The 62,827-nt window shown below is 43.2% G+C and overlaps 1 protein-coding gene and 1 pseudogene across 1 annotated transcript in view; one reads left to right on the top strand and one right to left on the bottom strand.

The window, feature by feature from the left end:
* Positions 1-3,532: 3,532 nt before the first annotated feature.
* On the top strand, positions 3,533-47,069 carry LOC129856757 (doublecortin domain-containing protein 2-like; annotated as a pseudogene).
* Positions 47,070-60,510: 13,441 nt separating this feature from the next.
* LOC129856870 (neurensin-1-like) overlaps positions 60,511-62,827 on the bottom strand; it is a 22,099-nt gene continuing 19,782 nt past the window's right edge. Inside the window, exon 3 of the mRNA XM_055924600.1 lies at positions 60,511-62,827. This exon is cut by the window's right edge and continues 6,558 nt beyond it. The gene's annotated coding sequence lies outside the window, so the exon portion shown is untranslated.

The raw sequence follows: 62,827 nt of genomic DNA, 5'->3' as shown, positions 1-62,827 counted from the left end.
AATATGGCCGACCAAATGTCGGGAAATTACAATATGGCCGACCAAATGTCAGAAATTACAATATGGCCTACCAAATGTCGGGAAATTACAATATGGCCGACCAAATGTCGGAAATTACAATATGGCCGACCAAATGTCAGAAATTACAATATGGCCTACCAAATGTCGGGAAATTACAATATGGCCTACCAAATGTCAGAAATTACAATATGGCCGACCAAATGTCGGGAAATTACAAAATGGCCGACCAAATGTCGGAAATTACAATATGGCCGACCAAATGTCGGAAATTACAATATGGTCGACCAAATGTCGGAAATTACAATATGACCTACCAAATGCCTGAAATTACAATATGGCCGACCAAATGTCAGAAAATTACAATATGGCCGACCAAATGTCGGAAATTACAATATGGCCTACCAAATGTCGGAAATTACAATATGGCCGACCAAATGTCGGAAATTATAAGCAGAAACTTGTCTAAATTAGGGGTGAAAGTAGCTTAGCCAGTAGCCTTGACTATACGGTCCTGTTCGGAGTATTAGCGAAAATAAATTATTATTGAATCATGGTGGATGGGAACTACAGGAAGCTACTACCTACTTTATGAAGTGATTTGTTTGACAATCACATGAAAACATCATCACACAACACCTGTGTGATCTGAGCCTGTTCAACAGTAGACGGGATAAGATGTATCCCATCTAAGGTTAGCATATCCCAGGAATCGTATTTATCTCATAACCGGATACAAGCTTTTTGGGGGGGGTTTATTGTAAACGGGATATGATGTTTAGATGCATCAAGTCAAAAACAGAATACTTGATTATGACGAATAATAACGGGATATTGGTGTGCATGTAAACATGGTAACCTGAATAATAGCAGGATATTGGTGTGCATGTAAACATGGTAAGCTGAATAATAACAGGATATTGGTGTGCATGTAAACATGGTAACCTGAATAATAACAGGATATTGGTGTGCATGTAAACATGGTAACCTGAATAATAACAGGATATTGGTGTGCATGTAGACATGGTAACCTGAATAATAACAGGATATTGGTGTGCATGTAAACATGGTAACCTGAATAATAACAGGATATTGGTGTGCATGTAAACATGGTAACCTGAATAATGACAGGATATTGGTGTGCATGTAAACATGGTAACCTGAATAATAACAGGATATTGGTGTGCATGTAAACATGGTAACCTGAATAATAACAGGATATTGGTGTGCATGTAAACATGGTAACCTGAATAATAACAGGATATTGGTGTGCATGTAAACATGGTAACCTGAATAATAACAGGATATTGGTGTGCATGTAAACATGGTAACCTGAATAATAACAGGATATTGGTGTGCATGTAAACATGGTAACCTGAATAATAACAGGATATTGGTGTGCATGTAAACATGGTAACCTGAATAATAACAGGATATTGGTGTGCATGTAGACATGGTAACCTGAATAATAACAGGATATTGGTGTGCATGTAGACATGGCAACCTGAATAATAACAGGATATTGGTGTGCATGTAAACATGGTAACCTGAATAATAACAGGATATTGGTGTGCATGTAGACATGGTAACCTGAATAATAACAGGATATTGGTGTGCATGTAGACATGGTAACCTGAATAATAACAGGATATTGGTGTGCATGTAAACACGGTAACCTGAATAATAACAGGATATTGGTGTGCATGTAGACATGGTAACCTGAATAATAACGGGATATTGGTGTGCATGTAAACATGGTAACCTGAATAATAACAGGATATTGGTGTGCATGTAAACATGGTAACCTGAATAATAACAGGGTATTGGTGTGCATGTAAACACGGTAACCTGAATAATAACAGGATATTGGTGTGCATGTAGACATGGCAACCTGAATAATAACAGGATATTGGTGTGCATGTAAACATGGTAACCTGAATAATAACAGGATATTGGTGTGCATGTAGACATGGTAACCTGAATAATAACAGGATATTGGTGTGCATGTAAACATGGTAACCTGAATAATAACAGGATATTGGTGTGCATGTAAACATGGTAACCTGAATAATAACAGGATATTGGTGTGCATGTAAACATGGTAACCTGAATAATAACAGGATATTGATGTGCATGTAAACGTGTTAAGTGCTGTTTGAGAAAGAGCAGCTAAGTGAGGTGAATACCAGTGTTTAGTCACCTCCTTTGTGGTTTGTGAATAATCACTTTGTAGGCAGATCAGTGACTATGAATTACTAATGTAATGATGATAATCAACCTCCTTCAATACATATTTAATCTGGAATGGCATCTTTAGTCAACCATTGTTGGCCGCAGAGTGCCTCAGATATATCTTACCACACACCGAGCGGTGGAAACACTGACGTCACACGTCCGTAGCCACCTTGTCCAGCGCGAAGGGTTTAATTTACAATCCGTTTATTTGCAGAGGAGCAGCCACAAGCACAGGCTGTGTCCCAAATGAAACTGCAATCCTATGTAGGGCACCACTTTTGACCAGGGACCATAGTGCTCTGGCCAAAAGTAGGGCACTATATAGGGAATAGGGTGCCATTTGCCACACAGGCACTGCATGATTTCTGTTGTAATCATGACTAGTGGAGGTTTAATAAGCCAGTCTATTTATGAGAGCCACACTCACCACTGTCATGTTCCTCTGATTGGTTCAATTACAGAGGCCCTCAAACAACACTCAGAACCCTGGCTGTGACCAAACTGCCCGCCACACTTAAGAGGAAGTAGGGTTAGGATGGACTGTAAACTAGGTTCAGGACTGTTGCTGTCACCATGGACTGTAAGCTAGGTTCAGGACTGTTGCTGTCACCATGGACTGTAAGCTAGGTTCAGGACTGTTGCTGTCACCATGGACTGTAGGCTAGGTTCAGGACTGTTGCTGTCACCATGGACTGTAGGCTAGGTTCAGGACTGTTGCTGTCACCATGGACTGTAAGCTAGGTTCAGGACTGTTGCTGTCACCATGGACTGTAAGCTAGGTTCAGGACTGTTGCTGTCACCATGGACTGTAGGCTAGGTTCAGGACTGTTGCTGCCACCATGGACTGTAAGCTAGGTTCAGGACTGTTGCTGTCACCATGGACTGTAGGCTAGGTTCAGGACTGTTGCTGTCACCATGGACTGTAGGCTAGGTTCAGGACTGTTGCTGCCACCATGGACTGTAGGCTAGGTTCAGGACTGTTGCTGCCACCATGGACTGTAAGCTAGGTTCAGGACTGTTGCTGTCACCATGGACTGTAGGCTAGGTTCAGGACTGTTGCTGTCACCATGGACTGTAGGCTAGGTTCAGGACTGTTGCTGTCACCATGGACTGTAGGCTAGGTTCAGGACTGTTGCTGCCACCATGGACTGTAGGCTAGGTTCAGGACTGTTGCTGCCACCATGGACTGTAGGCTAGGTTCAGGACTGTTGCTGCCACCATAGACTGTAGGCTAGGTTCAGGACTGTCGATGCCATTATGGCGCATCCGTCAGAATGCAATGAACAACGGTGTGGAGAACAAGGGTGTGGAGAACCAGGGTGTGGAGAACCAGGGTGTGGAGAACAAGGGTGTGGAGAACAAGGGTGTGGAGAACAAGGGTGTGGAGAACAAGGGTGTGGAGAACCAGGGTGTGGAGAACCAGGACGTGGAGAACAAGGGTGTGGAGAACAAGGGTGTGGAGAACAAGGGTGTGGAGAACAAGGGTGTGGAGAACCAGGATGTGGAGAACCAGGATGTGGAGAACCAGGATGTGGGGAACCAGGATGTGGGGACCAAAGACGTGGAGGTCTGAAAGGGAGCTAAAGAATGGAAACATTGGGAACACACAACAAAGGAGCAGACATGACAAAGTAGTGCCAGAGAACCATTAGGAACACACAACAAAGGAGCAGACATGACGAAGTAGTGCCAGAGAAACATCAGGAACACACAACAAAGGAGCAGACATGATGAAGTAGTGCCAGAGAACCATTAGGAACACACAACAAAGGAGCAGACATGACAAAGTAGTGCCAGAGGGTTGTCCTACCAAGCAGGTCTGAGGAGATAAAGACGTAACGTTGATCAACTCTTGGGTTCAACTCAGGAGAACCGGTCAAACGAACGTGGCTCACCTTTTAGCCAGGGACATTTCTATGGCAACGAATCCTCCAGAACTAACCTGGTCCAGGCCACGATAACTCAGGGATAACTCCATTTATCCTGCATTCAGAACTAAGAATTTGTTCTTAACTGACTTGCCTAGTTAAATAAAGATAAATAAAAAATTGACTGTTAGGGATTAGCAGACGGTCTTATCCAGAGCGACTTACAGTTAGTGCGTTCATCTTAAAATATCTGGGTGAGACAACCACATACCACAGTCATAGTCAGTACATTCATCTACAGATAGCTAGTAGGGACAGCCACATACCACAGTCATAGTCAGTACATTCATCTACAGATAGCTAGTAGGGACAGCCACATACCACAGTCATAGTCAGTACATTCATCTACAGATAGCTAGGTGGGAAAACCACATATCACAGTCATAGTCAGTACATTCATCTACAGATAGCTAGGTGGGAAAACCACATACCACAGTCATAGTCAGTACATTCATCTACAGATAGCTAGGTGGGAAAACCACATATCACAGTCATAGTCAGTACATTCATCTACAGATAGCTAGGTGGGACAACCACATATCACAGTCAGTACATTCATCTACAGATAGCTAGGAGGGACAACCACATATCACAGTCATAGTCAGTACATTCATCTACAGATAGCTAGGTGGGACAACCACATATCACAGTCATAGTCAGTACATTCATCTACAGATAGCTAGGAGGGACAACCACATATCACAGTCAGTACATTCATCTACAGATAGCTAGGAGGGACAACCACATATCACAGTCACAGTCAGTACATTCATCTACAGATAGCTAGGAGGGACAACCACATATCACAGTCATAGTCAGTACATTCATCTACAGATAGCTAGGTGGGACAACCACATATCACATATCACAGTCAAAGTCAGTACATTCATCTACAGATAGCTAGATGGGACAACCACATATCACAGTCATAGTCAGTACATTCATCTACAGATAGCTAGATGGTACAACCACATATCACAGTCACAGTCAGTACATTCATCTTCAGATAGCTAGGAGGGACAACCACATATCATAGTCATAGTCAGTACATTCATCTACAGATAGCTAGGAGGGACAACCACATATCACAGTCATAGTCAGTACATTCATCTACAGATAGCTAGGTGGGACAACCTCATATCACAGTCATAGTCAGTACATTCATCTACAGATAGCTAGTTGGGACAACCTCATATCACAGTCATAGTCAGTACATTCATCTACAGATAGCTAGGAGGGACAACCACATATCACAGTCATAGTCAGTACATTCATCTACAGATAGCTAGGTGGGACAACCTCATATCACAGTCAGTACATTCATCTACAGATAGCTAGGAGGGACAACCACATATCACAGTCGTAGTAAAGTACATTTGTCCTCAATAAAGTAGTTATCAGCAAGGTCAGAGTTAGTAAGGTGGGGGTGGGGTGGGGGGGAGCAAGTGGGAGTGTTAGTTTACAACAAAAAAAAGATTGAATCCCCGAGCCGACAAAGTTAAAATCTGTAGTTCTTCCCCTGAACAAGCCAGTTAACCCACTGTTCCCCGGTAGGCTGCCAGTTAACCCACTGTTCCCCGGTAGGCTGCCAGTTAACCCACTGTTCCCCGGTAGGCTGCCAGTTAACCCACTGTTCCCCGGTAGACTGTCAGTTAACCCACTGTTCCCCAGTAGGCCGTCAGTTAACCCACTGTTCCCCGGTAGGCTGCCAGTTAACCCACTGTTCCCCGGTAGGCTGCCAGTTAACCCACTGTTCCCCGGTAGGCTGCCAGTTAACCCACTGTTCCCCGGTATGCTGCCAGTTAACCCACTGTTCCCCGGTAGGCTGCCAGTTAACCCACTGTTCCCCGGTAGGCTGCCAGTTAACCCACTGTTCCCCGGTAGGCTGCCAGTTAACCCACTGTTCCCCGGTAGACTGCCAGTTAACCCACTGTTCCCCGGTAGGCCGTCAGTTAACCCACTGTTCCCCGGTAGGCTGCCAGTTAACCCACTGTTCTCCGGTAGGCTGCCAGTTAACCCACTGTTCCCCGGCAGACTGCCAGTTAACCCACTGTTCCCTGGTAGACTGCCAGTTAACCCACTGTTCCCCGGTAGGCTGCCAGTTAAGCCACTGTTTCCTGGTAGACTGCCAGTTAACCCACTGTTCCCCGGTAGACTGCCAGTTAACCCACTGTTCCCCGGTAGGCTGCCAGTTAACCCACTGTTCCCCGGTAGGCTGCCAGTTAACCCACTGTTTCCCGGTAGGCTGCCAGTTAACCCACTGTTCCCCGGTAGGCTGCCAGTTAACCCACTGTTCCCCGGTAGGCTGCCAGTTAACCCACTGTTCCCCGGTAGGCTGCCAGTTAACCCACTGTTCCCCGGTAGGCTGCCAGTTAACCCACTGTTCCCCGGTAGGCTGCCAGTTAACCCACTGTTCCCCGGTAGGCTGCCAGTTAACCCACTGTTCCCCGGTAGGCTGCCAGTTAACCCACTGTTCCCCAAGAGGCCGTCAGTTAACCCACTGTTCCCCGGTAGGCTGCCAGTTAACCCACTGTTCCCCGGTAGACTGTCAGTTAACCCACTGTTCCCCGGTAGACTGCCAGTTAACCCACTGTTCCCCGGGTAGGCTGCCAGTTAACCCACTGTTCCCCGGTAGGCTGCCAGTTAACCCACTGTTCCCCGGTAGGCTGTCAGTTAACCCACTGTTCCCCGGTAGGCTGCCAGTTAACCCACTGTTCCCCGGTAGGCTGCCAGTTAACCCACTGTTCCCCGGTAGGCTGCCAGTTAACCCACTGTTCCCCGGTAGGCTGCCAGTTAAACCACTGTTCCCCGGTAGGCTGCCAGTTAACCCACTGTTCTCCGGTAGGCTGCCAGTTAACCCACTGTTCCCCGGTAGGCTGCCAGTTAACCCACTGTTCCCCGGTAGACTGCCAGTTAACCCACTGTTCCCCGGTAGCCTGCCAGTTAACCCACTGTTCCCCGGTAGGCCGTCAGTTAACCCACTGTTCCCCGGTAGGCCGCCAGTTAACCCACTGTTCTCCGGTAGGCTGCCAGTTAACCCACTGTTCCCCGGTAGGCTGCCAGTTAACCCACTGTTCCCCGGTAGACTGCCAGTTAACCCACTGTTCCCCGGTAGGCTGCCAGTTAACCCACTGTTCCCCGGTAGGCCGTCAGTTAACCCACTGTTCCCCGGTAGGCTGCCAGTTAACCCACTGTTCTCCGGTAGGCTGCCAGTTAACCCACTGTTCCCCGGCAGACTGCCAGTTAACCCACTGTTCCCCGGCAGGCTGCCAGTTAACCCACTGTTCCCCGGTAGGCTGCCAGTTAACCCACTGTTCCCCGGTAGGCTGCCAGTTAACCCACTGTTCCCCGGTAGGCTGCCAGTTAACCCACTGTTCCCCGGTAGGCTGCCAGTTAACCCACTGTTCCCTGGTAGGCTGCCAGTTAACCCACTGTTCCCCGGTAGGCTGCCAGTTAACCCACTGTTCCCCGGTAGGCTGCCAGTTAACCCACTGTTCCCCGGTAGGCTGCCAGTTAACCCACTGTTCCCCAAGAGGCCGTCAGTTAACCCACTGTTCCCCGGTAGGCTGCCAGTTAACCCACTGTTCCCCGGTAGACTGCCAGTTAACCCACTGTTCCCCGGTAGGCTGCCAGTTAACCCACTGTTCCCCGGTAGGCTGCCAGTTAACCCACTGTTCCCCGGTAGGCTGCCAGTTAACCCACTGTTCCCCGGTAGGCTGCCAGTTAACCCACTGTTCCCCGGTAGGCTGCCAGTTAACCCACTGTTCCCCAAGAGGCCGTCAGTTAACCCACTGTTCCCCGGTAGGCTGCCAGTTAACCCACTGTTCCCCGGTAGGCTGCCAGTTAACCCACTGTTCCCCGGTAGGCTGCCAGTTAACCCACTGTTTCCTGGTAGACTGCCAGTTAACCCACTGTTCCCCGGTAGGCTGCCAGTTAACCCACTGTTACCCGGTAGGCCGTCATTGTGAATAAGAGTTTGTTCTTAACTGACTTGCCTAGTTAAATAAATCTCTCCTCTACTTTTAGCCTTATCCACAGGCTAAACCGGTGCCCCAGAGTCGAATCATTGTATCAGCAAGATTCCTGAAACCCATCAAAGAGCCCTGTTCGATTTTGTAAGTTCAACTTGTGTGTGCATTTGTCCCTGTGTGAGTGTGTCTGTGGATTGTGTTAATATTCAGGTAGACCCTACTACATCATCACAGTTGTTTGTGATTGATATTGATCTGAACTGTTGCATGATAGTAATTGTGTTATAATTTAGCAATAAGGCCCCGAGGGGGTGTGGTATATGGCCAATATATCACGGCTAAGGGCTGTTCTTAGGCACGACGCAACGCGGAGTGTCTGGATACATCCCTTAACCGTGGTATATTGGCCATATATCACAATAAACCCCCAAGGTGCCTTATTGCTATCATAAACATGTTTTTGTCATACCCGTGGTATACGGTCTGATATACCACGGCTGTCAGCCAATCAGCATTCAGGGCTCGAACCACCCAGTTTATAATTACATTTGACATTTGGAGTAATTTAGCAGACGGTTTTATCCAGAGCGTTTGTCTTAACCTTTCTGGGAAGGGGGTTCTGCTAGCGGAACACCTGGCCTACAGCCAGTGAAATTGCAGGGCGCCAAATTCAAACAACAGAAATCTCACAATTAAAATTCCTCAAACATACAAGTATTATACACCATTTTAAAGATAAACTACTTGTTAATCCAACCACACTGTCCGATTTCAAAAAGGCTTTACGGCGAAAGCACACCATGCGATTATGTTAGGACAGCGCCTAACCACAAAAACCATACAGACATTTTCAGGCCAAGGAGAGGTGTCACAAAAGTCAGAAATAGCGTTAAAATGAATCACTTAACCTTTGATGATCTTCATCTGTTGGCACTCCCAGGACTCCATGTTAGACAATAAATGTTTGTTTTGTTCGATAAAGTTCATCTTTATGTCCAAAAACCTACTTTTTTTTGTGCGTTTAGTCCAGTAATCCATATGCACAAAGCGCGGCCACAACATCCAGACAAAAAGTCAAAAAAGTTCCAGTAAAGTTCGTAGAAACATGTCAAACTATGTTTTTAATCAAACCTTAGGGTGTTTTTATCATAAATATTCAATAATATTTCAACCGGACAATACCGTTTTCATTAGAAAGGAAAGGGAATGAATGTCGCGCTCACGGCTACGCGCGATAAACAACTCATGGCTTTCAGCTGAGCCACTTACTCTGAGTGCTCTTATTCTCTCCCCTTTCACAATAGAAGCCTGAAACAACTTCTAAAGACTGTTGACATCTACTGGAAGCCTTAGGAAGTGCAATCTGACCCCACAGACACTGGATATTCGATAGGCATTCACTTGAAAACTACAAACCTCAGAATTCCCACTTCCTGGTTCGATTTTTCTCAGGTTTTCGCCTACCATATGAATTTTGTTATACTCACAGACATTATTTTAACAGTTTTGGAAACTTTAGAGTGTTTTCTATCCAAATCTACTAATTATATGCATATTCTAGCTTCTGGGCCTAAGTAACAGGCAGTTTACTCTGGGCACGCTTTTCATCCAAACTTTCCAATGCTGCCCCCTATCCCAAAGAGGTGATAGCTAGGTGAGCCAGCCAGGTTACTACAGTCGTAGTGAGTATGTTTTGTGTTCTGATTGTGAAGAGTTCTGATTCTCTTGGCAGTGTGGTAGCGAATGGGGATGTGTTGAACCCTGCGTTAAGGCTGCTGATACCCCAACGGATACTGGGCCAGTACGACAGGGTTCTGGAGATGATCACTGACAAAATGGGTTTGAGAATCCTGGGGTGTGTACGAAGGTACCAAACGTCATTGGTTTCACTTAAATAGATGTTGATCGATTATTAAGTCAATTATTAATCTGTTTCATCAACTTTTGGGGTGCAGTTTCCCAGACAGATTAAACCTAGTCCAGGACTGAAAAGCCTTACTCAATGGGGATTCTCCAATCAAATACATTTTAGGTTTTGGATTAGGATTAGCCTTAATCTGTGTCTGGGAAACTCGTCCTGTGAGTTTCATTGTCAACGTAAGATTAGATCTGGTTTATAACGTCTTCTTCTTCTTGTTCCTAAATGACTGTGATGTGTTCTTCTTCTTTACAGCCTTTACACCTTTGATGGAAATCATGTGAATGATGGAAAGGACTTGGAGAGTGGACAGTTTTACGTGGCTGTTGGGAGAGACAAGTTTAAAAGACTTCCTTACAGTGACCTTCTGTTCACCAAACCAAGGGGCATACGAAGGACTACAGGGTGAATATCTCAGAAGGCTTCTGACTCATGGATTGTTCCTTTATTCAGGCCTTACTTCATTAATTGTTCTCTCCTTTTGTTCACTCTCTCTCCTTCTCCGTTACAGACGTTTCTTACACTTGATGTGTGAAGCACAATGCATTTTTAGACGGTTGGGTTTTCTGTTTCCTGTCAATCATCTGATCTTTCTTACACGTTCTGTTTTGTATTTCCAGATCCAAAGCGTCCTCATTACCGCCCATATACACATCCGGAAAGCAGAACAGAAACAGTGTAAGTATTGTCTTGAAAAGCCAACTTGAAAAGGCAACTTCTTTGAGAATGAGCTCTTATTCTTTCTTTCTGTGAGCAAGTCTTCTTTATAAAACAGTTGACTTATCTAGTGTTGGCGCTGCTTTATCCATCCTTAAGACTAAACATCAAAACAGTTGACTTATCTAATGTTGACGCTGCTTTATCAATCCGTACGACTGAACATCAAAACAGTTGACTTATCTAATGTTGACGCTGCTTTATCAATCCGTACGACTAAACATCAAAACAGTTGACTTATCTAATGTTGACGCTGCTTTATCCATCCTTAAGACTAAACATCAAAACAGTTGACTTATCTAATGTTGACGCTGCTTTATCCATCCTTAAGACTAAACATCAAAACAGTTGACTTATCTAATGTTGACGCTGCTTTATCAATCCGTACGACTGAACATCAAAACAGTTGACTTATCTAATGTTGACGCTGCTTTATCAATCCGTACGACTAAACATCAAAACAGTTGACTTATCTAATGTTGACGCTGCTTTATCCATCCTTAAGACTGAACATCAAAACAGTTGACTTATCTAATGTTGACGCTGCTTTATCCATCCTTAAGACTAAACATCAAAACAGTTGACTTATCTAATGTTGACGCTGCTTTATCCATCCTTAAGACTAAACATCAAAACAGTTGACTTATCTAATGTTGACGCTGCTTTATCCATCCTTAAGACTAAACATCAAAACAGTTGACTTATCTAATGTTGACGCTGCTTTATCCATCCTTAAGACTAAACATCAAAACAGTTGACTTATCTAATGTTGACACTGCTTTACCAATCCATACGACTAAACATCCAGACCAACAGAATATTCCTGAGTTCTCTTCTATATAAAGCACGTTGTGACATGTTCTTTGGACTTTATGAACACAATGTGATTGACTGATTGTATATCTCACTCTAGTTGACGGTGCACCACAGTAAGTCTATGTGGCAGTGCAGAGAGCCAGCAGACTCCAAGATATCTGCACATGATACGGACCGCACGTTGTCCTTCGTCAGGCAGATCTCCCAGCAGAGACTCATGACCCTCAGGAAGAGGACGAGTGGTCTCAGCATCTCCCTGGGAACACAGGACAACGGTAGGAATGGCCCCTGACTGACTGAGATACTAGATCTACAACTGACTGAGATACTAGAGGTACAACTGACTGAGATACTAGAGGTACAACTGACTGAGATACTAGAGGTACAACTGACTGAGATACTAGAGGTACAACTGACTGAGATACTAGAGGTACAACTGACTGAGATACTAGAGCTACAACTGACTGAGATACTAGAGGTTCAACTGACTGAGATACTAGAGCTACAACTGACTGAGATACTAGAGCTACAACTGACTGAGATACTAGAGGTACGACTGACTGAGATACTAGAGGTTCAACTGACTGAGATACTAGAGGTACGACTGACTGAGGTACTAGAGGTACGACTGAGATACTAGAGGTACAACTGACTGATATACTAGATCTACAACTGACTGAGATACTAGAGGTACAACTGACTGAGATACTAGATCTACAACTGACTGAGATACTAGAGGTACAACTGACTGAGATACTAGAGGTACAACTGACTGAGATACTAGAGGTACAACTGACTGAGATACTAGAGGTACGACTGACTGAGATACTAGAGGTACAACTGACTGAGATACTAGAGGTACAACTGACTGAGATACTAGAGGTACAACTGACTGAGATACTAGAGGTACAACTGACTGAGATACTAGAGCTACAACTGACTGAGATACTAGAGGTTCAACTGACTGAGATACTAGAGGTACAACTGACTGAGATACTAGAGGTTCAACTGACTGAGATACTAGAGGTACGACTGACTAAGATACTAGAGGTACAACTGACTGAGATACTAGAGGTACAACTGACTGAGATACTAGAGCTACAACTGACTGAGATACTAGAGGTGCAACTGACTGAGATACTAGAGGTACAACTGACGGAGATACTAGAGGTACGACTGAATAAGATACTAGAGGTACAACTGACTGAGATACTAGAGGTACAACTGACTGAGATACTAGAGCTACAACTGACTGAGATACTAGAGGTGCAACTGACTGAGATACTAGAGGTACAACTGACGGAGATACTAGATCTACAACTGACTGAGATACTAGAGGTACGACTGACTGAGATACTAGAGGTACAACTGACTGAGATACTAGAGGTGCAACTGACTGAGATACTAGATCTACAACTGACTGAGATACTAGAGGTACAACTGACTGAGATACTAGAGGTGCAACTGACTGAGATACTAGAGGTACAACTGACGGAGATACTAGAGGTACAACTGACTGAGATACTAGAGCTACAACTGACTGAGATACTAGAGGTGCAACTGACTGAGATACTAGAGGTACAACTGACGGAGATACTAGATCTACAACTGACTGAGATACTAGAGGTACGACTGACTGAGATACTAGAGGTTCGACTGACTGAGATACTAGAGGTTCGACTGACTGAGATACTAGAGGTACGACTGACTGAGATACTAGAGGTACGACTGACTGAGATACTAGATCTACAACTGACTGAGATACTAGAGGTACGACTGACTGAGATACTAGAGGTACAACTGACTGAGATACTAGATCTACGACTGACTGAGATACTAGAGGTACGACTGACTGAGATACTAGAGGTACAACTGACTGAGATTCTAGAGGTACAACTGACTGAGATACTAGAGGTACAACTGACTGAGATACTAGAGGTACAACTGACTGAGATACTAGAGGTACAACTGACTGAGATACTAGAGGTACAACTGACTGAGATACTAGAGGTACGTCTGACTGAGATACTAGAGGTACAACTGACTGAGATACTAGAGGTACAACTGACTGAGATACTAGAGGTACAACTGACTGAGATACTAGAGGTACGACTGACTGAGATACTAGATCTACGACTGACTGAGATACTAGAGGTACAACTGACTGAGATACTAGAGTTACAACTGACTGAGATACTAGAGGTACAGCTGACTGAGATACTAGAGGTACGACTGACTGAGATACTAGATCTACGACTGACTGAGATACTAGAGTTACAACTGACTGAGATACTAGAGGTACAGCTGACTGAGATACTAGAGGTGCAACTGACTGAGATACTAGAGGTACGACTGACTGAGATACTAGAGGTACGACTGACTGAGATACTAGAGGTACGACTGACTGAGATACTAGAGGTACAACTGACTGAGATACTAGAGGTACAACTGACTGAGATACTAGAGGTACAACTGACTGAGATACTAGAGGTACGACTGACTGAGATACTAGAGGTACGACTGACTGAGATACTAGAGGTGTAACTGACTGAGATACTAGAGGTACGACTGACTGAGATACTAGAGGTACAACTGGCTGAGATACTAGAGGTGTAACCCATGGCACCCTGTTCCCTATATAGTGCACCGTAGGGGCTCAGGTCATAATTAGTGCCCTGCATAGGGAATAGGGGGCCATTTGCGACACCCCCAAGGTCATTCTCTTCCTCCCGAGGCACGGTATAATCTTGAAGAAAGGGGAAAATACAAAGTCTTCCTTCTCACCTGACTCTATAATCCTCCAAATAAAAAGGATGGGACACACAGGAAGTAACAAAGTAGTGACCCAATGGTTTGGTCTGTTGTGGATAGAGGGTCCTCCTCTTCAGCCTTTTAATCCTCCAATGAGGGGAAAGCGTTGGGATTTATAAACAAATTATCTACTTTAGTAGTTCAGGTATTCATGAATGTCATAAAGACAACACACTAGCTGGGTCCCTACGGGGTCAGAGCAGGGCTCTATGGGGACGGGGTCAGAGCAGGGCTCTATGGGGACGGGGTCAGAGCAGGGCTCTATGGGGACGGGGTCAGAGCAGAGCTCTATGGGGACGGGGTCAGAGCAGGGCTTTATGGGGACGGGGTCAGAGCAGGGCTCTATGGGGACGGGGTCAGAGCAGAGCTCTATGGGGACGGGGTCAGAGCAGGGCTCTATGGGGGCGGGGTCAGAGCAGGGCTCTATGGGGACGGGGTCAGAGCAGAGCTCTATTGGGACAGGGTCAGAGCAGGGCTCTATGGGGTCAGAGCAGGGCTCTATGGGGTCAGAGCAGGGCTCTATGGGGGCGGGGTCAGAGCAGGGCTCCATGGGGATGGGGTCAGAGCAGGGCTCTATGGGGGTGGGGTCAGAGCAGGGCTCTATGGGGGTGGGGTCAGAGCATGGCTCTATGGGGGCGTGGTCAGAGCAGGGCTCTATAGGGCGTGGTCAGAGCAGGGCTCTATGGGGGCGTGATTAGAGCAGGGCTCTATGGGGGCGGGGTCAGAGCAGGGCTCTATGGGGGCGTGGTCAGAGCAGGGCTCTATGGGGACGGGGTCAGAGCAGGGCTCTATGAGGGTGTGGTCAGAGCAGGGCTCTATAGGGCGTGGTCAGAGGAGGGCTCTATGGGGGCGGGGTCAGAGCAGGGCTCTATGAGGGTGTGGTCAGAGCAGGGCTCTATAGGGCGTGGTCAGAGCAGGGCTCTATGGGGACGGGGTCAGAGCAGGGCTCCATGGGGACGGGGTCAGAGCAGGGCTCCATGGGGGTGGGGTCAGAGCAGGGCTCTATAGGGCGTGGTCAGAGCAGGGCTCTATGGGGACGGGATCAGAGCAGGCCTCTATGGGGGTGTGGTCAGACCAGAAGACTGAAGGCTGTAATCGCTTCCCAAGGTGCTTTAACAAAGTACTGAGTAAAGGGTCTGAATACTTATGTAAATGTAATATGTCTGTATTTCATTTTCTTCAATTTGCCCCCAAAAATTCTAAAAACCTGTTTTTGCTTTGTCATTATGGGGTATTGTGTGTACATTGATAAGGGGGGGGGGGGGGGGACGATTTAAACCATTTTAGAATAAGGCTGTAACGTAACATCATGTGGAAAAAGTCAAGTGGTCTGAATACTTTCCCAATGCACTGTAGTGCCCCATGAGACTCCGGTGGAATGTAGTGTACTATATAGGGAACGGTGTGTCATTAGGGACAGAGCCCTAGGGTAACTCATGTGTTATTGTGTGAACCTGATCTGCCTGATCTCACCTCCAGACTATGACGTACACACACACACACACACACACACACACACACACACACACACACACACACACACACACACACACACACACACACACACACACACACACACACACACACACACACACACACACACACACACACACACACACACACACACACACTCTCTCTCTCTCTGCCTCTCTGTCTGTCTCTGTCTCTCTCTGTCTAAGTGTCTAGGTGGGTCTGTATCTGACTGTAACTAAGTGTTTGTGTCTAGGTGGGTCTGTATCTGACTGTAACTAAGTGTTTGTGTGTCTAGGTGGGTCTGTATCTGACTGTAACTAAGTGTTTGTGTGTCTAGGTGGGTCTGTATCTGACTGTAACTAAGTGTTTGTGTGTCTAGGTGGGTCTGTATCTGACTGTAACTAAGTGTGTGTGTCTAGGTGGGTCTGTATCTGACTGTAACTAAGTTTTTGTGTGTCTAGGTGGGTCTGTATCTGACTGTAACTAAGTGTTTGTGTGTCTAGGTGGGTCTGTATCTGACTGTAACTAAGTTTTTGTGTCTAGGTGGGTCAATATCTGACTGTAACTAAGTGTGTGTGTCTAGGTGGGTCTGTATCTGACTGTAACTAAGTGTTTGTGTGTCTAGGTGGGTCTGTATCTGACTGTAACTAAGTGTTTGTGTGTCTAGGTGGGTCTGTATCTGACTGTAACTAAGTGTTTGTGTGTCTAGGTGGGTCTGTATCTGACTGTAACTAAGTGTTTGTGTCTAGGTGGGTCTGTATCTGACTGTAACTAAGTGTTTGTGTGTCTAGGTGGGTCTGTATCTGACTGTAACTAAGTGTTTGTGTGTCTAGGTGGGTCTGTATCTGACTGTAACTAAGTGTTTGTGTGTCTAGGTGGGTCTGTATCTGACTGTAACTAAGTGTTTGTGTGTCTAGGTGGGTCTGTATCTGACTGTAACTAAGTGTTTGTGTGTCTAGGTGGGTCTGTATCTGACTGTAACTAAGTGTGTGTGTCTAGGTGGGTCTGTATCTGACTGTAACTAAGTGTTTGTGTGTCTAGGTGGGTCTGTATCTGACTGTAACTAAGTGTTTGTGTGTCTAGGTGGGTCTGTATCTGACTGTAACTAAGTGTTTGTGTGTCTAGGTGGGTCTGTATCTGACTGTAACTAAGTGTTTGTGTGTCTAGGTGGGTCTGTATCTGACTGTAACTAAGTGTTTGTGTGTCTAGGTGGGTCTGTATCTGACTGTAACTAAGTGTTTGTGTGTCTAGGTGGGTCTGTATCTGACTGTAACTAAGTGTTTGTGTGTCTAGGTGGGTCTGTATCTGACTGTAACTAAGTGTTTGTGTGTCTAGGTGGGTCTGTATCTGACTGTAACTAAGTGTGTGTGTCTAGGTGGGTCTGTATCTGACTGTAACTAAGTGTGTGTGTCTAGGTGGGTCTGTATCTGACTGTAACTAAGTGTTTGTGTCTAGGTGGGTCTGTATCTGACTGTAACTAAGTGTTTGTGTGTCTAGGTGGGTCTGTATCTGACTGTAACTAAGTGTTTGTGTGTCTAGGTGGGTCTGTATCTGACTGTAACTAAGTGTTTGTGTGTCTAGGTGGGTCTGTATCTGACTGTAACTAAGTGTGTGTGTCTAGGTGGGTCTGTATCTGACTGTAACTAAGTGTTTGTGTGTCTAGGTGGGTCTGTATCTGACTGTAACTAAGTGTTTGTGTCTAGGTGGGTCTGTATCTGACTGTAACTAAGTGTTTGTGTGTCTAGGTGGGTCTGTATCTGACTGTAACTAAGTGTTTGTGTCTAGGTGGGTCTGTATCTGACTGTAACTAAGTGTTTGTGTGTCTAGGTGGGTCTGTATCTGACTGTAACTAAGTGTTTGTGTGTCTAGGTGGGTCTGTATCTGACTGTAACTAAGTGTGTGTGTCTAGGTGGGTCTGTATCTGACTGTAACTAAGTGTTTGTGTGTCTAGGTGGGTCTGTATCTGACTGTAACTAAGTGTTTGTGTGTCTAGGTGGGTCTGTATCTGACTGTAACTAAGTGTTTGTGTGTCTAGGTGGGTCTGTATCTGACTGTAACTAAGTGTTTGTGTGTCTAGGTGGGTCTGTATCTGACTGTAACTAAGTGTTTGTGTGTCTAGGTGGGTCTGTATCTGACTGTAACTAAGTGTTTGTGTGTCTAGGTGGGTCTGTATCTGACTGTAACTAAGTGTGTGTGTCTAGGTGGGTCTGTATCTGACTGTAACTAAGTGTTTGTGTGTCTAGGTGGGTCTGTATCTGACTGTAACTAAGTGTTTGTGTCTAGGTGGGTCTGTATCTGACTGTAACTAAGTGTTTGTGTGTCTAGGTGGGTCTGTATCTGACTGTAACTAAGTGTTTGTGTCTAGGTGGGTCTGTATCTGACTGTAACTAAGTGTTTGTGTGTCTAGGTGGGTCTGTATCTGACTGTAACTAAGTGTTTGTGTCTAGGTGGGTCTGTATCTGACTGTAACTAAGTGTTTGTGTGTCTAGGTGGGTCTGTATCTGACTGTAACTAAGTGTGTGTGTCTAGGTGGGTTTGTATCTGACTAACTAAGTGTGTGTGTCTAGGTGGGTCTGTATCTGACTGTAACTAAGTGTGTGTGTCTAGGTGGGTCTGTATCTGACTGTAACTAAGTTTTTGTATGTCTAGGTGGGTCTGTATCTGACTGTAACTAAGTTTTTGTGTGTCTAGGTGGGTCTGTATCTGACTGTAACTAAGTTTTTGTGTCTAGGTGGGTCTGTATCTGACTGTAACTAAGTGTTTGTGTCTAGGTGGGTCTGTATCTGACTGTAACTAAGTTTTTGTGTGTCTAGGTGGGTCTGTATCTGACTGTAACTAAGTGTTTGTGTCTAGGTGGGTCTGTATCTGACTGTAACTAAGTGTGTGTGTCTAGGTGGGTCTGTATCTGACTGTAACTAAGTGTGTGTGTCTAGGTGGGTTTGTATCTGACTAACTAAGTGTGTGTGTCTAGGTGGGTCTGTATCTGACTGTAACTAAGTGTGTGTGTCTAGGTGGGTCTGTATCTGACTGTAACTAAGTTTTTGTGTGTCTAGGTGGGTCTGTATCTGACTGTAACTAAGTTTTTGTGTGTCTAGGTGGGTCTGTATCTGACTGTAACTAAGTTTTTGTGTCTAGGTGGGTCTGTATCTGACTGTAACTAAGTGTTTGTGTGTCTAGGTGGGTCTGTATCTGACTGTAACTAAGTGTTTGTGTGTCTAGGTGGGTCTGTATCTGACTGTAACTAAGTGTTTGTGTGTCTAGGTGGGTCTGTATCTGACTGTAACTAAGTGTGTGTGTCTAGGTGGGTCTGTATCTGACTGTAACTAAGTGTTTGTGTCTAGGTGGGTCTGTATCTGACTGTAACTAAGTGTTTGTGTGTCTAGGTGGGTCTGTATCTGACTGTAACTAAGTGTTTGTGTGTCTAGGTGGGTCTGTATCTGACTGTAACTAAGTGTTTGTGTGTCTAGGTGGGTCTGTATCTGACTGTAACTAAGTGTTTGTGTGTCTAGGTGGGTCTGTATCTGACTGTAACTAAGTGTTTGTGTGTCTAGGTGGGTCTGTATCTGACTGTAACTAAGTGTTTGTGTGTCTAGGTGGGTCTGTATCTGACTGTAACTAAGTGTGTGTGTCTAGGTGGGTCTGTATCTGACTGTAACTAAGTGTGTGTGTCTAGGTGGGTCTGTATCTGACTGTAACTAAGTGTTTGTGTCTAGGTGGGTCTGTATCTGACTGTAACTAAGTGTTTGTGTGTCTAGGTGGGTCTGTATCTGACTGTAACTAAGTGTTTGTGTCTAGGTGGGTCTGTATCTGACTGTAACTAAGTGTTTGTGTGTCTAGGTGGGTCTGTATCTGACTGTAACTAAGTGTGTGTGTCTAGGTGGGTCTGTATCTGACTGTAACTAAGTGTTTGTGTGTCTAGGTGGGTCTGTATCTGACTGTAACTAAGTGTTTGTGTCTAGGTGGGTCTGTATCTGACTGTAACTAAGTGTTTGTGTGTCTAGGTGGGTCTGTATCTGACTGTAACTAAGTGTGTGTCTGTCTAGGTGGGTCTGTATCTGACTGTAACTAAGTGTTTGTGTGTCTAGGTGGGTCTGTATCTGACTGTAACTAAGTGTTTGTGTGTCTAGGTGGGTCTGTATCTGACTGTAACTAAGTGTTTGTGTGTCTAGGTGGGTCTGTATCTGACTGTAACTAAGTGTTTGTGTGTCTAGGTGGGTCTGTATCTGACTGTAACTAAGTGTTTGTGTGTCTAGGTGGGTCTGTATCTGACTGTAACTAAGTGTTTGTGTCTAGGTGGGTCTGTATCTGACTGTAACTAAGTGTTTGTGTGTCTAGGTGGGTCTGTATCTGACTGTAACTAAGTGTTTGTGTCTAGGTGGGTCTGTATCTGACTGTAACTAAGTGTTTGTGTGTCTAGGTGGGTCTGTATCTGACTGTAACTAAGTGTTTGTGTGTCTAGGTGGGTCTGTATCTGACTGTAACTAAGTGTGTGTGTCTAGGTGGGTTTGTATCTGACTGTAACTAAGTTTTTGTGTGTCTAGGTGGGTCTGTATCTGACTGTAACTAAGTGTTTGTGTGTCTAGGTGGGTCTGTATCTGACTGTAACTAAGTTTTTGTGTCTAGGTGGGTCTGTATCTGACTGTAACTAAGTGTGTGTGTCTAGGTGGGTCTGTATCTGACTGTAACTAAGTGTTTGTGTGTCTAGGTGGGTCTGTATCTGACTGTAACTAAGTGTTTGTGTGTCTAGGTGGGTCTGTATCTGACTGTAACTAAGTGTTTGTGTGTCTAGGTGGGTCTGTATCTGACTGTAACTAAGTGTTTGTGTCTAGGTGGGTCTGTATCTGACTGTAACTAAGTGTTTGTGTGTCTAGGTGGGTCTGTATCTGACTGTAACTAAGTGTTTGTGTGTCTAGGTGGGTCTGTATCTGACTGTAACTAAGTGTTTGTGTGTCTAGGTGGGTCTGTATCTGACTGTAACTAAGTGTTTGTGTGTCTAGGTGGGTCTGTATCTGACTGTAACTAAGTGTTTGTGTGTCTAGGTGGGTCTGTATCTGACTGTAACTAAGTGTTTGTGTGTCTAGGTGGGTCTGTATCTGACTGTAACTAAGTGTTTGTGTGTCTAGGTGGGTCTGTATCTGACTGTAACTAAGTGTTTGTGTGTCTAGGTGGGTCTGTATCTGACTGTAACTAAGTGTTTGTGTGTCTAGGTGGGTCTGTATCTGACTGTAACTAAGTGTTTGTGTGTCTAGGTGGGTCTGTATCTGACTGTAACTAAGTGTGTGTGTCTAGGTGGGTCTGTATCTGACTGTAACTAAGTGTGTGTGTCTAGGTGGGTCTGTATCTGACTGTAACTAAGTGTTTGTGTCTAGGTGGGTCTGTATCTGACTGTAACTAAGTGTTTGTGTGTCTAGGTGGGTCTGTATCTGACTGTAACTAAGTGTTTGTGTGTCTAGGTGGGTCTGTATCTGACTGTAACTAAGTGTTTGTGTGTCTAGGTGGGTCTGTATCTGACTGTAACTAAGTGTGTGTGTCTAGGTGGGTCTGTATCTGACTGTAACTAAGTGTTTGTGTGTCTAGGTGGGTCTGTATCTGACTGTAACTAAGTGTTTGTGTCTAGGTGGGTCTGTATCTGACTGTAACTAAGTGTTTGTGTGTCTAGGTGGGTCTGTATCTGACTGTAACTAAGTGTTTGTGTCTAGGTGGGTCTGTATCTGACTGTAACTAAGTGTTTGTGTGTCTAGGTGGGTCTGTATCTGACTGTAACTAAGTGTTTGTGTCTAGGTGGGTCTGTATCTGACTGTAACTAAGTGTTTGTGTGTCTAGGTGGGTCTGTATCTGACTGTAACTAAGTGTTTGTGTGTCTAGGTGGGTCTGTATCTGACTGTAACTAAGTGTTTGTGTGTCTAGGTGGGTCTGTATCTGACTGTAACTAAGTGTTTGTGTCTAGGTGGGTCTGTATCTGACTGTAACTAAGTGTTTGTGTGTCTAGGTGGGTCTGTATCTGACTGTAACTAAGTGTTTGTGTCTAGGTGGGTCTGTATCTGACTGTAACTAAGTGTTTGTGTGTCTAGGTGGGTCTGTATCTGACTGTAACTAAGTGTTTGTGTGTCTAGGTGGGTCTGTATCTGACTGTAACTAAGTGTGTGTCTGTCTAGGTGGGTCTGTATCTGACTGTAACTAAGTGTTTGTGTGTCTAGGTGGGTCTGTATCTGACTGTAACTAAGTGTTTGTGTGTCTAGGTGGGTCTGTATCTGACTGTAACTAAGTGTTTGTGTGTCTAGGTGGGTCTGTATCTGACTGTAACTAAGTGTGTGTCTGTCTAGGTGGGTCTGTATCTGACTGTAACTAAGTGTTTGTGTGTCTAGGTGGGTCTGTATCTGACTGTAACTAAGTGTTTGTGTGTCTAGGTGGGTCTGTATCTGACTGTAACTAAGTGTTTGTGTGTCTAGGTGGGTCTGTATCTGACTGTAACTAAGTGTTTGTGTCTAGGTGGGTCTGTATCTGACTGTAACTAAGTGTTTGTGTGTCTAGGTGGGTCTGTATCTGACTGTAACTAAGTGTGTGTGTCTAGGTGGGTCTGTATCTGACTGTAACTAAGTGTGTGTGTCTAGGTGGGTCTGTATCTGACTGTAACTAAGTGTTTGTGTGTCTAGGTGGGTCTGTATCTGACTGTAACTAAGTGTTTGTGTGTCTAGGTGGGTAGCAGAGACTTGCATATTGAATGACCTTCATTTAAAAATGATGATGATGTAATGTTTGGAACGGAATCTTATATAATGCATTCTCCCATCTGAACACCAGGGGGCAGTGGTGGTCTAAGAAACAACAGTGTAGCCACAGCAACAGCAACGTTTCCAACAATAACCGAGCGCATGAAACTCACACATTACATCACTCTCTGGGCCCTGGTCCAATGGAGTGCACTATATAGGAAGCAGGGTGCCATTTGAAGCACAGTCCAGGTCTCTAATATCTGTGGATGTAGTTCAGTCCTTGTCTCTAATATCTGTGGATGTAGTTCAGTCCTTGTCTCTAATAACTGTGGATGTAGTTCAGTCCTTGTCTCTGATAACTGTGGATGTAGTTCAGTCCTTGTCTCTGATAACTGTGGATGTAGTTCAGTCCTTGTCTCTAATAACTGTGGATGTAGTTCAGTCCTTGTCTCTAATAACTGTGGATGTAGTTCAGTCCTTGTCTCTAATAACTGTGGATGTAGTTCAGTCCTTGTCTCTAATAACTGTGGATGTAGTTCAGTCCTTGTCTCTAATAACTGTGGATGTAGTTCAGTCCTTGTCTCTAATAACTGTGGATGTAGTTCAGTCCTTGTCTCTAATAACTGTGGATGTAGTTCAGTCCTTGTCTCTGATAACTGTGGATGTAGTTCAGTCCTTGTCTCTAATAACTGTGGATGTAGTTCAGTCCTTGTCTCTAATAACTGTGGATGTAGTTCAGTCCTTGTCTCTAATAACTGTGGATGTAGTTCAGTCCTTGTCTCTATTAACTGTGGATGTAGTTCAGTCCTTGTCTCTAATATCTGTGGATGTAGTTCAGTCCTTGTCTCTAATAACTGTGGATGTAGTTCAGTCCTTGTCTCTAATAACTGTGGATGTAGTTCAGTCCTTGTCTCTAATAACTGTGGATGTAGTTCAGTCCTTGTCTCTAATAACTGTGGATGTAGTTCAGTCCTTGTCTCTAATAACTGTGGATGTAGTTCAGTCCTTGTCTCTAATAACTGTGGATGTAGTTCAGTCCTTGTCTCTAATAACTGTGGATGTAGTTCAGTCCTTGTCTCTAATAACTGTGGATGTAGATCAGTCCTTGTCTCTAATAACTGTGGATTTAGTTCAGTCCTTGTCTCTAATAACTGTGGATGTAGTTCAGTCCTTGTCTCTAATAACTGTGGATGTAGATCAGTCCTTGTCTCTAATAACTGTGGATGTAGTTCAGTCCTTGTCTCTAATAACTGTGGATGTAGTTCAGTCCTTGTCTCTAATAACTGTGGATGTAGATCAGTCCTTGTCTCTAATAACTGTGGATGTAGTTCAGTCCTTGTCTCTAATAACTTTGGATGTAGTTCAGTCCTTGTCTCTAATAACTGTGGATGTAGTTCAGTCCTTGTCTCTAATAACTGTGGATGTAGTTCAGTCCTTGTCTCTAATAACTGTGGATGTAGATCAGTCCTTGTCTCTAATAACTGTGGATGTAGATCAGTCCTTGTCTCTAATAACTGTGGATGTAGATCAGTCCTTGTGTCTAATAACTGTGGATGTAGATCAGTCCTTGTCTCTAATAACTGTGGATGTAGATCAGTCCTTGTCTCTAATAACTGTGGATGTAGATCAGTCCTTGTCTCTAATAACTGTGGATGTAGATCAGTCCTTGTCTCTAATAACTGTGGATGTAGATCAGTCCTTGTCTCTAATAACTGTGGATGTAGATCAGTCCTTGTCTCTAATAACTGTGGATGTAGTTCAGTCCATGTCTCTAATAACTGTGGATGTAGATCAGTCCTTGTCTCTAATAACTGTGGATGTAGATCAGTCCTTGTCTCTAATGTCTGGGACAAAACAACATGTTTTATCACGAAGTTAGAAAGACAGTCCTGTGTCAGGTCAATATGGGGGGGAGAGGGAGAGGGAGAGGGAGAGGGAGAGGGAGGGAGAGAGAGAGAGAGAGAGAGAGAGAGAGAGAGAGAGAGAGAGAGTGAGAGAGAGAGAGAGAGAGAGAGAGAGAGAGAGAGAGAGAGAGAGAGAGAGAGAGAGAGAGAGAGAGAGAGAGAGAGAGAAAGAATACACCATACTAAATCCTCCAGGTGGACAATTGAAGGACACTCATGTCATGTACATTTAGTTGTGTAAACTCAGACCTCAGTATTTACTGTCTAATGTAACCTTGAAACCTTCAGGTCATATGAATATTAGATTGTTGCCATGTCAGAATCCCTGTTTGTCTCAGTCTGTGTCCTCTATTGAAAACTGTGACAGACAGACAGACAGACAGACACACAGACAGACAGACAGACAGACAGTTCTCAACAGTCTTCCCTGTAATGTACCATCCAGTCAGCCTTGGCAGACGGTGTGTTCAGAAACCACATTAGACACCAGAGGTGCAGCCACATGCCAAATGTCACAGACATCTCTGGAGAGATGTTACCAAACACAGACTGATTCACAGACATCTCTGGAGAGATGGTTAACAAACACAGACTGATTCACAGACATCTCTGGAGAGATGGTTAACAAACACAGACTGATTCACAGACATCTCTGGAGAGATGGTTAACAAACACAGACTGATTCACAGACTGATTCACAGACTGATTCACAGACTGATTCACAGACATCTCTGGAGAGATGGTTACCAAACACAGACTGATTCACAGACTGATTCACAGACTGATTCACAGACATCTCTGGAGAGATGGTTACCAAACACAGACTGATTCACAGACTGATTCACAGACTGATTCACAGACATCTCTAGAGAGATGGTTACCAAACACAGACTGATTCACAGACATCTCTGGAGAGATGTTTACCAAACACAGACTGATTCACAGACATCTCTGGAGAGATGGTTACCAAACACAGACTGATTCACAGACTGATTCACAGACTGATTCACAGACATCTCTGGAGAGATGGTTAATAAACACAGACTGATTCACAGACATCTCTGGAGAGATGGTTAATAAACACAGACTGATTCACAGACATCTCTGGAGAGATGGTTAACAAACACAGACTGATTCACAGACATCTCTGGAGAGATGGTTACCAAACACAGACTGATTCACAGACTGATTCACAGACTGATTCACAGACATCTCTGGAGAGATGGTTACCAAACACAGACTGATTCACAGACTGATTCACAGACATCTCTAGAGAGATGGTTACCAAACACAGACTGATTCACAGATATCTCTGGAGAGATGTTTACCAAACACAGACTGATTCACAGACATCTCTGGAGAGATGTTACCAAACACAGACTGATTCACAGACTGATTCACAGACTGATTCACAGACTGATTCACAGACTGATTCACAGACATCTCTGGAGAGATGGTTAATAAACACAGTCTTATTCACAGACTGATTCACAGACTGATTCACAGACTGATTCACAGACTGATTCACAGACATCTCTGGAGAGATGGTTACCAAACACAGACTGATTCACAGACATCTCTGGAGAGATGTTACCAAACACAGACTGATTCACAGACTGATTCACAGACTGATTCACAGACTGATTCACAGACTGATTCACAGACATCTCTGGAGAGATGGTTACCAAACACAGACTGATTCACAGACATCTCTGGAGAGATGTTTACCAAACACAGACTGATTCACAGACATCTCTGGAGAGATGTTACCAAACACAGACTGATTCACAGACTGATTCACAGACTGATTCACAGACTGATTCACAGACTGATTCACAAACATCTCTGGAGAGATGGTTACCAAACACAGACTGATTCACAGACATCTCTGGAGAGATGTTACCAAACACAGACTGATTCACAGACTGATTCACAGACTGATTCACAGACTGATTCACAGACATCTCTGGAGAGATGGTTACCAAACACAGACTGATTCACAGACATCTCTGGAGAGATGGTTACCAAACACAGACTGATTCACAGACGGATTCACAGACGGATTCACAGACTGATTCACAGACGGATTCACAGACGGATTCACAGACATCTCTGGAGAGATGGTTACCAAACACAGACTGATTCACAGACGGATTCACAGACATCTCTGGAGAGATGGTTACCAAACACAGACTGATTCACAGACATCTCTGGAGAGATGGTTAATAAACACAGACTGATTCACAGACATCTCTGGAGAGATGGTTAACAAACACAGACTGATTCACAGACATCTCTGGAGAGATGGTTAACAAACACAGACTGATTCACAGACATCTCTGGAGAGATGGTTAACAAACACAGACTGATTCACAGACATCTCTGGAGAGATGGTTACCAAACACAGACTGATTCACAGACATCTCTGGAGAGATGTTTACCAAACACAGACTGATTCACAGACATCTCTGGAGAGATGGTTACCAAACACAGACTGATTCACAGACTGATTCACAGACTGATTCACAGACATCTCTGGAGAGATGGTTAATAAACACAGACTGATTCACAGACATCTCTGGAGAGATGGTTAATAAACACAGACTGATTCACAGACATCTCTGGAGAGATGGTTAACAAACACAGACTGATTCACAGACATCTCTGGAGAGATGGTTACCAAACACAGACTGATTCACAGACTGATTCACAGACTGATTCACAGACATCTCTGGAGAGATGGTTACCAAACACAGACTGATTCACAGACTGATTCACAGACTGATTCACAGACATCTCTAGAGAGATGGTTACCAAACACAGACTGATTCACAGATATCTCTGGAGAGATGTTTACCAAACACAGACTGATTCACAGACATCTCTGGAGAGATGTTACCAAACACAGACTGATTCACAGACTGATTCACAGACTGATTCACAGACTGATTCACAGACTGATTCACAGACATCTCTGGAGAGATGGTTAATAAACACAGTCTTATTCACAGACTGATTCACAGACTGATTCACAGACTGATTCACAGACATCTCTGGAGAGATGGTTACCAAACACAGACTGATTCACAGACATCTCTGGAGAGATGTTACCAAACACAGACTGATTCACAGACTGATTCACAGACTGATTCACAGACTGATTCACAGACTGATTCACAGACATCTCTGGAGAGATGGTTACCAAACACAGACTGATTCACAGACTGATTCACAGACTGATTCACAGACATCTCTGGAGAGATGGTTAACAAACACAGACTGATTCACAGACATCTCTGGAGAGATGGTTAACAAACACAGACTGATTCACAGACATCTCTGGAGAGATGGTTAACAAACACAGACTGATTCACAGACATCTCTGGAGAGATGGTTAATAAACACAGACTGATTCACAGACATCTCTGGAGAGATGGTTACCAAACACAGACTGAATCACAGACTGAATCACAGACTGATTCACAGACATCTCTGGAGAGATGGTTAATAAACACAGACTGATTCACAGACATCTCTGGAGAGATGGTTAACAAACACAGACTGATTCACAGACTGATTCACAGACATCTCTGGAGAGATGGTTACCAAACACAGACTGAATCACAGACTGAATCACAGACTGATTCACAGACTGATTCACAGACTGATTCACAGACTGATTCACAGACTGATTCACAGACTGATTCACAGACTGATTCACAGACTGATTCACAGACTGATTCACAGACATCTCTGGAGAGATGGTTACCAAACACAGACTGAATCACAGACTGAATCACAGACTGATTCACAGACATCTCTGGAGAGATGGTTAATAAACACAGACTGATTCACAGACATCTCTGGAGAGATGGTTAACAAACACAGACTGATTCACAGACTGATTCACAGACTGATTCACAGACTGATTCACAGACTGATTCACAGACTGATTCACAGACATCTCTGGAGAGATGGTTACCAAACACAGACTGATTCACAGACTAAATACATTTTAATTCAATTCAATAAACTGAGTTACGACAGAGTTACAACATCATGTGTTAATGCTGCAGGAATAGTTTAGTCTGTCCATGTCTCTGTGTCTGTCTCTGTCCATGTCTCTGTGTCTGTCCCTGTCTTTGTCCCTGTCTTTGTCCCGTCTCTGCCCTATGTCTCTGTCCATGTCTGTCTCTATCGCTGGCTCTCTCTCTGTCCCTGTCTCTGTCACTCTCTCTCTCTGTCTTTGTTTCTGTCCATGTCTCTGTCCCTGTCTTTGTCCCTGTCTCTGTCTTATGTCTCTGCCTTATGTCTCTGTCCCTATCTCTCTGTCCCTGTCTCTGTCCCTGTCTCTGCCTTATGTCCCTGTCTCTGTCTCTGCCTTATGTCTCTGCCTTATGTCTCTGTCCCTGTCTCTCTGTCCCTGTCTCTCTGTCCCTGTCTCTGTCCCTGTCTCTGCCCTATGTCCCTGTCTTTGTCCCTGTCTCTCTGCCCCTGTCTCTGTCCCTGTCTCTGCCCCTGTCTCTGTCCCTGTCTCTGCCTTACGTCTCTGCCTTATGTCTCTGTCCCTGTCTCTCTGTCCCTGTCTCTCTTTCCCTGTCCCTGTCTCTCTGTCCCTGTCCCTGTCTCTGTCCCTGTCTCTGTCCCTGTCTCTGTCCCTGTCTCTGTCCCTGTCTCTATCTCTGTCCCTGTCCCTGTCTCTGTCCCTGTCTCTGCCCCTGTCTCTGTCCCTGTCCCTGTCTCTGCCCCTGTCTCTGTCTCTGTTCCTGTCTCTGCCTTAAGTCCCTGTCCCTGTCTCTCTGTCCCTGTCTCTCTTTCCCTGTCTCAGCCCCTGTCTCTGTTTCTGTCCCTGTCTCTGTCCCTGTCTCTGTTTCTGTCCCTGTCTCTGTCCCTGTCTCTGTCTCTGTCCATGGTGCTGAAAAGCCCAGTTCTCTCTCTTGCTTATCAGCATTTAACCAGCCTCCATCTGGAAAACACTCTTTCAAATTCCATGTTAATACAAGACAAGCGGCCACTATGCCTTACTGTATTATATATATATATATTTTAAATGAATGAAACCCCCCCACCTCTCAGTTGAAGGCTGCGTCCCAAATGACACCCTATTGCATATACATTGCACTCCTTCTGACCATTGCTGGGCCCTGGTCAACAGTAGTGCACTCAAGAGGGAATATGGTTCCGTTTGGGACACGGGGAGATGACGGAGTGTACGGTGCAAGAGGCTCACTGAACAACATCCACAGTTATTAGCTCATTAAAGCTGCCTGGAAACTTATGCCACTGTTGTTTATCACAGTAGAGCAATCTGAGACTGTTCTCTCTCCTCTCTCTCCTCTCTTCTCACTCTCTTTTCCTTCTCTCTATCTTCTCCCTCTATTCTTTCTTCTCTTCTCTCTTCTCTTCTCTCTTCTCTTCTCTCTCTCTCTTCTCCCTCTCTTCTCTCTCTATCTTCTCACCCTCTTTTCTCTTCTCTCTTCTCTTCTCTCTCTCTTCTCTTCTCACTCTCTTCTCCTTCTCTCTATCTTCTCCCTCTATTCTCTCTTCTCCCTCTCTTCTCTCTCTCTCTCTCTCTCTCTCTCTCTCTCTCTCTTCTCACCCTCTTCTCTCTTATCTTCTCTTGTTTCTCTCTTCTCTCTCTCTCTCTTCTCCCTCTATTCTCTTCTCTCTCTCTCTCTCTTCTCCCTCTATTCTCTTCTCTCTCTCTCCTCTTCCTCTTCTCTCTTCTCACCCTCTCTTCTTTCCCTTTCTCTCTCTTCTCCCTCCTTTCTTCTCTTGTGTTTCTGCTGTCTGTCACTGAAGCCTGGTACTGTGTGATGCTCTGACAGCAGCCATTAGTCTCTGTCCAGGAGAGGAGAGGAAAAAGAAGAGGAGAGGAGGAGGAGAGGAGGAGGAGAGGAGAGGAGGAGGAGAGAGGAGAGGAGAGAGGATATGGCGTGAGAGGGAAAGGGATGAGAGGAGAAGAAGAGAGGAGAGGAGGAGAGGTGAGGAGAGGAGGGAGAGAGGGCCACCTACAGAGAGGAGGAGAGGGGAAGAGATGAGAGGGGAGAGGAGAGAGGAGGGAGAGTGGGCCTCCTACAGAGAGGAGGAGAGGAGGGAGAGAGGCCCTGCCATGGTAATTGCCTTTCTGGGATAATCACTCCAAGCCAGAGCCAGGACCCTCCATACACTGTTGGATTATATGACCCCCCCCCCCCCCCTCCACTGCTGCTCCAAAACTGGTGCTCTGGAGAAGGAGTGTGGCGTCAGACTGATTATCTCTCTGGTTGTGTCCCAAATGACTGTATGTAGTGCACTACTTTTGACCAGGGCCTATAGGACTCTGGTGAAAAGTAGTGCACTTTATAGGGAGTAGTGTGCGGTTTGGGATATAGTTGCTCTCTCTCTCTGCATCCTTCCTCGTACATGCATGAACAACATCCTCCTGAAACACAGGGGACATTTTGATTGGTTAAGTCCTCCCGTTCCCCCGTCCCCCCCCACCTCTCTCCTGAGTGCAGTTAATACTTGTCAGAAAAGGCAAATGGCTGTCTTTAAAAACGGGAGGCACTGCTCCACAGCTGTGGTGAAAATACACCACAGTGACTACGGTTACATGTACACTATAATACCATTATTGTGGATAGTCAGATTAATATAATAGGTGGATTAAAAAAAATGTTTTACACGCTTTGCAAGAAGAACGATTTCCCTAATAATCCTGTTTACATGGACACGTCTGAAATCTGATTGGACTATGATAAATGCATCACATCGCCAATCAAAATAGACATGGTACCACAGCGACCATGTTTATTTTATTTTGTTGTTGTTTTATGTGAAAACTACTTGTTAAGATGCTCACGTTTCAGTTGTTTATGAACTCACTTCACTGGTACTGAAGAGGGAGGCTCACTTCACTGGTGCTGAAGAGGGAGGCTCACTTCACTGGTACTAAAGAGGGAGGCTCACTTCACTGGTGCTGAAGAGGGAGACTCACTCGGCTGGTGCTGAAGAGGGAGGCTCACTCGGCTAGTGCTGAAGAGGGAGGCTCACTCGGCTGGTACTAAAGAGGGAGACTCAATCGGCTGGTGCTGAAGAGGGAGGCTCACTCGGCTGGTACTAAAGAGGGAGGCCCACTTCACTGGTACTAAAGAGGGAGACTCACTTCACTGGTGCTAAAGAGGGAGACTCACTTCACTGGTACGAAAGAGGGAGGCTCACTCGGCTGGTACTAAAGAGGGAGGCTCACTTCACTGGTACTAAAGAGGGAGGCTCACTTCACTGGTACTAAAGAGGGAGACTCACTTCACTGGTGCTAAAGAGGGAGACTCACTTCACTGGTACGAAAGAGGGAGGCTCACTCGGCTGGTACTAAAGAGGGAGGCTCACTTCACTGGTACTAAAGAGGGAGGCTCACTTCACTGGTACTAAAGAGGGAGGCTCACTCGGCTGGTGCTGGAGAGGGAGGCTCACTTCACTGGTACGAAAGAGGGAGGCTCACTCGGCTGGTACTAAAGAGGGAGGCTCACTTCACTGGTACTAAAGAGGGAGGCTCACTCGGCTGGTGCTGAAGAGGGAGACTCACTCGGCTGGTGCTGGAGAGGGAGGCTCACTCGGCTGGTACTAAAGAGGGAGGCTCACTCGGCTGGTACTAAAGAGGGAGGCTCACTCGGCTGGTGCTGAAGAGGGAGGCTCACTCGGCTGGTGCTGAAGAGGGAGGCTCACTCGGCTGGTGCTGGAGAGGGAGGCTCACTCGGCTGGTACTAAAGAGGGAGGCTCACTCGGCTGGTACTAAAGAGGGAGGCTCACTCGGCTGGTGCTGAAGAGGGAGGCTCACTCGGCTGGTGCTGAAGAGGGAGGCTCACTCGGCTGGTGCTGAAGAGGGAGGCTCACTCGGCTGGTGCTGAAGAGGGAGGCTCACTCGGCTGGTGCTGAAGAGGGAGGCTCACTCGGCTGGTGCTGAAGAGGGAGGCTAACTCGACTGGTGCTAAAGAGGGAGGCTCACTCGGCTGGTGCTGAAGAGGGAGGCTCACTCGGCTGGTGCTACCACGTGCAGGAGCTCTGATTTTAAGGTGTTAACATGTCCTAAAGAGGTGGCTCAGGAAACCAGGTGTTTTAATCGGCGTATGTTTACTTCCGATTTTTACCTGACGCCAATTTAAGAAAAGCGGAGTAAGTAGTTTACACGACTAATGTATAATCTGCCTTCTACCTGCCCAGGGACTGCGGTTGAAAATTAGCCGGCTGGCTAAAACCGGCACTTTTACTGGAACGTTGATTAATGTGCAACTGTCCCTGTAAAATATAAAATAAATAAACTCAAAATAAACTCAAACTCATCATCAGTTAAATATCTAGTTATTAATGTAAACATACTGTTAGTCGTTAGTTATCTAGTTAGTAGTGTTCATGTAAACGTTCTGATTTTAGCCCCATTCCAGAGTTCTCCAGATTTTTATTTTATTTAACTCGGCAAGTCAGTTAAAAACAAATTCCAATTTACAACGACGTCCTCAGAACTGTGGGTTAACTGCCTTGTTCAGGGTCAGAACGACAGATTTTTTCAACCTTGTCAGCTCGGGGATTCGATCTAGCAAACTTTTCGGTTACTGTCCCAACGCTCTAACCGCTAGGCTACCTGTCGCCCCAATATAGAGTGGATCAGAACCTAGGCTGGGTACTGGAGGTATTGTTCTATAGGGTTCTGTACATTAGAACTTCCTACATGCTATTCCTGAAGAAAACATCCTTCGTCCCGTTGTCTTGTTGATAATAGGAAACACATCTCAGTGTCGCTGCTGTCTAAGGCACTGCATCTCAGTGCTCGAGGCCGTCACTACAGACACACTGGTTCGGTTTCCCGGGCTGTATCACAACCCGGCCGTGATCGAGAGTCCCAATGGTGCGGCTGTCACGATCGTCTTGCTGTGAGAGATTGGACCAAGGCGCAGCGTGTGCAAAATACATCTTATTTTATTTTAGAAGAGAGAAAAACAAGAAACGAACAACTATAAACGAACTAACAAAATAACAAACTGACGACCGTGAAGCTATATAGACAAATAGTGCTGACACAAACACTACACATAGACATACCTAGAAACATTCACTCAACACAAACTCATACACTATACCCAACACCCCCTTTACCATATAACCACCCAAAACGACAAAACACAAACATTCCCCATGTCACACCCTGACCTAACTAAAATAATAAAGAAAACAAAGAATACTAAGGCCAGGGCGTGACAGCGGCTCAACAATTGGCCCGGCGTCGTCCAGGGTTAAGGGAGGGTTTTGGGCCTGGCTAGGGCTCGTCCATTGTAAAATAAGAATTTATTCTTAACTGACTTGCCCTAGTTTAAATAAAGGTTAAATATATATATTTTGTCAAATGAAAACCCAAGGACAGAAGGTAGGGTTGTATTCACCGTGAACAACACCTCTAGCTCTGAATGGAACCATGTTCAAAGCATTTTCATGTCAACTCAATCAGCACTTTGGAACCGAAGGATACAGCAACATTCCCTGTTCAATGCCGTTTTCCCAACCACATTGTAGAGACAATGAATAACACTAACAGCCAATAGAAAAGGGGAACGGAAGTAGGAATGTGTTTCATTTTATTATTTTTTTGTAAGACAGATCGAGGATGTTGGCAATGAAGCTCAGTTATTTTCTTAACTTCTGTTGTGATCAGGCTTTTAAATGTTAAACCATATTTCTGTGTGTTATGAAACAGGTAGAAAGTGTTCCAGGATACTGAAAGTGTTTTCTAACTGCCTCTAGCCGTAGTATCACAGCAGCGTACGGGTTTATCAACCCTGGTTGATGGGACCTGGGAGAACTCAACTGTTAATCCATTATGTGTTTATACATAGTCTCTGTCCCAAGTGGAGAGAGTGTAGTCAGAGTACAGTAGGCAGGGTGTAGTCAGAGTACAGTAGGCAGGGTGTAGTCAGTGTACAGTAGGCAGGGTGTAGTCAGTGTACAGTAGGCAGGGTGTAGTCAGTGTACAGTAGGCAGGGTGTAGTCAGTGTACAGTAGGCAGGGTGTAGTCAGTGTACAGTAGGCAGGGTGTAGTCAGTGTACAGTAGGCAGGGTGTAGTCAGTGTACAGTAGGCAGGGTGTAGTCAGTGTACAGTAGGCAGGGTGTAGTCAGAGTACAGTAGGCAGGGTGTAGTCAGTGTACAGTAGGCAGGGTGTAGTCAGTGTACAGTAGGCAGGGTGTAGTCAGTGTACAGTAGGCGGGGTGTAGTCAGTGTACAGTAGGCGGGGTGTAGTCAGTGTACAGTAGGCAGAGTGTAGTCAGTGTACAGTAGGCAGAGTGTAGTCAGTGTACAGTAGGCAGGGTGTAGTCAGTGTACAGTAGGCAGGGTGTAGTCAGTGTACAGTAGGCAGGGTGTAGTCAGTGTACAGTAGGCAGGGTGTAGGCAGTGTACAGTAGGCAGGGTGTAGTCAGAGTGTACAGTAGACAGGGTGTAGTCAGTGTACAGTAGGCAGGGTGTAGTCAGAGTACAGTAGGCAGAGTGTAGGCAGTGTACAGTAGGCAGGGTGTAGTCAGTGTACAGTAGGCAGGGTGTAGTCAGTGTACAGTAGGCAGGGTGTAGGCAGTGTACAGTAGGCAGGGTGTAGTCAGTGTACAGTAGGCAGAGTGTAGTCAGTGTACAGTAGGCAGAGTGTAGTCAGTGTACAGTAGGCAGGGTGTAGTCAGTGTACAGTAGGCAGGGTGTAGTCAGTGTACAGTAGGCAGGGTGTAGTCAGTGTACAGTAGGCAGGGTGTAGTCAGTGTACAGTAGGCAGGGTGTAGTCAGTGTACAGTAGGCAGGGTGTAGGCAGTGTACAGTAGGCATGGTGTAGTCAGTGTACAGTAGGCAGGGTGTAGTCAGTGTACAGTAGGCAGGGTGTAGTCAGTGTACAGTAGGCAGGGTGTAGTCAGTGTACAGTAGGCAGGGTGTAGTCAGTGTACAGTAGGCAGGGTGTAGTCAGTGTACAGTAGGCAGGGTGTAGTCAGAGTGTACAGTAGGCAGGGTGTAGTCAGAGTGTACAGTAGGCAGGGTGTAGTCAGAGTGTACAGTAGACAGGGTGTAGTCAGAGTGTACAGTAGGCAGGGTGTAGTCAGTGTACAGTAGGCAGGGTGTAGTCAGAGTGTACAGTAGGCAGGGTGTAGTCAGAGTGTACAGTAGGCAGGGTGTAGTCAGAGTGTACAGTAGGCAGGGTGTAGTCAGTGTACAGTAGGCAGGGTGTAGTCAGTGTACAGTAGACAGGGTGTAGTCAGAGTACAGTAGGCAGGGTGTAGTCAGAGTACAGTAGGCAGAGTGTAGGCAGTGTACAGTAGGCAGGGTGTAGTCAGTGTACAGTAGGCAGGGTGTAGTCAGTGTACAGTAGGCAGGGTGTAGTCAGAGTGTACAGTAGACAGGGTGTAGTCAGTGTACAGTAGGCAGGGTGTAGTCAGAGTGTACAGTAGACAGGGTGTAGTCAGTGTACAGTAGGCAGGGTGTAGTCAGTGTACAGTAGGCAGAGTGTAGTCAGTGTACAGTAGGCAGAGTGTAGTCAGTGTACAGTAGGCAGGGTGTAGTCAGAGTGTACAGTAGGCAGGGTGTAGTCAGTGTACAGTAGGCAGAGTGTAGTCAGTGTACAGTAGGCAGGGTGTAGTCAGAGTGTACAGTAGACAGGGTGTAGTCAGAGTGTACAGTAGGCAGGGTGTAGTCAGTGTACAGTAGGCAAAGTGTAGTCAGAGTGTACAGTAGGCAGGGTGTAGTCAGTGTACAGTAGGCAGGGTGTAGTCAGTGTACAGTAGGCAGGGTGTAGTCAGAGTGTACAGTAGGCAGGGTGTAGTCAGTGTACAGTAGGCAGGGTGTAGTCAGAGTGTACAGTAGGCAGGGTGTAGTCAGTGTACAGTAGGCAGGGTGTAGTCAGAGTACAGTAGGCAGAGTGTAGGCAGTGTACAGTAGGCAGGGTGTAGTCAGTGTACAGTAGGCAGGGTGTAGTCAGGGTACAGTAGGCAGGGTGTAGTCAGTGTACAGTAGGCAGGGTGTAGGCAGTGTACAGTAGGCAGGGTGTAGGCAGAGTGTAGTCAGAGTGTACAGTAGGCAGGGTGTAGTCAGTGTACAGTAGGCAGAGTGTAGTCAGAGTGTACAGTAGACTGGGTGTAGTCAGTGTACAGTAGGCAGGGTGTAGTCAGAGTGTACAGTAGGCAGGGTGTAGTCAGTGTACAGTAGGCAGGGTGTAGTCAGAGTGTACAGTAGGCAGGGTGTAGTCAGTGTACAGTAGGCAGGGTGTAGTCAGAGTGTACAGTAGGCAGGGTGTAGTCAGTGTACAGTAGGCAGAGTGTAGGCAATGTACAGTAGGCAGAGTGTAGTCAGTGTACAGTAGGCAGGGTGTAGGCAGGGTGTAGTCAGTGTACAGTAGGCAGGGTGTAGTCAGTGTACAGTAGGCAGGGTGTAGTCAGTGTACAGTAGGCAGAGTGTACAGTAGGCAGGGTGTAGTCAGAGTGTACAGTAGGCAGGGTGTAGTCAGAGTGTACAGTAGGCAGAGTGTAGTCAGTGTACAGTAGGCAAAGTGTAGTCAGTGTACAGTAGGCAGTGTGTAGGCAGTGTACAGTAGGCAGTGTGTAGGCAGTGTACAGTAGGCAGTGTGTAGTCAGAGTACAATAAGCAGAGTGTAGGCAGAGTGTAGAGTAGGCAGAGTGTACAGTAGGCAGAGTGTACATTAGGCAGAGTGTACAGTAGGCAGGGTGTAGTCAGTGTACAGTAGGCAGGGTGTAGGCAGTGTACAGTAGGCAGGGTGTAGTCAGTGTACAGTAGGCAGAGTGTAGTCAGTGTACAGTAGGCAGGGTGTAGGCAGTGTACAGTAGGCAGGGTGTAGGCAGTGTACAGTAGGCAGGGTGTAGTCAGTGTACAGTAGGCAGAGTGTAGTCAGTGTACAGTAGGCAGAGTGTACAGTAGACAGAGTGTACAGTAGGCAGAGTGTACAGTAGGCAGGGTGTAGTCAGTGTACAGTAGGCAGAGTGTAGTCAGTGTACAGTAGGCAGAGTGTAGTCAGTGTACAGTAGGCAGGGTGTAGGCAGTGTACAGTAGGCAGGGTGTAGTCAGTGTACAGTAGGCAGAGTGTAGTCAGTGTACAGTAGGAAGGGTGTAGTCAGTGTACAGTAGGAAGGGTGTAGTAAGTGTACAGTAGGCAGGGTGTAGTCAGTGTACAGTAGGCAGGGTGTAGTCAGAGTACAGTAGGCAGGGTGTAGTCAGTGTACAGTAGGCAGGGTGTAGTCAGTGTACAGTAGGCAGGGTGTAGTCAGTGTACAGTAGGCAGGGTGTAGTCAGTGTACAGTAGGCAGGGTGTAGTTAGTGTACAGTAGGCAGGGTGTAGTCAGCTAGCAGTCTGAGTTAGCTAGGCTGAGTCCCCCAGTACAACAGGAGAACAGTAGCTAGCAGTCTTTGAGTTAGCTCTGCTGAGTCCCCTAGTACAGCAGGAGAACAGTAGCTAGCAGTCTGAGTCATCTATGCTGAGTCCCCCAGTACAACAGGAGAACAGTAGCTAGCAGTCTTTGAGTTATCTATGCTGAGTCCCCCAGTACAACAGGAGAACTGTAGCTAGCAGTCTGAGTTAGCTATGCTGAGTCCCCCAGTACAACAGGAGAACAGTAGCTAGCAGTCTGAGTTAGCTATGCTGAGTCCCCCAGTACAACAGGAGAACAGTAGCTAGCAGTCTGAGTTAGCTATGCTGAGTCCCCCAGTACATCAGGAGAACAGTAGCTAGCAGTCTGAGTTAGCTATGCTGAGTCCCCCAGTACAACAGGAGAACAGTAGCTAGCAGTCTGAGTTAGCTAGGCTGAGTCCCCCAGTACATCAGGAGAACAGTAGCTAGCAGTCTGAGTTAGCTATGCTGAGTCCCCCAGTACAACAGGAGAACAGTAGCTAGCAGTCTGAGTTAGCTATGCTGAGTCCCCCAGTACATCAGGAGAACAGTAGCTAGCAGTCTGAGTTAGCTATGCTGAGTCCCCCAGTACAACAGGAGAACAGTAGCTAGCAGTCTGAGTTAGCTAGGCTGAGTCCCCCAGTACATCAGAAGAACAGTAGCTAGCAGTCTGAGTTAGCTATGCTGAGTCCCCCAGTACAGCAGGAGAACAGTAGCTAGCAGTCTGAGTTAGCTAGGCTGAGTCCCCAAGTACAACAGGAGAACAGTAGCTAGCAGTCTGAGTTAGCTAGGCTGAGTCCCCCAGTACAACAGGAGAACAGTAGCTAGCAGTCTGAGTTAGCTAGGCTGAGTCCCCCAGTACAACAGGAGAACAGTAGCTAGCAGTCTGAGTTAGCTAGGCTGAGTCCCCCAGTACAACAGGAGAACAGTAGCTAGCAGTCTGAGTTAGCTATGCTGAGTCCCCCAGTACAACAGGAGAACAGTAGCTAGCAGTCTGAGTTAGCTATGCTGAGTCCCCCAGTACAACAGGATAACAGTAGCTATTAGTCTGAGTTAGCTATGCTGAGTCCCCCAGTACAACAGGAGAACAATAGCTAGCATTCTGAGTTGGCTAGGATGAGTCCCCCAGTACAACAGGCGAACAGTAGTTAGCAGTCTGAGTTAGCTATGCTGAGTCCCCCAGTACATCAGGAGAACAGTAGCTAGCAGTCTGAGTTAGCTATGCTGAGTCCCCCAGTACAACAGGAGAACAGTAGCTAGCAGTCTGAGTTAGCTATGCTGAGTCCCCCAGTACATCAGGAGAACAGTAGCTAGCAGTCTGAGTTAGCTATGCTGAGTCCCCCATTACATCAGGAGAACAGTAGCTAGCAGTCTGAGTTAGCTATGCTGAGTTCCCCAGTACATCAGGAGAACAGTAGCTAGCAGTCTGAGTTAGCTATGCTGAGTCCCCCAGTACAACAGGAGAACAGTAGCTAGCAGTCTGAGTTAGCTACGCTGAGTCCCCCAGTACAGCAGGAGAACAGTAGCTAGCAGTCTGAGTTAGCTAGGCTGAGTCCCCCAGTACAACAGGAGAACAGTAGCTAGCAGTCTGAGTTAGCTAGGCTGAGTCCCCCAGTACAACAGGAGAACAGTAGCTAGCAGTCTGAGTTAGCTATGCTGAGTCCCCCAGTACATCAGGAGAACAGTAGCTAGCAGTCTGAGTTAGCTAGGCTGAGTCCCCCAGTACAACAGGAGAACAGTAGCTAGCAGTCTGAGTTAGCTATGCTGAGTCCCCCAGTACATCAGGAGAACAGTAGCTAGCAGTCTGAGTTAGCAATGCTGAGTCCCCCAGTACATCAGGAGAACAGTAGCTAGCAGTCTGAGTTAGCTAGGCTGAGTCCCCCAGTACAACAGGAGAACAGTAGCTAGCAGTCTGAGTTAGCTATGCTGAGTCCCCCAGTACAACAGGAGAACAGTAGCTAGCAGTCTGAGTTAGCTATGCTGAGTCCCCCAGTACAACAGGAGAACAGTAGCTAGCAGTCTGAGTTAGCTATGCTGAGTCCCCCAGTACAACAGGAGAACAGTAGCTAGCAGTCTGAGTTAGCTAGGCTGAGTCCCCCAGTACAACAGGAGAAACTGGAGTCTCCCAAATGGCACCCTATTCCTTGCCTAGTGCACTTCTTTCAACCAGAGCCCTATGGGCCCAGCTCAGAATTAGTGCACTCAGAAGTAGTGTGTTGCTGTTATGTGTTACAGTGAGGAGTGTCTTAGCCGTTGGACAACATGGCAGACAGGAAACAGGACTTTATGTGATCCCCGTCATCTCTCCATTCAGAATGCAACGGTTTCTGATGACCCTTTGAAGGTCGTTTAGGGGATTAAGAGAATAGAGGTTAGTCTGTCACGCTGATCTGGTAACCAACGTTTTTTTAGGTGACACACAGACGGCATCCCATCTACACACTGGAGGCTGGTGTCATTTTGAATCGTAGGCCGTCCCACTTTTGCTTTTTGCATGTGGCTGTGCAAGCCAATCCAATCCAAACCAATCCAAGCAAATCCAAACCAAAGTAGTATATGTTGCCAAAATGCAGAGTAGTATCTAGTATTCATATTGACATTATACAGAGTAGTATCTAGTATTCATATTGCCATTATACAGAGTAGTATCTAGTATTCATATTGACATTATACAGAGTAGTATCTGGTATTCATATTTCCTCCTTATGCATTAAGTCAGTACTGTAGCAGTAATGATTCTATACATTCAGAGGTGAGGAAGTGAAGGGGTTTTAACAGTGATGATTCTATACAGTCAGAGGTGAGGAAGTGAAGGGGTTTTAACAGTAATGATTCTATACAGTCAGAGGTGAGGAAGTGAAGGGTTTTTAACAGTGATGATTCTATACAGTCAGAGGTGAGGAAGTGAAGGGGTTTTAACAGTAATGATTCTATACAGGAAGTGAAGGGGTTTTAGTTGAACGAGACATTGGCACATTTTATCAAAGACATTTGCGTAACTTTATTGACATATTTCTGTAGTTACGTTTCAAAATCACTCCACTCTGCTGCACTGAAAGACACATCCAAGCAGATAGTGTAATAATTCCCTGTGATGTCATTACCCAGTCTAGTCAGATAGTATAATAATTCCCTGTGATGTCATTACCCAGTCTAGTCAGATAGTAGAATAATTCCCTGTGGTGTCATTACCCAGTCTAGTCAGATAGTAGAATAATTCCCTGTGGTGTCATTACCCAGTCTAGTCAGATAGTAGAATAATTCCCTGTGGTGTCATTACCCAGTCTAGTCAGATAGTAGAATAATTCCCTGTGGTGTCATTACCCAGTCTAATCAGATAGTAGAATAATTCCCTGTGGTGTCATTACCCAGTCTAGTCAGATAGTAGAATAATTCCCTGTGGTGTCATTACCCAGTCTAGTCAGATAGTATAATAATTCCCTGTGGTGTCATTACCCAGTCTAGTCAGATAGTAGAATATTTCCCTGTGGTGTCATTACCCAGTCTACTGTGTCATCCTCCCAGAGCAGAGGGAGAAAGGACTTCACAATTCATTATTTACACCAAACCTGGGTTTATATATTATTTGAAATTATTTCAAATACTTTAGCTGGTCTTGAGTTAGCTTTCTTGGCGTAATGGACCAATCGAAAAAAAATCCCAAAACGTCAAACCCAACCTACTTGGCTCTCCAGGCAAGATAGAGGAAACGCATCAAACTGGATGGACAACAGAAATAGAGGAAGGACAAAGAACAAACAAGAGAGAACTATTATAAAGTAGACTGTGTCTGTAAGATAGGTATAAGATGTATAAATTGAAGGTAAAAGCAGAAGTGTTTATAAGTTTACTCCAATTGGGGGATCGGTGGTAGGGTTTGCGGGGAATAATAATAAAGGTATACTCTTTAAAAAAAAAGTATGTATGTCTATGTAGGTATGTGTATGTATATATGTGTATATGTATGCATACGTGAATGGATATATATATATTTACCCCCAAAAAATATGGGGGATTGGAAATGATGCAGACAATTACATTGGAAGCAACATTCTTTCCGCAATATTAAGCTGATCCACCCCCCGCAAAAAAAAAAAAAAGACAGGAAACGCTGGGAAGTATTTGAAAGATTTCAGATCGTATCTGAACCCAGGACTGATTCAGCCTACACCGACTATCGTGTTGTGTTGTGGACTGTGTAATGCAGATGAACGTTCAGTTGGACTTCACTGAGCCACAGGAGGCTGTAACTCTAATCCAGAAATACCCATGGCAACGTGTTGTTGGTGTGTGTCGTTAGCGTGTTGTTACCACGTTGTGACTATGTTGATATCTGGTGTTAAGAGCTGTGTATGTTCTTCTTCTTGATTTAAAGGGATTGGACAAATCATACTAAAGCACCTGCCTGGACGACATACACTAGTATACCTTAACGATCCAGCTTCAGGTGTTTTCAACCATCTTGTTTGATACCTGGGGGTGTTAAGAGCAGTGGTTGTCTCGGTGGTGTCTTCAGGTGTTTTCAACCGTCTTGTTTGCTACCTGGGGGTGTTAAGAGCAGTGGTTGTCTCGGTGGGGCCTTCAGGTGTTTTCAACTGTCTTGTTTGATACCTGGGGGTGTTAAGAGCAGTGGTTGTCTCAGTGGTGTCTTCAGGTGTTTTCAACCGTCTTGTTTGCTACCTGGTGGTGTTAAGAGCAGTGGTTGTCTCGGTGGTGTCTTCAGGTGTTTTCAACCGTCTTGTTTGATACCTGGTGGTGTTAAGAGCAGTGCTTGTCTCGGTGGTGTCTTCAGGTGTTTTCAACTGTCTTGTTTGATACCTGGGGGTGTTAAGAGCAGTGGTTGTCTCGGTGGTGTCTTCAGGTGTTTTCAACCGTCTTGTTTGATACCTGGTGGTGTTAAGAGCAGTGGTTGTCTCGGTGGTGTCTTCAGGTGTTTTCAACCGTCTTGTTTGATACCTGGTGGTGTTAAGAGCAGTGCTTGTCTCGGTGGTGTCTTCAGGTGTGGTTAAAGGCATTAAACAAGGAAGCTTAAGTAACACCAAAGCCTAGTAAAGAAATGGAATGGAATACACCTTCTGTTCATCTCAATTAAACTGTTCTTTCAGGTGTTGTTGACACAACTGTCTTGTTTGTCAGAGAAATTCGTTTTTGACAATTTTATAAACGCACATCGCAAAAATACATCCTCACCGTAGTGAACTATTTTTTTGTTGTTGCTCTTTAACTGTCAAAATATACTGAGGATTGACAGAGAGTACGATCATAGGTTTTCCTTCGAAAAAGCATATTAACCCTGTAGCTCATATCATAGTGAAATACAGTGACATCAATTTACAAGAGTAGCAGATAGCAGAATATTGCTCCTGTCCGATATTCCCTGCTTTAAACAGATAATGACTTTACCAGCCCCGCCTAGCTATGTAAATTAGCCAGGGTCTGATATTTTGACTATACTGAGCAGCTCCGTCGTTGAACCGTATGGCTGTTCCCCCAATTCGCATCCTATTCCCTACATGGTTCACTACTTTTGACTAGAGTCCAATGGGCCCTGGTCAAAAGTAGTGCACTATGTAGGGAATAGGGTGCCGTTTGGAACGCATTCTATGTCTGTCTGAGGGAAGCAGACACCAAAGTACCTAGTCATCCAGTCATCTTCAATGCCCAGCCAAATCTAATGGATATAATGAAGGGGAGAATTATTTTTTTAAATGTTGTATTTAATTTGATTTAGCATTTTTATGAGAACCCCCCCCCCCCCCCCCCCCCCATTCCCCATTCTAAATCACATTTAAATGTTCAGAGTTTGTAGTCACGTTAACTCTTCTGCTCACAGTGTGTCTGTGTGGTTGGTTGGAAGACACAGCTAGTGTTAATGAATGCAAAAAAAACATTTCCATAAAATATTCAAAGAAGACCCATTATTGCTGTGGATGTTTCATCTTTGCTGCTAAACTTCAATCCGTTTTGCATTTAAAATGCATTAAATGCCTTTGGTAATCCAGTCTAATCTGTAAAGCAACATTTTTGTCAAACTGGTTTTGACTTATATTATTATTATTATTAAACACAAAAATATGTAACACTTGATTTTATGATGGTAATTTTTTTAATTTCTCTGTTATAATTAGAATCCTTGCTCATCAAGTACTTAAAACAAGCATGTAATTGTCTTGTTTATCAGAGCCTTTAATCTGATTCTCTGTTCGAATCTTAAACAAATTACTCCAAAAACACAGAATTAGTGTCAATGCAATTGTAAAACTGTGTGCAAATATTCTTTTTTTTTACTGAGAAAAATACATGTTAATAATGAGATAATATCTAAATACTATGTCTTTATTAAAGTCTTTAAACTGTAACATTTCTATGTCTTTATTAAAGCCACATTGCAGGGTATTATCTTCAGCCCAAATGGCAGCCCTGACACTCTGTTTGAGGTCTACTCCTATGAGCCGTGCTGTCTGAAGGGCTGTTTCTACCATGAATAATGTTCCTTATGTGTCCTGTCTGTGTCTGTGTTAATACCATGAATAATGTTGCTTATGTGTCCTGTCTGTGTCTGTGTTAATACCATGAGGTGTCAGTGTCGTCCTGCGGCTGGTTAATAGTAACGCCTCCTTCCTCTGATGCAGACGGGGAGGTGCAGACGGATGAAGGCCCTTTAGAGAACGCAGACCAGTCTCCACAGAGTGACCTGTCCTCTGACGAGGTTAGACACACCTCTCTACAGAGTGACCTGTCCACTGACGAGATTAGACACACCTCTCCACAGAGTGACCTGTCCACTGAAGAGGTTAAACACATCTCTCCACAAAGTGACCTGTCCACTGAAGAGGTTAAACACACCTCTCCACAGAGTGACCTGTCCACTGAAGAGGTTAGACAAATCTCACACTTAAAAATATTGCTTACTACTGTACATGTGTACCAAGTTTCATGCTTTAAAAAATAGGTGTACATTATTTTCTATATTATCTATAGCTCAAATACAATTCCAACTGTTTGAATGTTCAACATATTGTGTCTGAAAGACTTATGATAGGCTCACGATAATAGAATCATATTAATTTGCTAATGTGCAATTAATTTCAGAAGCCAACAGAGGACAGTAAATCTACTGACACAGAGGAGAGTCCAGAGGGAGAAAAAGGTGAAAAGGAGGAGACTGCAATAGCTGAGAACTCCACAGAGGAACAAGGTGATAACAAGGAAGATATTACTAAAACCACAGAGGAACAAGGTGATAACAAGGAAGATATTACTAAAACCACAGAGGAACAAGGTGATAACAAGGAAGATATTACTAAAACCACAGAGGAACAAGGTGATAACAAGGAAGATATTACTAAAACCACAGAGGAACAAGGTGATAACAAGGAAGATATTACTAAAACCACAGAGGAACAAGGTGATAACAAGGAAGATATTACTAAAACCACAGATGAACAAGGTGATAACAAGGAAGAGAATACTAAAACCACAGATGAACAAGGTGATAACAAGGAAGATATTACTAAAACCACAGAGGAACAAGGTGATAACAAGGAAGAGAATACTAAAACCACAGAGGAACAAGGTGATAACAAGGAAGATATTACTAAAACCACAGAGGAACAAGGTGATAACAAGGAAGAGAATACTAAAACCACAGAGGAACAAGGTGATAACAAGGAAGATATTACTAAAACCACAGAGGAACAAGGTGATAACAAGGAAGATATTACTAAAACCACAGATGAACAAGGTGATAACAAGGAAGATATTACTAAAACCACAGATGAACAAGGTGATAACAAGGAAGATATTACTAAAACCACAGAGGAACAAGGTGATAACAAGGAAGATATCACTAAAACCACAGAGGAACAAGGTGATAACAAGGAAGAGTCTACTAGGACCACAGAGGAGGACTCAGACAGTGTGGTTGGGGAGAAGAGCCTGCAGACCAAGCAACAGGGAAGTCTGGAGAACCTGGTCCTGGAGAAATGAAGGATGGAGAGGAGAAGGAGGAGGAGGCATCGGATGAAGCTGAGGAGGTTGGAGAAGCAGGGGATGACGGTCCATCTTCAACAGATGGAAAAGAGGAGAAAGAGAAAGTGGACGAGATGATTCATACCATGTGGAAAAGACAGATGAGGAGGAAGTAGACAAGAAACCTGGAACTGAGACAGATTCTGAGACAGAGGAGGGAGGAAGTATACAAGGAACCTGGAACTGAGACAGAGGAGGGAGGAAGTAGACAAGGAACCTGGAACTGAGAGAGAGGAGGGAGGAAGTAGACAAGAAACCTGGAACTGAGACAGATTCTGAGACAGAGGAGGGAGGAAGTAGACAAGAAACCTGGAACTGAGACAGAGGAGGGAGGAAGTAGACAAGAAACCTGGAACTGAGACAGATTCTGAGACAGAGGAGGGAGGAAGTAGGCAAGGAACCTGGAACTGAGACAGAGGAGGGAGGAAGTAGACAAGGAACCTGGAACTGAGACAGATTCTGAGACAGAGGAGGGAGGAAGTAGACAAGGAACCTGGAACTGAGACAGTGGAGGGAGGAAGTAGACAAGAAACCTGGAACTGAGACAGAGGAGGGAGGAAGTAGACAAGGAACCTGGAACTGAGAGAGAGGAGGGAGGAAGTAGACAAGGAACCTGGAACTGAGACAGAGGAGGGAGGAAGTAGACAAGGAACCTGGAACTGAGACAGAGGAGGGAGGAAGTAGACAAGGAACCTGGAACTGAGACAGATTCTGAGACAGAGGAGGGAGGAAGTAGACAAGGAACCTGGAACTGAGACAGAGGAGGGAGGAAGTAGACAAGAAACCTGGAACTGAGACAGATTCTGAGACAGAGGAGGGAGGAAGTAGACAAGGAACCTGGAACTGAGACAGTGGAGGGAGGAAGTAGACAAGAAACCTGGAACTGAGGTAGTGGAGGGAGGAAGTAGACAAGAAACCTGGAACTGAGACAGAGGAGGGAGGAAGTAGACAAGAAACCTGGAACTGAGACAGAGGAGGGAGGAAGTAGACAAGAAACCTGGAACTGAGACAGAGGAGGGAGGAAGTAGACAAGAAACCTGGAACTGAGACAGTGGAGGGAGGAAGTAGACAAGAAACCTGGAACTGAGACAGATTCTGAGACAGAGGAGGGAGGAAGTAGACAAGGAACCTGGAACTGAGACAGAGGAGGGAGGAAGTAGACAAGGAACCTGGAACTGAGACAGTGGAGGGAGGAAGTAGACAAGGAACCTGGAAGTGAGACAGAGGAGGGAGGAAGTAGACAAGGAACCTGGAACTGAGACAGTGGAGGGAGGAAGTAGACAAGAAACCTGGAACTGAGACAGATTCTGAGACAGAGGAGGGAGGAAGTAGACAAGGAACCTGGAACTGAGACAGAGGAGGGAGGAAGTAGACAAGGAACCTGGAACTGAGACAGATTCTGAGACAGAGGAGGGAGGAAGTAGACAAGGAACCTGGAACTGAGACAGAGGAGGGAGGAAGTAGACAAGAAACCTGGAACTGAGACAGAGGAGGGAGGAAGTAGACAAGGAACCTGGAAGTGAGACAGAGGAGGGAGGAAGTAGACAATAAACCTGGAACTGAGACAGATTCTGAGACAGAGGAGGGAGGAAGTAGACAAGGAACCTGGAACTGAGACAGAGGAGGGAGGAAGTAGACAAGGAAGATGGAGGGTGATGCTTCAGAGACAGGAGAAGACAGAGAGGTGAAGGGAGAGAAAGATGGAGGTAAAAAGGAGGAGAAGGATGATGCAGCTACTTTTCTTTTTTTAAAGATAGCAAAACAGACAAGTCTGCAAAGGAGAAAGGAGAGGGGGGGTGACAAAGAGGAGAGAAATGGGGAGAATCAGAATCCGATTCCAGTGAAGAAGAAGAAACAGGGACAGAGAACAGAGACCAGGTAAAAGGTTCTGATGAGAAGTCAAGTCAACAAGCAAAGAAGAGTTAAAGTGTTGTTTAAGAAAAGCCTTCGGGAGAAAGGTGACACGACTAGCATGTAGGGAACAAAGACAAATATCATTATAATCCACCACAACAAAACAATATTACATATCAGGGTTCTCAACAGGATTTTATTTAACAAGGTGGTGCTGCTGAGCAAAGAGCCTCTCTTACATTCTTAGGTGAATACCCTGGATATCATATGGGATTATATGTGGTATGATATATGAATGGTTGTTTAGTTGCGTAGGGGTACGCAGCTATAGGGGAGTTTCTATTATATGGTATAAATGTATGTCTGCATCACCAGTGGGACGATGATCCAACAGCTGTTATAACAACCACACAGTGCCTTTCTTCATCAAATAACCACGTACATCTGTGCTAACTCATTATTCTTAAATGGTCATTAAGTAGTGAGTGATGATAAATGACTACGTTCAAATAGTTTCCAAGTGGTTATTATCTGTTGAAACACTGTTAAAAGGAAGCACTGTATTCTCTTGAGAGATGTGTCTGTTAGGCTTTTACTGTGACATCATGTTCTGTACTCTGTGAATGATATGAAGGCGGGAGAGATACAGAGAGAGAGGGGAGAGAGAGAGAAGAGGAGAGAGAGAGAGGGGGAGAGAGAGGGGGGAGAGAGAGAGAGAGAGGGGAGAGAGAGAGAAGAGGAGAGAGAGAGGGGGAGAGAGAGAGAGAGAAGAGGAGAGAGAGAGAGGGGAGAGAGAGAGAAGAGGAGAGAGAGAGAGGGGAGAGAGAGAGAAGAGGAGAGAGAGAGAGGGGAGAGAGAGAGAAGAGGAGAGAGAGAGAGAGGGGGAGAGAGAGAGAGAAGAGGAGAGAGAGAGAGGGGAGAGAGAGGGAAGAGGAGAGAGAGAGAGGGGAGAGAGAGAGAGATTACTGCCTTAGTGTGTATGTACTTATTCTTTATTTCTTAATCTGTCTGAAAACGGGTATGCTTATGCTATTACATTCTGTATGATTTGCCAATGTTTTACCATATAGTAGTTAGTATTATGAATAAGCTACAACATGCAATACAGTACCTCATCAAGCAATAAGAACTAAACAAGACAATATTGTACATGTTTGTGTTTCTGCAACGCTGTACCACATCATGGTGCTTCACCCTGTAAAAAGATCATCTGTTGTCTGAAACTTTCTTGTAAACAGAAGTTGAATAAACTGAAACTAAGAAAAACAATATGTGTATGTATTGGAATTGTTTATAATTGACAAATAAAACTAGTTCACCTTTGAACCGTCTTACAGCAGTGGGTTTAATCAGGGTCACACAGAGGGGTTCTGGGTAGTCTTGAACACATCTACTTTGAAACAAAAGTATACACCTCATACACATGGTTATGGGTTTAACAATTAAATAAAACACGTTCATCTATACTGAACAAAAGATTTTGTTGAGTTACAGTTCATATGAGGAAATCAGCCAATTGAATTAAATTCATTAGGCCCTAATTTATGGATTTCACATGACTCGGCAGGGGCACAGCCATGTGTGGGTCTGGGAGGGCATAGGCCCAGCCACTGGGGGGGGGGGGGGGGGGGCAGGCCCAGCCAATCATAAGGAGGTTTTCCCCACAAAAAGGCTTTCTTACAGACAGAAATACTTCTCAGCACCAAAAAAAGTGTTTTATTTGAGATTCTTCAAAGTAGCCACCCTTTGCCTTGATGCCATTTTTGTACATTCTTGGCATTCTCTCAACCAGCTTCACCTGGAATGCTTTTCCAACAGTCTTGAAGGAGTTCCCACATATGCTGAGCACTTGTTGGCTGCTTTTCCTACACTCTGCAGTCCAACTCATTCCAAACCATCTCAATTGGGTTGAGGTCAGGTGATTGTGGAGGCCAGTTCATCTGGTGCAGCACTCCATCACTCTCCTTCTTGGTCAAATAGCCCTTACACAGCCTGGAGGTGTGTTGGGTCATTGTCCTGTTGAAAAACAAATGGTAGTCCCACTAAGCACAAACCAGATGGGATGGCGTATCGCTGCAGAATGCTGTGGTGGTCATGCTGGTTAAGTGTGCCTTGAATTCTAAAGAAATCACTGACAGTGTCACCAGCAAAGCTCCCCCACACATCACACCTCCTCCTCCATGCTTCATGGTGGGAACCACACATGCGGAGATCCTCCGTTCACCTACTCTGCGTCTTACAACGGAACCAAAAATCTCAAATTTGGACTCATCAGACCAAAGGACAGATTCCCTCCGGTCTAATGTCCATTGCTCGTGTTTCCTGGCCCAAGCAAGTCTCTTCTTATTATTGGTGTCCTTTAGTAGTGGTTTCTTTGCAGCAATTCGACCAGGAAGGACTGATTCACTCAGTCTCCTCTGAACAGCTGATGTTGAGATGTGTCTGTCACTTAAGCTCTGTGAAGCATTTATTTGGGTTGCAATTTCTGAGTCTGGTAACTCTAATGAACTTATCCTCTGCAGCAGAGGTAACTCTGGGTCTTCCTTTCCATTCTGAGGCTGGTAACTCTAATGAACTCATCCTCTACAGCAGAGGTAACTCTGGGTCTTCCTTTCCATTCTGAGGCTGGTAACTCTAATGAACTCATCCTCTACAGCAGAGGTGACTCTGGCTCTTCCTATCCTGTGGCGGTCCTCATGAGAGACAGTTTCATCATAGAGTTTGATGGTTTTTTTCCCCTCGCGCCTGTTCATTATAAAAAATATTAATAACCTTCCACCCATGAGGCCACTAGGTCATTGGACAGCAGGAAAGGGCTTCTCCACAGCAATACCTGACAAGACATTTAGTTGTCCTGGATAAAATCCAAATTCTTGTGATAGCAGGCTGATCCAATCACTTACCATGTTTCCCCCCCTAGCGGATAGAGACGTGTCTGGGTAAACAACATTACTGCAAAAGCCTAGTCACAGAGAATCCTCACATCTCCCCACAATTCTACACTCTTCCTCACAGCTTCCCACAATCCTCCAGGAACAGCCTGTTCATTCAACCAGGGACAGAAGACGTCAGTACGCAGCCAGTCAGTCAGACCATCCCTGTGTATCTCATAACGTATAGCCTCTGTTACTGTGACTGACTGTACTAGAGACTGGTGCTGTAAATACAATAGTATGTTGTAATAATGTAATAATGTAATAATGTAATGCTGTAATAATGTAATGCTGTAATAATGTAATAATGTAATGCTGTAATAATGTAATGCTGTAATAATGTAATGCTGTAATAATGTAATAATGTAATGCTGTAATAATGTAATAATGTAATGCTGTAATAATGTAATAATGTAATAATGTAATAATGTAATGCTGTAATAATGTAATAATGTAATAATGTAATAATGTAATAATGTAATAATGTAATATTGTAATGCTGTAATAATGTAATAATGTAATAGTGTAATGCTGTAATAATGTAATAATGTAATGCTGTAATAATGTAATAATGTAATGCTGTAATAATGTAATAATGTAATAATGTAATAATGTAATAATGTAATAATGTAATGCTGTAATAATGTAATAATGTAATAATGTAATAATGTAATGCTGTAATAATGTAATAATGTAATACTGTAATAATGTAATAATGTAATGCTGTAATAATGTAATAATGTAATAATGTAATAATGTAATAATGTAATAATGTAATGATGTAATAATGTAATGCTGTAATAATGTAATGCTGTAATAATGTAATAGTGTAATGCTGTAATAATGTAATAGTGTAATGCTGTAATAATGTAATAATGTAATGCTGTAATAATGTAATAATGTAATGCTGTAATAATGTAATGCTGTAATAATGTAATGCTGTAATAATGTAATGCTGTAATAATGTTATGCTGTAATAATGTAATGCTGTAATAATGTAATGCTGTAATAATGTAATGCTGTAATAATGTAATGCTGTAATAATGTAATAATGTAATGCTGTAATAGTGTAATGCTGTAATAATGTAATGCTGTAATAATGTAATGCTGTAATAATATAATGTTGTAATAATGTAATAATGTAATAATGTAATGCTGTAATGCTGTAATAATGTAATGCTGTAATAATGTAATAATGTAATAATGTAATAATGTAATGCTGTAATAATGTAATGCTGTAATAATGTAATAATGTAATAATGTAATAACGTAATAATGTAATGCTGTAATAATGTAATGCTGTAATAATGTAATGCTGTAATAATGTAATGCTGTAATAATGTAATGCTGTAATAATGTAATGCTGTAATGATGTAATAATGTAATAATGTAATGCTGTAATGCTGTAATAATGTAATGCTGTAATAATGTAATGCTGTAATAATGTAATGCTGTAATAATGTAATAATGTAATGCTGTAATAATGTAATGCTGTAATAATGTAATGCTGTAATAATGTAATGCTGTAATAATGTAATAATGTAATGCTGTAATAATGTAATGCTGTAATAATGTAATAATGTAATGCTGTAATAATGTAATGCTGTAATAATGTAATAATGTAATAATGTAATAATGTAATGCTGTAATAATGTAATAATGTAATAATGTAATAATGTAATGCTGTAATAATGTAATGCTGTAATAATGTAATAATGTAATGCTGTAATAATGTAATAATGTAATAATGTAATGCTGTAATAATGTAATAATGTAATAATGTAATGCTGTAATAATGTAATGCTGTAATAATGTAATGCTGTAATAATGTAATGCTGTAATAATGTAATGCTGTAATAATGTAATGCTGTAATAATGTAATAATGTAATGCTGTAATAATGTAATAATGTAATGCTGTAATAATGTAATAATGTAATGCTGTAATAATGTAATAATGTAATGCTGTAATAATGTAATGCTGTAATAATGTAATGCTGTAATAATGTAATGCTGTAATAATGTAATAATGTAATGCTGTAATGCTGTAATAATGTAATAAAGTAATAATGTAATGCTGTAATGCTGTAATAATGTTATGCTGTAATAATGTAATGCTGTAAGGCTGTAATAATGTAATAATGTAATGCTGTAATAATGTAATGCTGTAATAATGTAATAATGTTATGCTGTAATAATGTAATGCTGTAATGCTGTAATAATGTAATAATGTAATACTGTAATGCTGTAATAATGTTATGCTGTAATAATGTAATAATGTTATGCTGTAATAATGTAATGCTGTAATGCTGTAATAATGTAATAATGTAATAATGTTATGCTGTAATAATGTAATGCTGTAAGGCTGTAATAATGTAATAATGTTATGCTGTAATAATGTAATGCTGTAATAATGTAATGCTGTAATAATGTAATGCTGTAAGGCTGTAATAATGTAATAATGTTATGCTGTAATAATGTAATGCTGTAATAATGTAATGCTGTAATAATGTAATAATGTAATGCTGTAATGCTGTAATAATGTAATAATGTAATGCTGTAATAATGTAATGCTGTAATAATGTAATAATGTAATGCTGTAATGCTGTAATAATGTTATGCTGTAATGCTGTAATAATGTAATGCTGTAATAATGTAATAATGTAATGCTGTAATAATGTAATAATGTAATGCTGTAATGCTGTAATAATGTAATAATGTAATAATGTAATGCTGTAATGCTGTAATAATGTTATGCTGTAATAATGTAATAATGTAATGCTGTAATAATGTAATAATGTAATGCTTTAATGCTGTAATAATGTAATGCTGTAATAATGTAATGCTGTAATAATGTAATAATGTAATGCTGTAATAATGTAATAATGTAATGCTGTAATGCTGTAATAATGTAATGCTGTAATAATGTAATGCTGTAATAATGTAATAATGTAATAATGTAATGCTGTAATGCTGTAATAATGTAATGCTGTAATAATGTAATGCTGTAATAATGTAATAATGTAATGCTGTAATAATGTAATAATGTAATGCTGTAATGCTGTAATAATGTAATGCTGTAATAATGCAATGCTGTAATAATGTAATGCTGTAATAATGTTATGCTGTAATGCTGTAATAATGTAATGCTGTAATAATGTAATAATGTAATGCTGTAATAATGTAATAATGTAATGCTGTAATGCTGTAATAATGTAATGCTGTAATGCTGTAATGCTGTAATAATGTTATGCTGTAATAATGTAATGCTGTAAGGCTGTAATAATGTAATGCTGTAATAATGTAATGCTGTAATGCTGTAATAATGTAATGCTGTAATAATGTAATGCTGTAATAATGTAATAATGTAATGCTGTAATAATGTAATGCTGTAATAATGTAATAATGTTATGCTGTAATAATGTAATAATGTAATGCTGTAATAATGTAATAAGGTAATGCTGTAATAATGTAATAATGTAATGCTGTAATAATGTAATAATGTTATGCTGTAATAATGTAATAATGTAATGCTGTAATAATGTAATGATGTAATGATGTAATGCTGTAATAATGTAATGCTGTAATAATGTAATGCTGTAATAATGTAATAATGTAATAGTGTAATGCTGTAATAATGTAATAATGTAATGCTGTAATAATGTAATAATGTAATGCTGTAATAGTGTAATGCTGTAATGCTGTAATAATGTAATAATGTAATACTGTAATGCTGTAATAATGTTATGCTGTAATAATGTAATAATGTTATGCTGTAATAATGTAATGCTGTAATGCTGTAATAATGTAATAATGTAATAATGTTATGCTGTAATAATGTAATGCTGTAAGGCTGTAATAATGTAATAATGTTATGCTGTAATAATGTAATGCTGTAATAATGTAATGCTGTAATAATGTAATGCTGTAAGGCTGTAATAATGTAATAATGTTATGCTGTAATAATGTAATGCTGTAATAATGTAATGCTGTAATAATGTAATAATGTAATGCTGTAATAATGTAATAATGTAATAATGTAATAATGTAATGCTGTAATAATGTAATAATGTAATGCTGTAATAATGTAATAATGTAATAATGTAATAATGTAATGCTGTAATAATGTAATAATGTAATAATGTAATAATGTAATAATGTAATGCTGTAATAATGTAATGCTGTAATAATGTAATAATGTAATGCTGTAATAGTGTAATGCTGTAATGCTGTAATAATGTAATGCTGTAATAATGTAATAATGTAATAATGTAATAATGTAATGCTGTAATAATGTAATGCTGTAATAATGTAATAATGTAATGCTGTAATAATGTGATGCTGTAATAATGTAATGCTGTAATAATGTAATAATGTAATGCTGTAATAATGTAATAATGTAATGCTGTAATAATGTAATGCTGTAATAATGTAATGCTGTAATAATGTAATGCTGTAATAATGTGATGCTGTAATAATGTAATAATGTAATGCTGTAATAATGTAATGCTGTAATAATGTAATGCTGTAATAATGTAATAATGTAATGCTGTAATGCTGTAATAATGTAATGCTGTAATAATGTAATGCTGTAATAATGTAATGCTGTAATAATGTAATGCTGTAATAATGTAATAATGTAATGCTGTAATAATGTAATAATGTAATGCTGTAATAATGTAATGCTGTAATAATGTAATGCTGTAATAATGTAATAATGTAATGCTGTAATAATGTAATGCTGTAATAATGTAATAATGTAATGCTGTAATAATGTAATAATGTAATGCTGTAATGCTGTAATAATGTAATGCTGTAATAATGTAATGCTGTAATAATGTAATGCTGTAATAATGTAATGCTGTAATAATGTAATGCTGTAATAATGTAATAGTGTAATGCTGTAATAATGTAATAATGTAATAATGTAATGCTGTAATAATGTAATGCTGTAATAATGTAATGCTGTAATAATGTAATGCTGTAATAATGTAATGATGTAATGCTGTAATAATGGAATAATGTAATAATGTAATGCTGTAATAATGTAATAGTGTAATGCTGTAATAATGTAATAATGTAATGCTGTAATAATGTAATAATGTAATAATGTAATAATGTAATGCTGTAATAATGTAATGCTGTAATGCTGTAATAATGTAATAATGTAATGCTGTAATAATGGAATAATGTAATGCTGTAATAATGTAATAATGTAATGCTGTAATAATGTAATAATGTAATAATGTAATGCTGTAATGATGTACTGCTGTAATAGTTACCTGTAATGATTCTGCAGTGAATGGTGTGTGGGAGAAGTAAGGAAAGGAGACTACTGCTGGTAAAGAAATAGGACTGGGAGGAAGTGAATGAATTGTGGGAGAAGTAAGGAAATGAGACTACTGCTGGTAAAGAAATAGGACTGGGAGGAAGTTAATTAATTGTGGGAGAAGTAAGGAAAGGAGACTACTGCTGGTAAAGAAATAGGACTGGGAGGAAGTGAATGAATTGTGGGAGAAGTAAGGAAAGGAGACTACTGCTGGTAAAGAAATAGGACTGGGAGGAAGTTAATTAATTGTGGGAGAAGTAAGGAAAGGAGACTGCTGCTGGTAAAGAAATAGGACTGGGAGGAAGTTAATTAATTGTGGGAGAAGTAAGGAAAGGAGACTGCTGCTGGTAAAGAAATAGGACTGGGAGGAAGTGAATGAATTGTGGGAGAAGTAAGGAAAGGAGACTGCTGCTGGTAAAGAAATAGGACTGGGAGGAAGTGAATGAATTGTGGGAGAAGTAAGGAAAGGAGACTACTGCTGGTAAAGAAATAGGACTGGGAGGAAGTGAATGAATTGTGGGAGAAGTAAGGAAAGGAGACTACTGCTGGTGAAGAAATAGGACTGGGAGGAAGTGAATGAATGAATGAAGTCATCAGCTCGGTACCGGAAGGAAGTCAGAAGAAGTGAGCAGAGACCCTGTGATGTGAAGACATCATTACAGTTGCAGAGAACGCCGCTGCTTCCTCTCTGTGATGTCAGGGAGGCAGACCTACATTATGGATGAGCTGTATGCCTCTCTGTGATGTCAGGGAGGAAGACCTACATTATGGATGAGCTGTATGCCTCTCTGTGATGTCAGGGAGGAAGACCTACATTACAGATGAGCTGTATGCCTCTCTGTGATGTCAGGGAGGAAGACCTACATTATGGATGAGCTCTATGCCTCTCTGTGATGTCAGGGAGGAAGACCTACATTATGGATGAGCTCTATGCCTCTCTGTGATGTCAGGGAGGAAGACCTACATTATGGATGAGCTGATGCCTCTCTGTGATGTCAGGGAGGAAGACCTACATTATCAATGAGCTGTATGCCTCTCTGTGATGTCAGGGAGGAAGACCTACATTATCAATGAGCTGTATGCCTCTCTGTGATGTCAGGGAGGAAGACCTACATTATGGATGAGCTGTATGCCTCTCTGTGATGTCAGGGAGGAACGTAGACCTACATTATCGATGAGCTGTATGCCACAGCTTTGAAGAGTAGCTGTGGTGAGTTTCTGTGGTATAAATTTGTGAATACATGTTGATGTTATGGATGGAAGGTCTGTATAATGAGTTATTACATGATGTTAACCTGTTTGGGCTCCAGGGGCAGTATTGAGTAGCCGGATAAAAGGTGCTCGTACTCAATTCTTGCTCGTACAATATGCATATTATTATTACTATTGGATAGAAAACACTCTCTAGTTTCTAAAACCGTTTGAATTATATCTGTGAGTAAAACAGAGCTCATTTTGCAGCAAACTTCCTGACAGGAAGTGGAAAATCTGAAATTGATGCACTGTTCTAGGGCCTGTCTATTAAAGTCCTTGATATTTATTAGTTTAGATGCACTTCACATGTCTTCCACTAGATGTCGACAAGGAGTGAGAGAAGAAATGGAGTGTGTAACTTGATCTGGACTCGAATCATAGCTCTTGGCATGGCGTGTCACCAGTTTCCTGTTTTCTGGAGAGCACGAGGAGGGACCTGGATTTGCCTTCTGATAAGCTGTTGCTATGGATGACTAATATCTCCGGCTTTGATTTTATTTGATACATGTGACAATATCATTGTAAAGTATGTTTTTTCAATATAGTTTAATCAGATTATTGAAATTTTTTCGTAAGTTTTGCCGTGTTCCGTTCTCTTCCGTTTGTTGACGATGGAGAGATTCACGCCACTTGGCAAGTGTGCTTGCTAAATCGAGAGGGAAAAAGGCCGTTCTAAATCCAAACAACTATTGTTCTGGACAAAAGACCCCTTGTACAACATTCTGATGAAAGATCAGGTAAAGTAGGACCCATTTTATGATGCTATTTCATATATCTGTCGAAAATGTTGTGCTAGTCGTTTGCGCCCAGCTTTTGGGTACTCTCTCGCTATACCTAAGCTGGATGTCGTAATGGAGTTATTTTTAGAATTCTAACACGGCGATTGTATTAAGAACTAGTGTATCTATCATTTCCTATACAACATGTATTTTTTAGTTATGTTTATGAATAGTCATTTGGTCAGAATATGTGTGTCAGAAAAAGTGTCAGAAAAATATCCGGACGTTGTGGGAACAATATGCTACGTTAGCACAATGTATAACCACTGATTTCAGCTCTAAATATACACATTTTCGAGCAAAACATAAGTGTACATGTAACCTGATGTTATAGGACTGTCATCTGATGAAGCTTATCAAGGTTAGTCAAAAATTATATATCTTTTGCTGGTTTGTTACGATCGCTAACCTTTGCTACTGGGGAATTGCTTGTGTTTCTGGCTATTGTGGTAAGCTAATATAACGCTATATTGTGTTTTCGCTGTAAAACACTTAAGAAATCGGAAATATTGGCTGGAATCACAAGATGCTTGTCTTTCAATTGCTGTACACCATGTCTTTTTCAGAAATGTTTTATGATGAGTATTTAGGTATTTGACGTTGGTGTCTGTAATTATTATGGCTGCTTTCGGTGCAATTTCTGATTGTAGCTGCAATGTAAACTATGATTTATACCTGAAATATGCACATTTTTCGAACAAAACATAGATTTATTGAATAACATGTTATAAGACTGTCATCTGATGAAGTTGTTTGTTGGTTAGTTTGGTTGGTTCTTGGTTAGTTAGGTTGGCTTTGTGCATGCTACCTGTGCTGTGAAAAATGTCTGTCCTTTTTTGTATTTGGTGGTGAGCTAACATAAATGCTGTTTTCGCTGTAAAACATTTTAAAAATCGGACATGTTGGCTGGATTCACAAGATGTTTATCTTTCATATGCTGTATTGGACTTGTTAATGTGTGAAAACTAAATATTTCTAAAACATATATTTTGAATTTCGCGCCCTGCACTTGAAGTGGCTGTTGTCATATTGATCCCGACTTAGGGCTTGCAGCCATAGGAAGTTTTAAAGGATGGAAGGTCTGTGTAATGAGTTATTACATGATGTTATGGATGGAAGGTCTGTGTAATGAGTTATTACATGATGTTATGGATGGAAGGTCTGTGTAATGAGTTATTACATGATGTTATGGATGGAAGGTCTGTGTAATGAGTTATTACGAAAGAGCACATGACACAACACCTGAAAATAAAATGTCTAAATTTTGCTTTTGAATCCGCATGGATTGATTACCGTAAGAGACCGTTTGCAGCAGCCCCTTTCCCCATGTCCTATCTGCAGTCGCATAGGTTGGGAATGAGACACACACAGCCTAGAGAAACCATTAACCTGGTGAGTCATCAGACGCTGTGAGCATCCTCGAGTTCTATTTCTAGGAGCACCGTTTATACCCTCTGTCCCTCTCCCTCGCGCCTCTCTCTCCCTCGCACCTCTCTCTCCCTCACCCCTCTTTCCCTCGCGCCTCTTTCTCCCTCGCGCCTCTCTCTCCCTCGCGTCTCTCTCTCCCACCAGCCTCTCTCTCCCACCAGCCTCTCTCTCCCACCAGCCTCTCTCTCCCACCAGCCTCTCTCTCCCTCCAGCCTCTCTCTCCCACCAGCCTCTCTCTCCCTCCAGCCTCTCTCTCCCTCCAGCCTCTCTCTCCCTCGCGCCTCTCTCTCCCTCGCGCCTCTCTCCCACCAGCCTCTCTCTCCCTCGTGTCTCTCTCTCCCTCGCGCCTCTCTCTCCCACCAGCCTCTCTCTCCCTCGCGTCTCTCTCTCACTCGCGCCTCTCTCTCCCTCGTCCTCGCGCCTCTCTCTCCCTCGCATCTCTCTCTCCCTCGCGCCTCTCTCTCCCACCAGCTTCTCTCTCCCTCGTCCTCGCGCCTCTCTCTCCCTTGCGCCTCTCTCTCCCACCAGCCTCTCTCTCCCTCGTCCTCGCGCCTCTCTCTCCCACCAGCCTCTCTCTCCCTCGTCCTTGCGCCTCTCTCTCCCTCGCGTCTCTCTCTCCCTCGCGCCTCTCTCTCCCACCAGCCTCTCTTTCCCTCGTCCTCGCGTCTCTCTCTCCCCCGCGCCTCTCTCTCCCTCGTCCTCGCGCCTCTCTCTCCCTCGCGCCTCTCTCTCCCTCGTCCTCGCACCTCTCTCTCCCTCGCGCCTCTCTCTCCCACCAGCCTCTTCAAGCTGCTAGAAATAACAAGGTCATGTCTCTACTTCCTTTCAAAAGTCCTCTTCCTGTGTCTTTACAGGATGTTGATAATAACACATGTTGTGTAAAACAATAACAGTGGTTGGGTATATACTATATATTACTATTACGATAACAAAGAGGTTAAGGACATAAAATGGCGGACAGAGATGAGACAGTTGATCAGAAAACAGAATCGTCACCAGGAGTAAGCTGCTGATAATTCCAAGTTGTATTTATTATGTTATATGAAAAATAGACATGTAATATAGGACAGAGTTATCTTTGTTAGTTCCTTCTTTCTCTGAATAGGTAGAATCCATTTTTATAACAAATATTCCCTTCGATTTAACACAACTCTCATCTGTAATATTTTGGAACAGGGTTTTTTGAATAAAGGTTTTCAATTCACTCCATTTAAAATGTTATTATAAATGTATTCACAACATGGCACAATATGGATACATCAAGCCAAACTGACCAATCAGAAGTGACTGGTATAATCACTGTTATAGTTATATGTCTCTTTAGTCAGCTTGTAATGTTATTCTCACTGGGTTTTTGTTTTGTAAGCTTTATCTCACACCCATGACTTGTCTTCTATAGATTGACATGTTGGTTACCTTGGTTAAAGGTCAGTGGAGGCTGGTGGGTGGGTGATATAGTTAGGACGGGCTCATCGTAATGGTTACCTTGGTTACAGGTCAGTGGAGGCTGGTGGGTGGGTGATGTAGTCAGGACAGGCTCATCATAATGGTTACCTTGGTTACAGGTCAGTGGAGGCTGGTGGGTGGGTGATGTAGTTAGGACGGGCTCATCATAATGGTTACCTTGGTTACAGGTCAGTGGAGGCTGGTGGGTGGGTGATGTAGTCAGGACAGGCTCATCATAACGGTTGGAAGGGAACGGATACGAAAGTTGTCACGTGTTTTGACGCCCCTCCGTTTATTCCATTCCCAGCCGTTAACAATGAGCCCGTCCTCCGATATCTCCGCCCCACCAGCCTCCACTGTTCCAGGTGAGGTGTCATCGTTAGTTACAGGTGATCTCTTGTTTTGTCTGTTTTCACACCTGGCCTGCGTTGTGTCTAGTACAGGATGAGTTTGGATGATGTCACATCTCACAGTTATAAAAATAAAAGAGGAAGGAAGGAAGGGGGTCAGGGGTCAGTTCGAATATGAAAGGTCAGTTCATCAGATCACACACTATGGTACTTGGTATTTTACAATAATGGTATTTTACAAACATGAAAATTCAAAGCTGATATATTCATTTGAAGAGAAATTAATCCAAAAGGTTAAAGAAAGCTGCAACACAGAATATTCAGCTCTTGTTAAGTCCCAGATCACCTGGTTTCCCCCTATAAACAAAATGTAGCAGCTTTTAGTCTCCGTTCTACCCCTGCCAGAGCTCCGTTGTGTCTGAACTGACAGAACAGTAGTCTAATGTAACGTCACGTCCAGCGTCTGGTGCATCTGATGTCCTCAGCAGCCCAGTATCTTTATCACCCTGCCTTGTGTCTATAGATTCTATGTTGTGATTTATGACAACATGACATAGGGGTTTGAATCTGATGTTGTGATTTATAACAACATGACATAGGGGTTTGAATCTGATGTTGTGATTTATGATAACATGACATAGGGGTTTGAATCCAAGAGAGGTGGTGACAGATCAGAATGTAAATGTAAGATTGATCCTTTAGAGACGTTTCAACTGTTTGATAAAATCTATATATCTTCTACCTTATCTGGGAACTGAGGAGAATTCTGTTTTATGTTTTTTGCAAAGATACATTATTTGTACGTAATTAAAACCACAACACAACTACAGTAGCAATCCCGTTGTTATTGTACCACTGTGGAACACAAATCCTCTGTGTTAAAGGCTTTTCCTCACTCTGTGTGCTTCCTGTCCGCTGTTACAATGAGCTGTGTTACTTTGAACTGAGTAGGAAATGAACATCAATCACAGGACTACACATCAAACACCACAGCTGCTGCTAGTTACACCACAGCTGCTGCTAGTTACACCACAGCTGCTGCTAGTTACACCACAGCTGCTGCTAGTTACACCACAGCTGCTGTTAGTTACACCACAGCTGCTAGTTACACCACAGTTGCTGTTAGTTACATCACAACTGCTGCTAGTTACACCACAGCTGCTGATAGTTACACCACAGCTGCTGCTAGTTACACCACAGCTGCTGCTAGTTACACCACAGCTGCTGTTAGTTACACCACAGCTGCTGTTAGTTACACCACAGCTGCTGCTAGTTACACCACAGCTGCTGTTAGTTACACCACAGCTGCTAGTTACACCACAGCTGCTGTTAGTTACATCACAACTGCTGCTAGTTACACCACAGCTGCTGCTAGTTACACCACAGCTGCTGCTAGTTACATCACAGCTGATAGTTACACCACAGCTGCTGTTAGTTACACCACAGTTGCTGTTAGTTACACCACAGCTGCTGTTAGTTACATCACAGCTGCTGTTAGTTACATCACAACTGCTGCTAGTTAC

This window comes from Salvelinus fontinalis, chromosome 6 (genome assembly GCF_029448725.1).
Source record: "Salvelinus fontinalis isolate EN_2023a chromosome 6, ASM2944872v1, whole genome shotgun sequence".
Lineage (NCBI taxonomy): Eukaryota > Metazoa > Chordata > Actinopteri > Salmoniformes > Salmonidae > Salvelinus > Salvelinus fontinalis.
The sequence above is the reverse complement of the archived record's forward strand: the minus strand, read 5'-3'. Positions and strand labels throughout refer to the sequence as shown.